The sequence below is a fragment of the Neolamprologus brichardi genome, chromosome 20 (assembly GCF_056152115.1).
Source record: "Neolamprologus brichardi isolate AB-2024 chromosome 20, ASM5615211v1, whole genome shotgun sequence".
Taxonomy (NCBI): domain Eukaryota; kingdom Metazoa; phylum Chordata; class Actinopteri; order Cichliformes; family Cichlidae; genus Neolamprologus; species Neolamprologus brichardi.
Window position 1 is genome coordinate 32,996,231 of NC_142123.1, and position 72,089 is coordinate 33,068,319.

General features: G+C 39.7%; 1 protein-coding gene and 2 pseudogenes across 4 annotated transcripts; all 3 read left to right on the forward strand.

The window, feature by feature from the left end:
• Nucleotides 1–20,654: 20,654 nt before the first annotated feature.
• Nucleotides 20,655–24,658, forward strand: LOC102799113 (microfibril-associated glycoprotein 4-like). Of its 2 annotated transcripts, none has more exons than XM_087833465.1 (7): nucleotides 20,655–20,747; nucleotides 21,036–21,106; nucleotides 21,562–21,720; nucleotides 21,811–21,849; nucleotides 22,016–22,112; nucleotides 23,482–23,649; nucleotides 23,903–24,658. In XM_087833465.1, the coding sequence occupies exons 2-7, from the start codon at nucleotides 21,077–21,079 to the stop codon at nucleotides 24,154–24,156; spliced, it is 747 nt and encodes a 248-aa protein (XP_087689591.1). In that variant the 5' UTR covers nucleotides 20,655–20,747; nucleotides 21,036–21,076; the 3' UTR covers nucleotides 24,157–24,658. The 2 variants fall into 2 exon arrangements, with proteins under 2 accessions (XP_087689591.1, XP_087689592.1); XM_087833466.1 differs by having other exon boundaries at nucleotides 20,656–20,761.
• A 17,275-nt stretch (nucleotides 24,659–41,933) lies between these two features.
• Nucleotides 41,934–42,888, forward strand: LOC148097047 (uncharacterized; annotated as a pseudogene). Its single transcript, XR_015717044.1, has 2 exons — nucleotides 41,934–42,363; nucleotides 42,508–42,888. The product of XR_015717044.1 is annotated as an uncharacterized LOC148097047 (transcript).
• An 8,865-nt stretch (nucleotides 42,889–51,753) lies between these two features.
• On the forward strand, nucleotides 51,754–52,923 carry LOC102791194 (uncharacterized; annotated as a pseudogene). Its single transcript, XR_015717045.1, has 3 exons — nucleotides 51,754–51,793; nucleotides 51,884–51,978; nucleotides 52,439–52,923. The product of XR_015717045.1 is annotated as an uncharacterized LOC102791194 (transcript).
• The last annotated feature ends 19,166 nt before the right edge of the window (nucleotides 52,924–72,089 follow it).

The following is a 72,089-nucleotide window of genomic DNA, read 5'->3' on the forward strand; positions in this document are numbered from 1 at the left end:
TAAAGTGAATTTTAAAATCCAGACTGTGTGTGGTCTGAACATTACAAGTAGGAACTTGTTCACAGAATGTGATTCGATCATTTAAATTATGTTAAACAAAAATTTTAATGGGTCAGTTTTTGAAACTTTGTCGCTCAATATATCTTTCGCTGAAAATGGTCATTTGGAGGCTTTATAACTGATCAGAAAACCACATGTCAGAGTCCAGTTGCAGAGCAAGAATATGAACAAGAGTCAGTAAACGCTAACACTTGTTTTTTATTTATTTATTTTAATTGTTTTCATTTTTCGAATCTAGTTTAATGTCATTCAGTTAACACAAACGTTCAGATTTCAGTCTAGTTCTGACTGAAATAACTTTGTTCTTCACGGAGACACTTCTGTGTTTTCTGACAAAAATGTTTTTTTGTCCGATAGAGATCAGAGACACCGAACCGTTATTTGATCAATACTTCTGAAAGAAGATGAAGAGGTGCAGCTACAAAATCAATACAAATCATGCCCATCCAGCAGTCTGTTTACTGATGCTTACCTCGGTTCAGGTGTTGGGTGCAGCAGTCTGATCAGAGACTTCCTGCACCTCCCCCAGCTCCTCTGGAGTCCCACTGAGACGTTTACAAGTCTGCACGACACCCAGTCTCTCTTTATGCAATTTTTGTCAGACTATGTAAAGTGTCCATTCTGTGTTGTTGCTGTTGGAATGATAAATCTAAAGAAATGTTTCCATGTTTGTAATATGCTTTATTTTTTTATGTAGCCTATTGACAATTCAGCTTTTACATTAATACACTTGCAAATGGAGTGGTGTAAGTAAATAATATTCATCAAAATAAAGTGCTCTGTAAAGAACAAAACAACCTGTGATATTTTGTGGACTACCTTAAGCTTTAATAGCAGCACATTTTCCCTGTGACACTGTATTGAAGCTTGTGCTGTGTCATTTTTCACAGAGATCTTATCCTGATGATGGGAAAACTGGACCACTACATGAAGTGTTCTCAAGCACATCCTAAAGATTCTCAGTGAGGAACAGGCGTAGGCTCTGTGGCTGCCATACATGAAAACGATTTCAAGCTACCTTAATCACTGTACATCAGGAATACAAAATAAAACAATGTGGTTCTGTATATTCAAGTAGCTAATTAGCTAATTTTTTGGGCACCTAACATTGGATTGGAGATCTAGGTTCAACAATCAGACGACTCTTACCTCTTACCTGTTTTTTATGTGATAGTGTTAAAATAGTATTTAGTGTTTTCTAGCTGTGTTTTTTCCTTACTGCACAGTAAGAAGAAAGTCTGCTACATCCGTTTTTATAATGAAATGTGAAATTGCAAAGAAATTGAAATTGTGGACCCTGCAGTGGCTGTTACATAATGTGAACCTGTATGTGTCTGCCATGAAGCAGTCAACCCACCAATCCAAGCACCAGAACATAAACTGACAGGGCATGCATACAAAACTGTACCAGAGTAATAATAAGAATGTATACTTTATTGATCCCTGTGGGGAAATTACTTGTTTTTCTCTGCATTTCATTCACTCAGTGAAGCAGTGGGCAGCCACTAAGCAGGCGCCTGGGGAGCAGTGAGTAGGGACGGTACCTTGCTCAGGGGTACCTCAGGGTAGCCGTTCAGTGGATTTGAACCCCAACCTTCCGATCACGGGGCGACCACTCTACTGAGCTATCCCTGCCCAAACGAAGTAGAGAAAAAGAGACATGTAGTCTCAATCAAAAGCTTAAGACCAGTTGAAAAATGGCACCAAAAAAAAAATCATAATATGTAGGGTTTGATCTTAAGAACATTCGAAACAGACCTTCAACAAGCAACAAGAAGAAATGGGAGTGAGACAAAACATTTTTTTAGCATGATAATAAACTGAAACAGGCTGTTTTACAGCTGTTCAAAAGTTTAGGGCAACACCTCCATAAAAACCCATAAAACCCCCAAAAACAGAACTCAGAGTTCCAAACATGAACTCAGTGATGAGAAGCTCCACTGTTTTTGTTGATGACTTAATGCAAACGTTTTTATTAGGTGAGTGGAAACATTTCTCCAAGTGGTGAAGACAGCAACACAAAGAGCATCTACTGTCAGGAACTGCTGTCCATTTTTGTAAAAGTCCTTCACCATCCATCCCCAAAGGTTCTCAAGTGGATTTAGATCAGGGGAACATGCAGGATGGTCCAAAAGAGTGATGTTATTCTCCTGGAAGAAGTCCCTTGTCCTCCAGGTGTTCTGTAGCATTGTCGCTGTTGAAAAACCCATTTGTTACCACACAGACATGGGCTAATTACTGATTACGTCTCCAAAAAAGTAATCCTGTTACTTTACTGATTACTTATTTAAAAAACTAATTAGTTACTTAGTTACTTTTTAAAAACATGATACACAACCTGAGTAGGTAATAAAGCAATAGCTCTTTCAGCCCAATTCTACTTTTTCTGCATAATCCATCATATAAAATGTAATCAAATGAAAAAGTCTCTTTTTAAAACTTGTTATATTAGTTTTGATCCTCTCCTGACTATTTCATCTGTGACATTTAACTTCGTCATACGTACAGATGTGGATTATTAACTTAATGAAAATCAAAACAATTATTTGTTCATTGCTCCTTCCAACTTTTGACATGTGACCATTTCTGGTTTTCAAGTTGAAATAATTCTATATTGATACCTTATCTAGAACTCAACCCCAGCGGTCTCCAACCTTTTTTGCGCCATGGACCAGTTTAATGTCAGCCAATACGGGGATAGTTGTAACGTGGGTCAGTTGTAACACTTCCAATTTCTCCAATCAGGGCTAAGTTTCAAATGACTACCTTGACTACCCAAGTGACTCATCCTGTGCATGGCCAATTCAGTTCTGCTATCACATGTGAAAAATCAGCACATTTTGTCAAACAGACAATTTAACACAAAAAAAGTAATTTGTATGCCAAAAAGTAAGTTTTTCTACTTTATTTCAATTTCTAATAGCATTATCTGCTTTGCAGTTAAACTCGTCAAACTTAAATTATGTTATTTGTATGTCTATGGGGATATGTTCTGTGTAGGTCTTTAGTGCTAATGTTTTAGCCGTTGGCTGTAATGTTAGCTAGTTCATGGCTATATGAGTCTGGGTCAGTTGTAACAGCAACAGTCTGGGTTAGTTGTAACAATAATGCAGATGTTACGACTTACCACACTATTACTTTAACTTATATTAAACAAGTTGGGGCAACGACATCAGCAGAGAGAGGTTCACTGGTCTGGTTCACTTGTATATGCGGTTAATGCCATTGGCAACACAATTCCTCCACTGTTTGTGTTCCCACACATACATTATGCAGACCACTGTGTCAGAGATGGACCAGTAGGAAGTATTGGTAGTGGAAATAAATCAGGATGGGTGCAAGAAACAGATTTTCTTATCTTTCTGAAGCACTTTGCAAACCACACCAAGGAAAGCCATGATAAAAAGTAATGGAATTGCGATGCTGGTGCACAACTACATTTTTCAGCAGTAATTGTGCTGCAGAGAAAATAGCTGCACTATTTAATAGCCGAGACATGTAAATACTTTGCATTACATTTTGAATCCACTACCTTAAAAGAGCTCCAATTTACAGACAGAAATGTGAAAAATGTTACAACTATCCCCGGTCTCCCCTAATACAATCCAAATGACAGCCTTTACTTTTATTTCAAACACATGTCAGGCTGTTGTTCTATTCAGACACTGCTTCACTCTGACCTGCAGCACTCTTTGGTCTGTAACGCCTCCCTGAGGATAAAAGCTCAATATGCAGGTAATTTACTTTCTAGAGCTAAATAAAATAAATCAAATCAAAATAAATTTCCTGTTGTTGTAAACTATTTTTTGCAACTTTTTTGTATTTTAAGTTTTGAGGGATAAACCTCTTAAAGTTCTCCAAGTAGAAATATATGTAAAAAAAACAAAAACGATTTTCATTTTTTTTGTAGTTTATTGCACTGTTTTGCAATTAATGTAGTTACTATGGACCTAATGCATACATATTATTAAAATATGGGCTATAACAGTTGTATTGATGTATAGCAACTTGAAATGGTCCCAAAAATGGCTCCACAACATGTAAAAACATAAAGTAAGCTCTGGCGGACTTGGTTCTATGGTAGGTCTTAAAGGGTTAATGAAAGAAGGGTGGAAAATCTTTTTAAAATGAGTAAGACTAATAAAAGTCCAGGTCTGATAATATATGTGGCCAGGTGCTTAGAACATGTGCTGAGCAGTTATGCAGTATTGTTTATTACATCTTTCTTTTATTACTTCAGCGACAGAAGGTTGCAGATGGAAAAAATCAATTATTTCTCCAGTTGCTAAGACCACAAAACCTACATCATTAAATGATTTTAGTTCTGTCGCTTTAACATCTTTAGTGATGAAGTCCTTTGAAAAACTTGTCAGGAAGGAAATCCTGCAGCAAGTAGAGAAGCTTATAGACCCACTACAATTTGCATACAGGCCTCGTAGAGGTGTTGATGATGCAGTGGTCACTCTGTTGAACTTCCTCTATCGCCATCTTGATGGCGCCAAAGCTCACGCTCGGCTCTTATTTATTGATTTTTCCTTCAGCTTTTAATACTATTCAGCCACATCTTTTAGTTGATAAACTTCTTAACCAGTTTAAACTTGATTTTAATCTCGTTGGTTGGATTTTAGACTTTTTAACTGACAGATCTCAGTGTGTGAGAGTGAACGGCTGTTTTTCCAAACAGCACAAGGTTGTTGTCTCTCTCCTCTATGGTATATTTTGTACACTAATGACTGTCACAGTACACAGGCCAACAGGCATTTCATTAAATATGCAGATGACACTCACTGTAAGCCTCCTTCATGGTGAAGAGGATTCCCATGGGCCTGTTGTGGATGAGTTTGTTTCATGGTGTGATCAGTCCTTCTTAATGATTAACACCTTGAAAACCAAGGACATGGTTATTGACTTCAGGAAGACATCCCCCCATCCTGCACTAACAGTGGTAAATGGTGCAGCCATTGAACTGGTGGACAGTTATAAGTATTTGGGGGTTGTTCTTGATAAGACTCTGTCCTTTGAGTCACATGTTGCTGCTACAGTGAAAAAGGTTCAACAAAGACTTTTTAAGGAGGTCGAGAGGTTTCAATGTTTCATCTGAAATGATGACTCTTTTTTTATAAAAGTTTCATTGAATCTGTTTTAACTTTCTGTATCATTGCCTGGTACAGTAATATGTCCTTGAATAAGAAAACCAGACTTAGCAACCTGGTTAAAGTGGCTGGTCAGATTTCAGGGAGGTCTCAGGTCCAGCTTGTGGACTTTTATAACAGGCAGATGCTGAGGAAGGCGACCTCTGTCCTGTTGTGTTCAGATCATCGTCTCTTTAATGATTTTCGACTGCCTCCATCAGGTCGTCATTATAAAGTGCCTGCAGTGAAGACAAAGAGACATCGATTGTCTTTTGTACCTACTGCTATTATCATAGTTAAATCTATTTACAGAACAATCAGCTGTGCTGCATCAAATAAGAAGGCACACAAATTATTTGTGCCAGTCCAAAAAATGTAGTTTGTGTTCAGTATAAGAGAGGAGAACAGCTCAGGCCTAAACCTGCAGGTCTGACAACAGGAGGTGCATCAGTCCAGTTTTCCATGTGGGAACAGCGTTTACACTGGAATCTGCCTTTGACGGCTTTTTTTAGAGCAAATATGAAATTCAGCAGTCTAACTGACACACAATACAAAACAATAACTACACAACAAACTAACTACAGCCTCCAAACACGCTAAACGTCACTAAAGTCTCACATATGACAACTCGCTCTCTCTCTGTCTTTCGCTCGGGTGTCACTCCTAAAAACTTCCCCTTCTGCCTAAACAACCAAATGTCACATGTTGCCTTATCATTTTTTTGATTGGCTGACATGGTAAGCTCTAACACCAATAGGGAAGTTTTTTTGGTTTTTTTCCACTTGCAAGTGGAGAGTGTTTGCTAGCGCTGTCTGTAGAAAACGCCGTTTTTACAGTTCTTCTCGCTGTAAACACCACTGTTTTGTTCAGAAAAAAACATCACGTGTATTTTTTTATCATAACTCTGGTTTTACGTGGCCCATCGACACAATTCAAAAACTGGTATATAGTTTGAAGCCCGCACTTTCGACCCAAGTTGAAATGGAGACTCTGACGTGCTGCATCTTGTAGCTGTGTCATCTTAAATTGGTCATGTGATTTTGACGCGCCGGCGCGTCCAGCACAGTGTTGCCAACTTAGCGACTTTGTCGCTATATTTAGCGGGTTTTCAGACGCCCTTAGCGCCTTTTTTTCTAAAAAAGCGACTAGCGACAAATCTGGCGACTTTTTCTGGTGTTATTGGAGACGACTTTTTGACGTGAAAGGGCGTGTTGCTCTTACTCTCAACAAGCAGCGGTTCTTCTTTTACTGTTATGCTGTTTTGTGGATCACAAGGTTTAAAACTACTTATAAACACACACACACACACACACACAAAGTAACTCCACAGAGTGCCTATTCCGGGTCACTTTTGCCGGTCGAAGCCCGGATAAAGGAGCAGGGTTGGAATTGTGACATTAAAAAACAATACTTGCTAAAAAGAAATTTAATTTGTAGTTCTAAATAAATTCTAAATGCATTTAGGACGTTTTTTACTCACTTTATGTCTCTTCCACGATGTTATTTCTCTCTCCAACAACGTAGGTTACAATTACATTAGCATGACCAATTATGCAAATTAGGTGATTATTTAGCGACTTCTAGCGACTTTTAGGACAGCCAATAGCGATTTTCCTTACTGAGGAGTTGGCAACACTGGTCCAGCGACCCCAGAGGGTTAACCCTCTCAGGCTCAAATTAAACTTTCTGTTGCTAATGCACAACCAAGTCCTGCAGTGGTACTACCGAGTAAAAAAAAGTTTTTAACTGTTGCAAATCGGCAACGCCTACCTCGAGAGGGTTAACTCGCTAACGAGGGAGAGCTTTGGTCAGAACCAGGCGGTGGAGCTTAATGCTCATCACCTGTCTCTAGCCCAAATCCTTCAAAGAGTAGTTTCCCTCGCAGCTATTTATTCCCATGACACTTATTATTGGTTCACCATGCACAACACAGGTGAAGTCATAAAAGGGCAGGAAGTTTACCAAACAACAAACAGAATCTTCACAATGACACATTCAATAATTTGACTTAACATTCCCCCCTTTTTGTCATTGTATACTTAAATTTCAACTTATGCACCCTTGTTTTTGACAGTGTCAGCGTAGATTTCATTCATACACAGCTCCTCTCGTCATTCACCTCCTATTGCTTCAAAAGTTCACAGTTAATACATGTAAGTAGTTAACCTGCTTCTCATTGACCTCATACACAGTAAACTGCAACTTGCAAGTAAACAAATGAATGTCAACAGTCCAACAAGAAGAACAACATTCTGAAAATCACATCAACTGTATACAGACAAAGGCATTTAAACACATCAGTCGATTTTATTGTTTGCCCATGTGGCTTTCAGCTATTTTCAAAGCTATAGCTCGGTCAACACTCCTTTTTATGACTCCCCATCAACCCCTCAAATCTTCTCACCGTAGGCATCCTGTGGGGGTTAGAGTCAACTGGTGAAACATCTGCATTTACAACTCTTCTCCTTTCCTGTTGTCCATGCAGAAAAAGATTTTTCAAAGGAAATTGGATCAAGTTGTTTATGATCTTCTCTCCTTTTTGAGTCATGTCCACCCATGGCTCAAAACTTCAACCAGCTTAGAGAAGTTTACATGCTCTTGACGAAGGCGGTCGCACTTTTCTCCTCTCCTCCTCTCCCTTAGCTTCCCTGCTTAGCCTCTTGTGTCCTTGTCTAGTCTCGTGTTTTTTGTATTACTTTTCCCTGGAACACTCTCTCACAGTCTGTTCTCTAAAACCTAAAAGAGAAATTATGGATTGGATCAACTGGTCCCTAAATGCAATTGATACCCCTTTCTCAACGAGAAGTTTGGGCTCGGGTGAGCCTGAGTGCTGAAGATATCTACCTATTCAGAACCATGGTAACAGAGTTCTGGCTGATCGGAGCTGGCTTGGCTCTGACTTATCAAAGATTTAAGAAAGCAGAACCGGCTGTTCAAACCCCCACAAGGCTGCCCGCTGGGATTGAAGCGATGGGAAGAGGCGTGAGTTTCTCAAAATGAGCTCATTGAGTGCAGCACGGATAAGATCTTGGAAAGGCTACGGCTGCCGTGAATACTTGAATAAGATCTGAGTGCAGACTGGATTACATCTTGGGGAGGCACACTGTCGTGAGTTCTCAGAATCGGCTCTATGAGCACAAGAATGACGGGGTGGCTGTAGCTCAGGTGGCAGAGCAGGTCAGCCACTAATCAGAAGGTCGGTGGTTCGATCCCAGGCTGCCTCCTGGCTGCATGCTAAATATCCTTGGGCAAGATGTTTACCTACTGGTGGTGGTCAGAGGGCCCGGTGGCGCCAGTGTCAGTGCCAGTGTCCGGCAGCCTCGCCTCTGTCAGTGCGCCCCAGGTGGCTACAATGTAGCTGCCATCACCAATGGGTGAATGACTGAATGTAGTGTGAAGCGCTTTGGGGTCCTTAAGGACTAGAAAAGCGCTATACCAATGCCATTTACCATTTACATCACAGAGCGGAGCAGAGAGCATGGCGAAGCTCGCGGCTCTCCAACGGGAGATTGAGAGACCAGTGTTGGACTGTAGAACTGCTTTGAAATTCATATGAGCTGTTCGCACTAAAGTAAAAACCATCATCACTTCATGCGGAGACCCCTTCGGCGCCAGCTGCGGTCGCAAGGCTGGAGCCGAACAAAACACCCTGATAACGACTGTGTTTAGTCTGTTCCTTTCCATTCCATGCAAGGCCACCTGGGTTGGCTGGAAGACTGTTTACTTAGCCTGGCAGGGCGAAGGACACTGTCTCAGCTGAACTCTGGACACGCACACATACATATACTGATACTTGTCAATATTAAATTGTACTTAGTAGTCAGTATAATCTTTTAGTGATATAAGTTTGCATATTATAGAATACTGCATGATGACCCTTTTATGACTTAGACTGTTGTTGGCATCAAGACTTGCTTTATAAATTCTTTCTCACAGTGATAATAGCTGAATAAGCTGTTATTATCTCACTCCTGCCAGGAAGAGGAGAGCTGGATACTTTTATCTGCAAGAAGAGGGGCCACGTCCTTCAGAATAACACACACACACACACACACACACCCACCTTCACTTCCTACATACTAACATTCCTCTGTTAATGAATAGACATATTCACTGTTGTATTACTTTTGTATATAAATAAAGGCAAGTGCAGGAACAGAGGATCACAGGGCCCCCACTCTGGTGTGAGCGTTCTGTGATCACCCTTGCAAGTAAAAGCTGCAGCGTCTGTGTGTTTCTACCTTTAGATTCTTAGCTGAAGAAGTGTCTTTAGAATAAATCTCTTGACAATACTGATAAGTGTAACAGGGTCATAAATCACATTGTTATAATTACACAAAATGTGTCCTAAACCCCCAAACTGTTTCTTTTATACCTGACTTTTAGGACCTCCAAGCCTGTAGTTATGTTCATTATCAGTTAGAGCCCCTCCTCATTCTTTTCTTCTTCTTCTTTGGTGCAACCCTATAAATACAGTGTACCCCTTTTGCCTCTCCCCTTTTCTACAATTCCCCTGTGGGACAGGTTGGTATAATTTCTTTCCCAACACTTTAAAACACACATATAATGCATATTTAGCCACCCTGATATTTCTGATTGTGATTTTAGTTCAATTATTGTCATTATTAAGCCTGTTTTTGTTAGATGTTATAAGTGTGTAGTATGTGTGTATCATAAATGTGTTTTAGGCGCCATAAATGCTAGCATGGATATATACTTCTTGCTAGCTTGGAAGTTGTGGTGGGTTGAGCTAACCCTCTTCCCCACTGTTTTTATTTGGTCGTAGGAGCTGGAGTGGGCAAATTATTTACTTGGAGGCCTTTCTTTCTTTTACCTTTTTAATCAGGTATGTTGGATTTCATATTGTTGTTTTTGTTTTATCTTATGTCAAATATGTTACGTGTAAATGCATACTTTATGTTTAATGTAAAAATAAATGCCAGCCCCTTTTCTACAATTCCCCTGTGGGAGAGGAGCTGGAGTGGGAAAATTATTTACTTGGAGGCCTTTCTTTCTTTTACCTTTTTTGATCAGACACAACGCAGAATCACACCGGTTACATAAGCACTCACCGACGCATCACCCTCCCTACCCCGGATTGTGTTCTGAGAAAGACAGATGTTGATCACATTAGCTAGCAGTGGGGAATTCTTGAAACTGCCATGTTTGATTATTGTGTCATATTATTGTTGACTTTTAAACGTCAAGTAGTTCATGTTCTTGCTGCTGTTCAAACAGACTTGTTTAATTTAACTCTAACTGTATATTGAGTTTCAGGATCTTCGCCTGTTCAAACAAAACTATGTTTCTTGGATTTTCTTTGGATTTCGTTTTTACACGACACATGCTTCCCTTAGGTAATATTATCTGAAATTTCTGCACCTATTTCCATTGCAATCCAGTTACATTTGTTCATGAAACCAGATGACACACATCAATCTAAATTAATTAATGGCCTGGATGACCTCGAATGTTCTGGTTCTAAATTCAGATAAAAGTGAAATATTATAGTTGGCCCTGAAAATATGGCATTACATTGGGCTCCAGGGACACAAGTATTCTTAGAGGATTGAATATGTCCTTCAGTACAAACCCATATGGGAAAGATACACTGAAAAAAGTGATATTGGCTCCTTTTAGATATAGCATATTTTATTTTGGTATATCTTTTTAATTCAAATGAGTAATTCCTGTCTACATATATAATTTGAGTAACTCCAGAATACACTCCCTGCGTTATAATCCAATTAATTTTAGTTAATTAAATGTAGCTCAAAATGCTTAAGTATGTTTTTCATAGCATCCTGCTGGGCCAGTTTGCACATGCTTTAGGACAGGCCACCATTTTGCGCGCGGACTGAAAAAGCGGACGATTTGTGTGCTGCAAGCGGGCTCAAGTTAATCACACAACTTCGTGTAAAGGTGGTCTAGCTTCGGTAAGTAAACCTTTTACGGTAGTTTTTGTTTTATTTATTTTTTTTACCTCAGTCAAAGCATGTTGACTCTTTAAGACGTGTACACATGGAGAAAGAAGTCTAAGGCTACGTTCACACTGCAGGCAAAAGCGCATCAAATCCGATTTTTTTGACCCTCTGCGACCCATATCCGATCATGGTGTGACAGTGTGAACGGCAAAAATCCGATATTTTCAAATCTGATCTGGGTCACTTTCGTATGTGGTACTGAATCCGATACATATCCGATGTTTCAGAAAGCGACTGCTGTTTGATGGTCAAGTCGCATTAAATCCGTCTTTTACGTCACTGACACAAGACAGACGCCAATTATCAGCGCCGGAGAAGACATCGCAAACACTTCCTGGCCATCCGGTGAAACTGTTGGGAAGACAACGTTGGAGAAACGTGAACATTTTATTTGTACTGTATAATCTGCAGATTCTGACAGAAATCTGCAGCTATCCTTTGAAGCACCGCTCCTCTAAAACAGCAATAAGGATCATTATTAGGTTATTTACATTATTATGTAAATAACAAAATAACTTAAAGCAAAAATTGGGAAACGTAAAGTCTGAAGTCTTTATATTAAGGGCCATCAGTCAAACAATACTGTTGCTCTGGGTCTAAACAGAGCGCGTTGTGTGTGACATCTTCTTTTGCGCATGCGGCCGCTTTGAGCGTTCACACTAGAGCGCGTTTGCTGTCGCATTTTATCTGTAGTGTGAACGAGCAGACAAAAAAAATCGGATTTGATCAAAAAAATCAGAATTGAGCATTAAGACCTGCAGTGTGAACGTAGCCTAAGTATTTCCGTGTTGAGCTTAACAACCGATGTATGGAGCCACAGCTGGACTGGCTGTCGGAGTTTGGAATTGAGGGGGAAGAGAAGCAATTTGTTCTTCAGCTAGAATGAAAAAAGACAAAGCTGGAGTTATTCGGTGTCTTTACGCTGAACAGCTAAAACTTCTTCCCTCATTCTCCCCCTCCCTCTCCTGTTGCTACTTCAATCATGAAACTGATCAATGATCAGCTGATCGGCTTTTCTGTCGCTAGTCCCGTCTCTCTCGTTTGTTAAATCGCCCAGTTTGCGCTAGAAAGAGGAAAACGGCAGATAAACAACAGCAGCACGTTTAAGCTTGATAAGCTGTTGCTGTTTTTTAATATTACTTTCTAGTATCCGCTTGTGTTTTCTGGAGCCACAGCCGTAATAGCTGCTGGTCATGATATCAGTTTGGATATGTGGTGAGCAGAGATGGGCAGTAACGTGTAATCCGATTACTTTTTTCAAGTAACGAGTAAAGTAAAGGATTACTATTGCAAAAATGGTAATTAGATTACCGTTACTTTCCCGTAGGAACGCTGCGTTACTGCGTTACTAAAACCGTGATTTTTTTGCGAGAATGTCTCATGACAGTGACGTAAGCGAGTGCGACGTTCGTGACAACAGCTGTGTGCAGATCAACAATGGATCATATATCGAGTGCAGAGAGAGTATGAGCGTGCAGCGTTTAAAGCGTGGAAGTACTGACCTTACTTTGAGTTTGATTCCATAAAAAGTGACAAAAACATTAGTGTCCGTTGTGCGTGGGAAGAAAACTTCTTTTTACAGCGAAAAAACCCCTAAACTTCCAAACAAGCACCGAGTAGCTACGACGTAATGGGAAACTCACAGAGAAACTCGCGGATTCTTCCACTGACCGCTGCACACCTGCACCAGGGTAACCCTCCGCCTACCCCACTCCTGCTTTACAGGTGAAAATAGAGCAACAGGACCGCTAGTCTTTGACTTTATTTATTTTCTGCTGTGTTTTACTTGCATCTATTTGAAAGACTGAGTGTAAACACACAGAAAAATATTTTATTTTATGTGCTGGAATGTGCAGAAAATAGGTTTAAATATTAAACAAATTTCTTCCAGTCAGAGAATGTTGCAGATAATTAAATTTTTGCTTGATGCATAAAGTTAAAAGATTAAAACTAATAAAACAAGTTTTAAAAAGAGACTTTTCCATTTGATTACATTTTGTATGATGGATTATGCAGAAAAAGTAGAATTGGGCTGAAAGATCTATCGCTTTATCACCTATTCAGGTTGTAAATCGTGTTTTTAAAAAGTAACTAAGTAATTAATTACTTTTGAAAATAAGTAATCAGTAAAGTAACGGGATTACTTTTTGGGGGAAGTAATCAGCAATTAGTTACTGATTACTTTTTTCAAGTAACTTGACCAACACTGGTGGTGAGAGGGAAACATGAAGGTGAAACCAGGAGATGTTTTTACTGAATCATCAGAGCTGTGATGGAGAAACAGGTTTACCTTTTAGGTGACATGAATGAGTTGAAGGGAAGTTATGAACTGTTTCTGAGAGACAGATAACACCAGGATCCTTTTCTAAGTAGCTGACAGCTGGTAACTGTGCAGGGGCGGGTCTAGCAAAGTGTTGCCAGTGGGCCATGTAGGGCATTAACAGGGAGAGGGGGCACAAAGAAATAATTCTTTTTTATTCTCATTTAAGATGTCTCGCTTTTAATAAATAATTATCTAAATCTTACAACCAAAGTGGTGATCTGGTTAAATGTATAGAAATCCATTATTGTATGTAGTAAATATTAAGTCTAATATATACCCTAGTAATAGTAGTACATATAGCACTTTTTTCCTTTGGGAAGGTACCATCTGTGCTGTCTGCAACTGTATTGAAGAAAAATGTTGAATCTAATTATTGTAGAAAAATAATTGATTTCTGTGCATTAAGGTAGATTACGTCAATTAAGCATTATGAGGCAGAGGGTGGGGGGTGGTTTCCTAATATTTTTTGCTGGGAGTTGGCAGCCCTATTAGTTAGGTTGTTTAATATTTCTATGTACTGTTTAGAATACCTGAATAAGGAGGATGGTGTAAGTTTCTTAGGTTGATCAGTATTGCTGAAGTATAAAATATTTTGGGTGCAGTGCATTTTTTGCATACAGGTATAACAGAATAACTTTAATGTTTTGTTTTGTTTTTAAAACTGAGTATGAACAAAATGGAGCAAAATATTTATAAAAACAGTTTTATTTTTTATAAAATACACTATATCGGATTCATATCGGCAGATAATCAAATTTATGATATCGGTATCGGACATAAAAAAAGTGGTATCGTGCCATCTGTAGTTTGTACAGAGGCACAAGTAAGATTTGTTTTGTTACAAGGGAGTATCATGAAGTAATGCACTAATGGCTTGGAAACGGTAATTGTCTTTCTAAAGTCCTCATTTTAATTCTTTGTATTTGTTCCTTTTCTGGCAGATTTTCTTCCCCTTATATGTTATTGTTTATTCAAGGAAACTGTTATTTTGGTAAGTACATGCAAATTCCTTACATATTTATCACGACAGTATTGCAGTGACAAGTTTATCTATCTCATCTTAAGGGTTCTTGTGATTATTAATATTGATATTAATTAATATATATGATTAACTTAGTTTAAGAAAAGATGCCTCTATATTTGGTACAGTTTTTTTTAAAGACTAGGGCGTAGAACACTGATTCCATGTGTTGCCAACAGTTCCCATCCTTTAGAGCAAATTATTTAAAGTTGAACATGAAAGTTGCTGGCTGTAACATATTTGTGTTTGTTTTCTTTTATTTGGTTATTTAATTGGCACTGTTATGGTATTGCTTTCTAACCTGATCAGATTTTAGGTGCACTCTAGATCAGTGTTTCCCAACCCTGTTCCTTAAAGACCTCCTGTGTCACAATACGGCTGTGTGCAGGCAAGAGTAGGACCCAAACGCAAACTCGCAGAGACTAAAAGTAAACTAAAAAAACACAGCTTTATTGCTGGCGTGGAGTGGGACGAGAAAAACAATACAAAACTAAACTGGGAAAACTAAAGCACAAGGCGCCACAGGGGAAAATCACACAGCTACGAGGGAGGACGCAACACTGACAAAGAGAAACATGGGGCTTAAATACACTCAGGGATAACGAGGGGGGATAAGCCACAGGAGGAGAGCACAGCTGGGAGTAATTAGGCAGGAATGGGGAAGGGGAATCTAATAAACAAATTAACTTAGATAACCTAATGAACAAAATAAACTCAAACTTAAAACGCTGGGTCAAAAGACCCAGGATCATGACACTCTGTCCTGCATTTTTTAGATGTCTCCTTGCATCGCCACACTGATTTGAATTAATGTTTACCCTAATTTCTTCAGTAAGTTGTGCACAAGTCTGTCACTGACACAGTTAATATGTCAGGGTGCACTGAAGCAGAGAAACATCAAAAATATGCAGGATGGGCATCCTCAAGGAACAGAGTTGGGAAAAGAATGCTCTAGATAATACAGCCTACAAGCATACTTCTAAGATGCATCCATTCTTGGGTTAACCACGGCTAAAGCTTTCTTTGTGTAAAGTACTAAGTGTGTTTTTTGTTTTGGTTTTTTTTGTTTCAAATGTTCTCTTTGTTGTAGGTCCAGTTTATGTGGAAGTGTAAAGACTGCAGTGCTGAAGTTTCTAGACGATCAGAACTTCTTAAACACTATAGACTGAAACAGTCATTTTGGGCGTGGCCATCACATTAAGTGCCTATATCCTGAGTGTCCATGTGTTTTAAAGACTTGGAATTCACTTCTGACACACTTGTCAAGGAATCATAGCAATGCCTCAGAGCACTCTGACAAATTTGCAACTTTTTCCTGTCAGTTATGTGGTTGTAGTGAACTAGGAACAGAGCGTGAATATTTTGTGCACATTAGCCGTCATTTAAAAAACAATGAGACAGTAACATGTATGTTTAAAGGTTGTGACTACAAATCAAATATTTACAGTACCTTTAAGTCACACAAAGGTCGCAAGCACAGTTTACACTCGCTGGTAGACAAAGAGGATATTGTCAGAGGATCTTTTGCAACTGAAACTGCAGAGCATGATGCTTCAAATGTTGAGGAATTGTGGGGTGACGAACAGCCTGTTGATTTAGAGACATCAAATGATCAAATGATTAAAACTAGAAAATATTTTTCACGTCCCAAGTGCTGCAGTTCATGAACTTTTGGAGGAATTTCAGTATTTGTTGGGCACAGCATCTTTGTGTAGTGCAGCAAAAGTTATCCAAGACATATTGAACAGTCACAGCTTGCAAATAGACCAGTCAGTCATTGAAGAACTTGCATCTGCACTGTGTACATCTAATCCTGTGTATAAATCGGTAGGTAAAGGCTGTCCCTTAGCAACATCCTTTAAGCACAAACATTTCTACAAGGAAAATTTTAAAGTTGTAGAGCCTGTAGAGTATGTGTTGGATGAAAAAAAATAAAAGAACATTTCAGTATGTTCCAGTTTTAAAGGTTTTACAGCAGCTTTTCAGTGATTGCCACGTTGCCACGTTGCCTGAATTTGCAGAAGTTGTCCAAATGGTTGTTGTGGAGGAAAACCTGAGCTTCATTGTCAAAGAGATGGGTGCCTGGTATAGGGAGCATTTTAGAGGTTTTGAACTTTTTCCCACATCACACATCTCCCTCGTTGATATTGGTGCCTTGGTAGACCAGTACCCCTTGGCAGATTACAGGATTGGAGGCCGGCGAATGGTCATACTTAAAAGATTCATTCATATAGAAGGTAGTAAATGTTGTCTTCAATTGCATGTGTTCAGATGCAGTTATCTTCATGGCAACAGGAGGGGTACCACAAATTTTTAGCTTATTTTTAATAAAGATTGGATACTTCCCACAAGGGTAATATTTTTTTCAATTACATTTGAGTTATTTTGGCCAAACATGCCTCATGTTGTCATCTGTCCTAAAAAAACATCATTGATAATGCTCAAAACATTTTGATAAAGGATGAATTGAAACACATACCACTAAAAGCAAAGTGACACCTTTTGAGGATTCTGGCTGACGTATGCACAAAATCTGGATACAAGTGCATCTTTGTCAAAGCAGTATCCCACATGCAGTCTTGACTCATCTGCAAATCCACAAAGTATTTAAAGAAACTCCAGTCTCTCATCGTCTTCATCCAACTCAGACAGCACCACAATTCTACCACGGTCAGACAGTGAGCTGAGATCATGTGCATGGCCTCGCGAGTTTACTATTCCTCAATTTTCATTCAATGTAGAGGTGCAACTTCAGCGTGGAAATGAGACCTTCAGAGAAACTGGAACTCGGCTCAAGATTACTCCAGGTGTTAAATCTGACATCTTAAACATCTTAAAATTTCCTTGTCTGCGAGAGCCATCTGCCACAGGTTACTATGGCTGGATGATTAGCCTGAAATATAAGATGGCTAATTACAGGACAAAGATGCACAACATTGGCTGTCCCTGAAGTGACTATAAATGCTTTGAAAAACAAATCCAGTGATGATTGCCTCCCAGCCAAAAATGTTAAGAAACCTAAAAAGGCTGAGGTCAATTTTTGTCCATTACACCCAGCTGGCGAAACGGATGACAGTCTAGAAAACATCAGGGTTGAGCTTTTGACCGACATCAGACGAAGAAACAGTGCCTCAGATGTAAGACAGAAGATGTCAAGAACATTTTCCTACCGTAGACAAGAGGTGGTGCAGAGAAGTCCAACTGCTGGGGAGTTTAAAGCTAGGTGGCCTGAACTTTTCCAGATTAATGAGGTAAAGGCATGCTTTTTTTGCTGAGTGTTCTTTTCAGTTATTCCTTATGTTATACATTAATTAATCTGGGCCACTTGGATTAAGACGAGTCCAAATATAGGTATAAAGAGGCTGGCATTTATAGTTATTGTGTCGTTAAATGCTCGACCTGTGTACCATACAGAGTATTTATTTGAGCAGCACTTAAAATACAAGTTGTGAATGAAAAACATAGCTTAAAGTGTAGAAACATGAATAAAATTAATTTTTGATTTTTCTTATAAATAAAAAAATATTTGATTATTTAAGTAAGTTTGCGCTACATATAGGGCCCAAACTATTTTATAGTGAGTTTGATTATTGAAATGATTGACTAATCCTCTCAATAATTAATAGAGTGAGATTGAGTGTAATCAGATTATCAATTGTGAATTAACGTAAAACTTTTTATTTAGCTATTAGTTTTGAGTTAGCCTCAGATTGTTTAAAGCATGTGCTAAACAAATGTAAATTAAAAATGTGATGTGTGATGAACAAACTTTGTTGCTCATAAGATAAAAAGAATTAATGGGTCAAGTTAAAAACCCTAAGACCTTTCACCTCCTATTGACATCACCATCATAGCCAACTCCTAAACTGTTTAAGACATCCAGGATAAAAGATTTTAAAAAAAACTTGCGAAAGTGAAATGAAAAACAGGAATTTAGTTGGTGTGAGTTAAGAGGATGCAGAGCGTAGGGTTAGATGGAGGTGGATCATTCACTCTGGAAACCTGAAGGAAACAGCCAAGAGAAAGAGGATCAGAGAGCAAAAAAAATTGAGGTTTGTGTGCATACATGAGTCTTTACGGTACCCACAGGACTTCTGAAGTACAACCACAGATGAGATTTAACAGCAGGTATCACAAGTATTTATAGTCTTTGGTCACACATGGGTAATGTCAGTTTCTCAATTCTGTTACAGCTAAATTGTTGGTGTAAATTAAAAAGGTTTCAGAAAGTAGAAAATGAGAGCCTTCCAATTGGGGTACCATATGATACACTACAGTAAATGTACAGTGTGACTATCAGCAGCTTAGAGTAGTAACAGTCATAGTTTTATCCAGTTTTGCAGCGCAATTTCAGAGATGTTTGGGGCTTACATGGCAAGCATGTTTTTAGTTGCACCTCTAAATTTTCTGTGCTCTCTGTTGCCGACAGCAGAGTTCTGCCCCGCTGACCTCACAGGTGAGACATTCCCAGCAGCGGACAAAGAGCACAGGAAAATGTGTTGCCAACCACCTGAAACAGACAAATATCTGCTTGTATCTGGTTTAAATGGCCTTTCTGCTGTCTCTGAGTCTTGTTCTTTACCCCAAATCGCTCGGTCCCATAGCTGTAGATGATGGTTCCCGGGTTCTCCAGCTTCCTTTCAACTGGACCCTTTTGTTGATCTAGTATAAGAGCCAGTTCCGAGTTAATGGTTTCCCACTCTTTTCTCACTGGATCTGGGCCACAGAATCTGATCTTTTCCTACCTTCAATCTTCTTTTCCCTTGCTGGTAGTGGTTGGCTAGACTCAGTGTTGAAAGTTTCTGTTGGCTGTTTCTGGATGAGCTCTGGGCTGGAACGTAGTGTTAATTGTGGCTGGCTTACATATATACACAAGTGTGTTGCTAGCTGTTGGTGGCTAAACTCCAAGCTAGGGGCTGATAATAAATGGCTGGGCCCTGAGCTTGGATCTAATATTGGGTGTGGCTGGCTAAGCTCTAGACTGGGAACTGCTACTGGCTGGATTTGACTGAGTTCCAATCTGGGGGAGGACTATGGGGAGTCTGTACAACAATGAACTTCGAACGGGGTGCTGATGCCCTGAGGACTGTGGGGATTCTCCAGCCTCTGGATTTCAATCGACTGATTTGACTTACTTCTTAAAAAGTATGTGTCAATGCGAGGCCCCTTTCTCAGCTCGCCGAGGCACTTCTTCCTGCCTTGGTGGATTTTAAGGCCCATGTCAGTTGTTAGTTTTGACCAGCCACAACTGCAGTTCTGCAGCTTCTTTCCTACCATCATTGATGGTCCATTATTAGCAATACTGGTTGATCTATTCGTCGTTGGTACCGTTCCGTGGTTCGTTGCTATTAAATCCGTCTGGAAAGCATCTTCTTTCGCCCCTGCTCTGACAGACCCTTAGGTAATATTGGGTGTACCCAGGTGCACTAAAAAGCGCTGCGTCCTGCTGGTATGAGGCGTTAACCAACACCAGCCCCGTTAGGGTCTATTCCCTCCTGTTAGCGGTCTTTCCAGGCTGTCATCTGGTCTTTCCCTGATTGTCAGCTGCCCTTTCGCAGCGGTCACTGGATCACTCCAGAGTTCTGATTCAGTAAAAAGGACTAGATGTTACAGTCTCTGATAATGCATTGCTTTAAATGGAGAAAATCTTGAGGGATGGCTGTTATGAGGAAAGGCAGCCCAGACGCTTTACCAGTTTGGGACACATCGTCAGTAGTGATCCTTGAGTGGAGTGTGTCACTGGTTTATGTTAACTTGTTATTTCTCTTCTTCTTTCTTCTGTTTAGTTCTGTACAGTTTATTTTTTTAAAACGTTATGAGATTTTGTTCTTAAAAATTTATTCTATTAATAACCAGGTCACTTTTGTTTTGTTTGTCTTTTTATATATTTTTTGTAAATGACAAAGTCTGATGATGGTTCTTCCTGGTGCTAGAATATTGGTCAATTTAAAACACACCTGTATTGTTTCATACATCTATTCCAAGAATAGATGTATGAAAAGATCAACATATTGAATGATGGCATGGAACAGTAAATAGAATATGACACCTCAATATCTACATTTCTTTTAAGCTGGCCACACCCTGCTGATGCTTTTTTTTTTAGGAGAAATGTAAATAATCACCTGCTCTGACATCTCAGCACTCCTGCAGATATAAGCAGTGTACCTGGGACACTCGGACATACTGAAGTTGAAGAAACAAAGAGCATTCGGTTAGACTCACAGGTGAGTTCACACAGGTGAGTTTATGACATCTCAAAGAGTTGCAAAAGCTCTGCTATGTTTGCCTAGCCTCTTTGTTACACTAAAGGTAAATAGCATTACATTTGAAACTATTCCACAGTAAATAATAGAACACTAACTGCAATCACTATAATTCCATCAACGGCATGCACACTTTATAAAATGATTTGTCAATAACTGATTTGTTGAATGATTTGTTTGTCTTGAATTCTGTAGGTAGGTAACAGATTTATCTGCATGTTCTGCTTTAACTCAGTCTATTTCTTTCAGATCCACATCAGCAGATCATTGAATACAGCAGAAATCTGACAATGTGTGTCAAGTGGAAATGGGCTGGACAGGTATGCGAGCACGATAAAACTCCTTTCACCTCAGGAGAATAGAGTTTGTGTCCTGTGTGGGACTGATGGTCTTTAGACTTTTAGACTTGAGCCATGTAAATTAGTGGATGAGGTTCAGGTTTGTTTTAAAAGCTCTGTGAAACAAAATGTGACACTGACACAGTGTCCTGCAGAGGACCAGCTTCACTGTTTCAGGCTTCATATTTCACATGGCTGTAATTACCTGACAACAGGTCACCTTTACTGTCTGGGTTACTTCCTATGCAATAATGATAAGAAGAGATGATATAGAGCTCGTCTTTGGGGCAATCTTCCCTGTTCTGTTCATCCGTTCATCCTCCAATAAACACCCTTAATCCTCACCACGAGTTCAGCGTTTGGGTCCCCTCATCTCCACATCCACACAACAACTCCTGACACCTTCAATCAAACCAACAACTTTCTCTTTGTTCCAGCTGCTGTCAGTGTTTGCCATCCTCCACCTGGCTCCTCTGCTGACAAGTTCCAAAGAGCTCATTCAGCCACTGGACTGCAACGACATCCACCAACAAGACAGCAGCCGACCCAGCGGCGTGTACACTATCTACCCTTTTGGAGAAAAGTCTGGAGTCGAGGTACAGTCCAGCCTCTGTAGGAGACAAAGCTAATGTTTGAGGCTACAAGAAGCTAAAAGGTGACATTAAGTGACACATGTTTGTTTGCAGGTGTACTGTGACATGGACTTAGAGGGAGGAGGCTGGACAGTGAGTTTTCTTTCTCTTTTATTCAGTTAAAGTTCCAGTCAAGTAACTTTTCAGTATGAACACTTCCTTCTGGAGGAAATTATAAAATTATAGCTCTGCTGTCTGAAAATTTCACTTCCTGACATTTTTCATGTTTATTAACTGGCCACACTGTCCCCTCTTCCAGGTGCTCCTCAAGAGGACGGATGGCTCCTTGAACTTCTACAGACCCTGGAATCACTACAAGATGGGCTTCGGAAACGCCAATGGAGAGTACTGGCTTGGTGAGACTTTATTTTGTCTTTGACAAAATAATTTAAATTCAAATCTGACCATTCTCAAACTATTCAAACCTTCAGTCCTTCGCAGTGTTGTAAAGTAACGGAATACATGTACCGCCATCACATATTTAAAATACAAAATATGAGTAACTGTATTCTGTTACAGTTACTGTTTAAAAAGGTGGTACTCAGAATGCAGTTACTTTGTTGAAATAAATGGATTACACAAGGTCTTTTCCTGTTTCATATGTGAGACTATGCCCTCTCTATTTTTGCTAATTCCACGGTAATTCCAAGGTTCCAAACAAAACACGCTTTAAGAGGCTCTAATGCCTGTGTCTCAGTCTCGCGGCCCATGTCACCCCTACTTGCTGCATAATGACATGAAGAAATATTTTCAAAGATTATTATTCAAAAAATAATTTAATATGAAGGCAATATAAGCAGAGTTACAGGCAAAACCCTAAAGAATGTAGCCTCGAGAGACAAAGGAGAGTCGAAAAGTACGAGTAGAAATGGGAGCTGGAAGCATGTAAATATAATAATAACCACTGCAGCCAAAAAGAGCACCTGTGTAGCAGGTTGGAAAAAGTTACATGTTTATTTTAAGAAAACCATTTACCCCCTTATTTTTTGTTTATTATTGTGACTTATTTTGACATTGTTATGTGTTGCCAGATCATGGTTATATTTCATTATGCCAGTAGATGGTGCTCTTGCACTGCTGTGGAACTACCAGAGAGACTCTAGCTATAGGCTCTGCGCATGCACAGCTCAGAAATAAATGAGCTCTGGCCTGAGCAAGACACTAACTTCGGTGTCCTCTCTATTAATCCAAATGTTTTTATCATTTTTATATTAAATATGTTAGATGGCAGAGTTTGAGAGTGTCGGCTAGTTCACGCCTCCGTCCGGTTAATGTACAGACGTTAAGGGTACTGAGGCGTTGTAATTGGACTAGCTTCTTTGGCCTCCCTCGTCCACTGGCAGGTAGCCCTCGTCCTCTTCTCACGTCGTTTGGGCGAGGATGACACAGGTCGTCTCTGGGGGATGCCCTAATATTCGTTTCTAAATTTTGGATTGGCATTGCATTCGGTGCGAGCAAAGAACGCGTTGACCGGCGCGTCGCTCCCCCTGACTTCAACGACCCTCACCGTTGGCCCACTTCCCAATGGTCGTGGTTGTCAGCTGGAACCGCAAGGAGGTGGTGATCGGGTTTTGCCAGCCAATCTCTGATTTGTACAATTTCTTTAAAGGCAGTTTGTTCCAGCAAACTCTATAATCGCAGATCACTAGGTATTTTACTGAATGATTTCCAGCTCTGTCAGCTTTTATACTTCTTCATTATCAGAGTGTGTTTGTGTGTTTTCAGGTCTTGACATCATCAGTGCCCTGACATCCCAGCAAAAATCTGAGCTGCGGGTCGACATGAGGGATTTTCTGGGAAAGGAAGTGTTTGCTCGTTATTCTTCATTCAAGGTCGATCCTGAATGTGACGGATACAAACTGACTATTGCTGGATTCAGTAATGGAGGGGCAGGTGAGTGAGGTGATACGGAGGTAAAGAATCTATGTAAAAGACAAATGATTAATGCATGTCAGTTTTACTTCTTGTCCCAGTCCTCACTTATTCCCTCATTGTTCTCAAATATTCTTGTCTCATCTGTTTCCTGTGACTGTGTATAAATAGCACCAGTCCTCCAGTTGTTCCTTGTTTTGCCATGCTGTACACGATGCCTGTGTGAAGCAAGTTCACACCACATTAAAACTCTGTTTGTGTTGTGTTTCTGCAGGGGATGGTCTGACTTACCACAACGCAATGAAGTTCTCCACCTTTGACAAAGATCAGGATGGTAATTCCGGTAGCTGTGCCCAATTATTCCTGGGGGCATTTTGGTACAACAACTGTCACCATTCAAACCCTACTGGTATTTATCGCTGGGGAGTTATGGCCACTTATGGTGCAACTGGAATGGAGTGGTACCCGTGGAAGGGTTGGAGCTACTCCCTGAAGGCCATGAGCATGAAGTTTCGTCTCGTGCAGTAAATCTGCAGGACAAACATTCAGCAAAATTTTAGCAACTGCTTTCTAATGATTGATTTCTTTTCTTTTCTCTCATTAATCATGTAACCTTTCTTTGAGCTTTATTTTCTTAAAGTTGAGCACAAGGAAAATCCACCAGTGCAGTACAGCTGACTCATGTTTTTGAACGAAGCAGTCAAATAAAATAAACCAGCAGCAGTTTTTCATACATCACCATAAATATATTGCAATGACAGACGTGTGTGAAATCAAACAGCAGTAATGAATGAAATGCAGAGCTCCTGTAGTTACACATACACAACAACACACATATGGCTGCTTTGGTCGAGGCCATCTCACTCAAGTTGGACTTTATTAGTTGTAGAAACACCAGGAAGGAGTTCAGCTGCATTGAGACTGCCTGAGCTGCATCAGGAAAATAAAGCCCACCATCTTTAACTGTAGACAGAGGTCTAATACCTCATGTGAATCATTATCTGCTCACATGCTGACAATAAATAAGAAGCAAAGCAAAGACTTGTTTTCATCTGATGTGCTTTCTTTGTCTCTGTATCTTTGTCTGAATTCTCTGGCTGATCATAAATGCTGCCCTCCACTGGTCACAGTCACAAACGTCCTTCTTCAGGAACGAAAATATAGATATTCAGACTGAGGATGCCTTTCATCAGCTTATGCACACAGCAACACATATAGAAAAAACATGCAAAAGACAGGAACAAAAACACAATAAAACAAAATTAAGTGCTCCTCTAATACACACATTCCAGGACAATAAATGTACAATTTCACAGATAAATGATTAACAATATAATTATTAGTAGTATTTGTATTATTGTGGAATTCACTATTATTGAAAAAGTTCCTGTTATTAATGCTGCTGTGTGTATGACTGCCATTATAAGAATATATGGATATACTGTATACACAGATTATTTTACTGCTGTACTAATGCGATGAGATACATTTACCAATAACAGCATAATCACTTCCATAATTATCAATTAGAATGTGATAATTTTATGTGTTATATAGGTTTGTATGTTGTTGGTTTTTTTTACCTCATTTTAAACGTTCGAGAAAAAAATACTAACTTTGGCACTGAAACTGTCTTATTTATGTTTTGAAATGTAATCTGTCAGTCATAAAACCTTATTTTCTATTACAGTGCCCAAACACAAACAATATTCCCAACATGAAAACACTAATAACAAAAACCCAGAGAGCCCTCCATTCCAAATAACAAACGATATCAATATCATTTGTTCCCTCCTCAAATATTAGTGATGGGATTTGCGGCTCTTTTTAGAGAACCGGCTCTTTAGGCTCGGTTCACTAAAAAGCTCTTTCGGCTTCGAACCGGCTCTTCAGGTTGTTTTGTTGGTTTAATTAATTTATTATTAACAACGATATAAAATTATGCACAAAAGGAATTACTAATGTAAAAAAAAGTTGTTTTATTTATATAAGTTTATATATAAATATATGCGGTGGCCCCAGAGACAAAGCACGTACAAACTCCAAAACACATTTCTAGCGTTAATTGACCTTCCGAAACAGAGCTACCTAGATCACTTAAATTACACAATTGAAAGCATATGTGTATTGTTTGTGTATTTATACACAAGCACTCATATATATTCAAATAATTTAAAAAAAAGTTCATTTACCTGTTACTACCACACAACAAATCCGGTCGTTGGTACTTGCTGGTTTGTGTAGCCACTAGGTAACAAAAGCTCAACACTGCCCCCTAGCATCCTGGAGCACTTCTGTTGTGTTTGTACGTGTTTTGGAGTTTTTACGTGCTTCTGAGTTTTTACGTGTTTTGGAGTTTGTACGTGTTTCGGAGTTTGTACATGCTATGGAGTTTTTCTCGTCCACACGTAAATGCAAAAACTGAGTTTTCAAAAATATCCACCCTGGCCGGAGTTTGTAAAATCCCATTTTCAGTGACCGAAAACGCCGTTTACGTGTGGACGAAAGGTGCAAACGCATAGAAAAATCTGCGTTTTCAAAAATAATCATTATTATAACTTGGATCATTTTGTGTACTCTAGATCAATAAATATCTGCATTGGGGTTCTCTTCCTGCTATGAAATATGTCTGCTATTCCTTTGCAGTGGTCTGCATGAAAACCATACAGCTCATTCTAGTAGGCATGGTCTCCAGGAACCAGAGGTTAACAGGCAAGTGGTAGTTGTTGAATAACATGCCAAAACTTAAGTGTAAATTGGAACTTATAAAGCACACACCATAGGTAAATAGACACTCAATAAGTACAATATACGGGGTGAGACCAGCAAAAATTAAAATTTTAAAAGTTGCATGTATTGAACTGATAACATTTATGTGCTCTGAATATTGACCAATGGTTTAATTGCCTCATTCGGTTTCTGTTTTGCTTTTACACATTTTTTCAGATTTGTTGATGTTGTGATATTGGTATTTTTATTTGCTGAAAATGCATCAATAACACTTTAGTCAGCCTGACCATTCAGACACTTGGAACTACAAATCACCCAAACTATTCCCAGTAAATGGGCACTGTAGTGGCAGTTCCTTATGTTTCACAAAAAATGTACAGAAGACTCTGCTGCCCTGTGATAATCTTTTGTGCGCAGGGAAAACTGCACTGTCAAAACTTGAAAGTTGCGTTGTATAGTTTATTGATTCATTTTGGCAACCAATAACAAGATCCAGTTTTGTTGCTTCATGCTGCTTGTCTCTCGAATTTAAAAAAAAAAAAAAAAAAAAGGCCCATCTCAGTGCATGCTGGTCTTATACCAGTCTCTTAAGTCAGCGGTCCCCAACCGCCACGGACCAGTTTATGCCCGACAATATTTTCACGGACCGGCGTCGCGGTCCGAGAAAATATTGGTGTCGCGGATAAATACAACAAAATAAAACTAGTACCGGTACCGAAAAAAAGAAGATTTATTCATAACACACGTGAAAAGACCCAGGAAAACTGAGTTAACGATAAAAACGATAACAAAATAACGCTGAAAACCGATAAAAACCCTGAAAACCATACATTTCACACCTGAGTCTCAACTCTCGCAGCCCGGTACCAAACAACTCACGGACTGTTACCGGTCCGAGGCCCGGGGGTTGGGGACCGCTGTCTTAAGTTATCAAAAATAGCCCTAAAGTTCTTCCTGGCTGACTTGACAAGATAAACAGCAAAACAATGAAGTGAGCATTAACCTTCACATAAAAAATGATTAACCCAAAAATAGAAGTAAACTAACAACAAACTTTATATTTTGATATTTTGAAATTTGTTAAAATTCAAATGGCTCCAACAGAAGCAATCAAGGACCACATGGCCATTTTAAGTGGCTGTTTTATACAGTAAAATAATGTGAAATCAGATTCTTTTATCAGATGGGTCATTCCATTTCAGTATGTATACATGATATTAAAAAATCAAATGCATTTGTTCTGTTTAGGGAAGAGATTTACATCGACTCTGCAGAGTCAGAAGTATCAGACCTGGATGAGGCTGTCCTGGCTTCCCCTGAACAAAATGATTCACATGTATGTCTCATGAACAACACTGCCAGAACTGCTGTGTATGTGTTCCATGTAGTCATGACCTTCCCTCCCCCCTTTCTTCAGGACGAGATGGACCTTGCAACTATGTTGAAAGATTTCCAGGAAACGCATCGACACCAGCAATTATTGTACAATAATAGCCCGACGAAGGAAAATCCTACATAGTGCCTGCATGGCACTTTCTAAGTCATATTTTGCCTGGCATAAATTGCCAAATATTGAATTTGTTGGTGAAATGGCCGATGATTATGGAGGCCTGCAGCTTACTTATGGTCGAAACTCAGAATTCCCTAGGGATTTTTGAGGGGAAGCCTGGCAGTCTGTTGTTCAGCTATAGCCAGCAGTTGCTGTCAAGCAACAAGTTTTATACGGCTGGTAAACTGATTGCTTGGTTCATAGCGCACAATGGGCCAGGGCCACGGTGTATCAACAGACACCTGTTCTGTATGATGTGTGGCCAGGAGACATCTCTTGATGACTTTGATGTAGAGGTCTTCATGGACGAAGACATCAAACAGAACATAGAAAAGGTAAAGCTGTGTGCATGCTGAGGTGTAATTAAATTCAATGAAACAATGCATAGCTTAGCTCATCAGTGGAACGTCTCAAAATGTAAGTACACTTAGTGAATGCTTTAAACATATGTATTTATGGAGCTGCCTGATTTTCAAGGTTTCCAACTGCAGCCCAGGAGACCTGGCAGACTTAAAGTCACCTTGGGGACTGGATTGCAGGCTGTGGTATCCCTGACATCTACACTGCCACACTACTTGATGTTAAGAGGATAAGGAGCGAGATTGTATCTTATTTTGCATTTCACAGGTGAGAATTTGCTAGAAAATTACAAAGTATTTTGCTGGTCAGTGCTCGTCTTCCCATTGTGTTCCCCCCTAATAGTTAATACTTAAACAAATTATCAATCTGCTGAGTTGATATCTGTATTGCAATTAAGGTGGTGTTTAAATTGACAAAACAAAACTTTTTGTTTTGTTTCACAGTTTTGCTATGTGGTATGAATTGAGAGTACAATCTGTGGTCAACAGGGTTGCCAGCATGATTCAGCAGTTTGCTGCCGGTGTGGACTCGTGTGGTCGGTTCTGGCAAATGGTGAAGAGATGCTGGAAGCAGTTCCTTCCTGTATTTACAAATGCAGGAAATAAACTTACAAGGAACAGCTTCCAGGATCTCTTCACGATTGGATGGAGTCCAGCTGGAAGTAACAGACGTGAAGAAGAGGAAGCCACCATCTTTCAGTGGGAATGGTGGCTTATGGCCATTCAGAGTACATAGAATACAACACGTCTTGTTTCTGTTTGAATTGCTTCAGGCATCTCATGTTAAATACAGTGTCCACAATACAAAACACAGACAACTAAATCTAAACAACACTTGGGTGCAATAAAACCTTCGAACTTTGCAAAATCCACACTTCTTAGAGCATATGAGGAAGTTTTGGATTATTTTACCTTTTAGGTGAGGTATTTGAAAGGAAACCACCTACAACAATTATTATTTATTTTCTTCTGTCGTCTCTACCAGATCTTGCTTGTCTAGACTGATAGGATGTAATTTGATTTTCATTGTGATTTCTGGTAAAACATTACTTTTATTACATGACCGAAAACCTCTCTTAACACTAAAATATTAAATAGTTATATTACATACTTGTAAAATTTATTATTCAACTGTATTAGCACATCTGAGAATTAAGTGTTTTTGTAGTGTTTAAGGCTACGTCCACATGTACCCGGGTATTTTTGAAAATGCAGATTTTTCTATGCGTTTGCACCTTTCGTCCACACGTAAACGGCGTTTTTGGTCACTGAAAACGGAGATTTTTAACAACGCCGGCCAGGGTGGAGATTTTTGAAAACTCTGTTTTTGCATTTAGGTGTGGACGAGAAAAACGCAGAAAATGCAGCGTCAAAGGTGTGCGCCTTTTTTGACGTCACAGTGTGCACCACGTTATTGTTTCAGTGAAATGAATTTCTACAATACTGTTAATTGTACTCTCTGCAGTGTTTAAATGCTTACATATACTCACACAGTTACTGTCCCTCCACACATACGACTCGGTTCTGCTTCTATGCCCCAGCTTTGTTTGCTAGTGATGGGTCATTCGCGAACGAAATGGCTCTTAGAGCCGGCTCTTTGAAGTGAACGACGCGAGCCGGCTCCTTATTGGGAGCCATGAGGGTTTTTTTTTTTTTTCCTCTTTCTCTCACCCTCTCTCTCGCCCTTTTTTCCGCTGAACTCCGCATGCGCGGCCTGTACTTTGCGCTGGGCAGAGGGGGGAGGGGCGTTAGTTACACTCGCAGTAGCACAGGAACAGAGCCAGAGAGAAAGACAGCAAGGGACAACAAAGTCACATTAGAAAGGTATAGTAATCATCCACTATTTTCAGTTGCAGATGATAAAGGATTCAGAAATCATGCAGGCCCATATGACAGAGAATGTGCATCTCCTTTTTGTTTTAATATTTTAATTTATATTTAATTGTGTTGTGGTTTGCAGTGTTTTGTGTTGTTTCACGTTAAATTTGTTTAAAAGGAAAAAGCTGAAAACTTAAATAGTTAAAAGTTGAAATGTAAATAGTTGTTTTTTGTATTATATGATTTATTTGTTACATTTTATGTGGAGTGAATAAATAAAGTATATTTATGGTGGCCCTTAGAGACAAAGCACGTACAAACTCCAAAACACGTAAAAACTCAGAAGCACGTACAAACTCAGAATCACGTACAAAAGACAACAGAAGTGCTCCAGGATGCTAGGGCGCAGTGTTGAGCTTTTGTTACCTAGTGGCTACACAAGCCAGGAAGTATCAACAACCGGATTTGGTGTGTGGTAGCAACAGGTAAATGAATTTTTTTTTTTAATTATTTGAATAAATATGAGTGCTTGTCTATAAATACACAAACAATGCACACATGCTTTCAATTGTGTAATTTAAGTGATCTGGGTAGCTCTGTTTTGGAAGTTCAGTAAACGCTAGAAATGTGTTTTGGAGTTTGTACGTGCTTTTTGGAGTTTGTATATGCTTTAGAGTTTGTACGTGCTTTGTCTCTAGGGGCCATATATAAACATATATAAATAAAACCACTTTTTTTTTTACATTAGTAATTCCTTTTCTGCATAATTTTATAGTATTGTTAATGATTAAATAATTAAAGCAACAAAACAACCTAAAGAGCCGGTTCGGAGCCGAAAGGGCCGGCTATTTTTAGTGAGCCGAGCCGAAAGAGCCGGATCTCTAAAAAGAGCCGGAAATCCCATCACTATTGTTTACTTTTTCCCACCGAGGCTTCTAGACTTCTGATTGGCCAACATTTCTACACGGTTAGGAATATAGCGCCACCTGTTGCTTTGGCATGTTCCTAGCAGCGTTTTCCTTCATTTCTGCCTTTACGTGTGGACGAGATTATTTTTTAAAACGAAAACGGAAAATCTCAGTTTTCAAAAATACCCGTGTACGTGTGGACATAGCCTAAGACAGGTCTCACCTTTCAAATTGTGTTATTCTGTCTCCCTTTGAGACAAAGGTCATTTGTTAATTAGATGCACTGCCTAACTAGAAGAACCTTCAGGTATTCCATTGACTATAATGAAACCTCCTGTATATTAGTGTCCTAGGGTAATCGAGTGGTGCAATGACAACACCCACGCAAATGTGACATCACTAGAAAGCCAATGTACTCTTGCAAGGACAGAATGAATAACTTAAAAAAAAAAAAAAAAAAAAAAAAGCATACACATTGCATAAACAGTCCTTGACATATAGGTCTGACTCGGAGGACCAAAATTAATTTCCTGTCTTAGGGGGGCAGGATTGCTTTGAGTAATTTTTTTTTTTTTAATACAATGCTTTGCAATATTGGTTTTGCCAAACAACCTGTCATTAACGCAACTGCTCTACTATGCAGTCAGTGTAACTGATTAGAAATCTACACATTGCACCTTATTTAACAGTTGTATGTATTTTAACAGAGCAAGAGGTGGACCACACGTTTGAAGAGCTGCTGGTCTTTATAACTGGGGCTGACTTACTTTTACCACTGGGGTTCCCACAGTCCTGCAACATAGACTTTTACGATCAGGAGTCAGGGATGCAGCGCATCCCATACGCATCAACGTGCAGCTTATCCCTGTATCTCCCAAGAGGTGTTGCAGATGAAGATCAATTTAAAGATCTTATGAACGATGCATTAAAAGGATCCCTGGGATTTGGAAAGGTGTAGCTGCATACATGAACTGATGGTGGGAAGCTGTGGTTAAAACCTGTGGGCTTTTGGGATGAAGTTGTTATTGTAAGTGTTCTTAAAGGGGATTGCTCCTGGCACCGGGACTTCTTAAAGATTTTACATTTTAAAAGTGTTTTTACAAATGACTGTTCATTGTGTATATAGTTATATTTATAGTCCAGTTAAGACAACTGGGGTATGCATGCATCAAGCCATGCAAAATAAGTGGTGTTCAGAAAGTTTCCAGGAAATAGTTCAAATGACAATTCATCTAGAAATATTCTTTTGAAAGATTGTTGTTTATGTTCAAGATTTTCAAGATGTACAACAGATGCCAAACAAACTTTGAACTAAAAGACTTTTGTAAAATAAAATATTGTAATGTCAGTTCTCATGGTGTCTTGTCCATTTACAAATTAAAGTTGAGGCTCACCTGTTACTGTCAAATACTGGTATTGGGTTCCATTGACGAGGGCTATGTAGTACAATTATGTGCTTAAGCCAAGGTAAATGGTTCAGTGAATTTACCCTCATCTGTTCTCAAACCAAGAACTCAAGAATCCATCTCAACTCAGACTTAAAAGTTATGAATTAATTTTACTGCTTTCAAGAACAAAGCAGTTTTAACACACTGACTTTAAACTTTGGTGTCAACTCTGAGATTGGCACCTGACCTTTGACTATAACCTGGTTAAAAATCAATTTGAGGACTCTGCTGACCGTGATATTATTCTTGTTAAACTGTTTGTGGGGGAGTTCTATGGAAACATTTAAGACTTCTGCCTGATTTTACATTTATATAGTTTGACATGAACTTTGTAGTGAATTATGTAAATGTGGTAGAATTATGTAAGAGATGATGGCTGTAAAGCCAAAGTGTTTTTTGCAAAAAATAACGTCAAGATAATGAACACTGGTATTAAAATTATATTTTATACATAAGGCACTAACTGTAATTACCAAAGTAAAGAAAATGATTTGTTAGACTCAGTTTGTTGGTGACTGATGCTTAAAAAGTGCGTAGCAATTCAGACAGTCAATCCAGTGATTGCTTTGCTTTTTCTATGGTCACCGCTTACCTTCTTTATTACAGTCATTTGGCTGCACGTGACAATATATTTAGCTAAAGTTCCTTCTGCTTGTTTAGGTTTCTCTCTGTGTTCTAGGTTCATTCAGCCCAACCTCAGGAAACTTGTCTGCTTGCCTATTGTCATCTCTACCAGCCTCCTCATATTTGTGCTGTCTGACTCTGCTGATGAGGAACCAAAATCGCTGAAATGAACAGTCGCTTTCTAGCCTATATTTGTCATGTTTCGGCTGTGTACAGGCAGGAGAAGGACCCAAACGCAAAACTCACAACAACGAAATTAAACTCAAAAAGCTGCTTTATTGCAGAATGGCATGGAAAACTAAACTGGGACATGGATAAACTGACACGCAAGAAACAAAGCCATGAAGGAGACTACGACACTGACAAAGAGAAACACAGGGCTTAGATACACTGAGGGATAACGAGGGAATGAGACACAGAAGGAGAGCACAGCTGGGAGTAATCAGGCTGGACGAGACAAGGGAAGCAAAACTAGAAACACTCACATGAGACATGGACCTTCAAAGTAAAACAGGAAACACACTGACTGAACTCTAAACATGCAAACTTAACAGCAACTGAGAAGACAGAACATAGGGACCAGAAACATGGTACAAAAAGGTCACAGTAGAAACAACATTTAACACAGGGAAGCCATATTACAAAGCCAAAGAACTAAACCTATGATAACCATAACTGAAATCTAGGGAAACAAGAAACAGTACAACAAAGGACTCAAAACATAATCCATAATATAAAAACAAAAGATCTCTTCAAAATAAAATAGGAAACATAATGAGACGCAGACATGACAACCAGAACTTGACAACGTAAGACACAGACATGAAACACATGAAGAGCAGGGGAGACTTAACAGGGGTTGGAAGACACAAGGGGAATCTAATAACAAAGAACTAGAAAAACTCATGAGCTTAATCATATAAACATCCAAATAAACTAAACTCAAAACACTGGGTCATAAGATCGTGACAATATTTTTAAGCCTCAGTTCATCCAAAAACTTTTTTTTTTTTTACTTTTAGCAACAGGGTGGTTTAAATAAATGTCACACATGAACTTGTAATTGCTGAAAAATAAGGGGAAAGGGTGAGATTTGAAGTGACTAACTTCAAGATACCTTCAATGTACTAAGTTGGAAGAAGAAAATTAACTCCCCTTTAGCTGCTTAAAGCAAAGAGCTTGAAGCAGAGGAAGAGAGTTGTCTTTGTAGAATGTGTGCCAGTTTGGGTTAAGGGAAAAAAGCCAAGATATGTTCACAACTGTCTACTGACAATGAAAATGTAAAATGACATAAGGGAATGCCACATATTTCTCTTCTTGTGGTTTCCAAAAACAATTTTAAAAGAGGCTATACACATGACATTTTTTCTACTTAATTTACTCGTGTGTGCCATCCAGAGGGAAATACCTCATAATCAGAATCGCATTTATTGGCAAAGTATATGCGCAAACACATACAGGGAATTAGGTTCCAATTGAGGGCGTCTCTCAAGCACAAAAATGTAAAACACAATCCATCTATGTGTATGGACATACACATGCACATATGCACACAGGTGTATAAACTAACAATATAATACACAATCTAATTATTTTATACAGAAATTACAGGATTACAGAAGTTAATACCAAAGAGTGCAGTTGCAGTCTAGCAGTGTGATAGTTCAACCACTTAGGAGGGAGATGGTGAGGGGAAAGAAAATGTTCCTGTGTCAGGTGGTCCTGGTTTGCAGGCTTCTATACTGTCTGCCAGAGGGCAGTGGGTCAACAAGTCTATGAAAAAGTGAAGAAGAAAAGTCAACATAACTAGCACGAAGCGGTAATGCATGATGGCAGAATTTGATTGCTAAGACATAAGTTAAAGGTTAAGAGAAGTAAAGAGGAAAATAAGAAAGAAGCTCAGAAATGAGCAGAGCTGCCATAACAGGTAACACAGTTAAGGTTTCAGAATAAGCCTTCTGTCGTTTGTTTGTTCGATCATGCTTTAAACACATCAAAATGCATAGTGGGATTATAATACAAGTCAGTACTGTGACAAGCACTGGTACTGAATAGGCAATCACTTAGCAGCAAGGTGAATCGGTGATGCATTAGTGTGGTCTGCACTTCCTCTTCTTTGATTGGGTGAAATGAGTTGAAAGTAATTGGATGAGGGAACCATGGGGAGTGCCCTGCATAATGTCAATAAAACGCAGTTTTAAACGCCGTTACAGCTGACACAGAACGCCGTAAAAAACGCTGTTTTTACGTGTCTTTGAATGGCATTTTCTGCCGAGTGGCGGGAAAAAAACGTCATTTTCGTTTGTCTTCGAACGCCAGTTTTTACAGCACTCGGATGGTGCGTTCAGCGCGCCAGGTGAGTGTCGGAAAAAACGACGTTTGTCGCAACAGAACGCCATTTTTTTTGGCATTTTAAATAATTAAACGGCGTTTTTCACGCCATTTCTTAACCAAACAGGTTAGAAAAGTGGCGATTTTTGGCACTAATGGCTTGCCATAGTCGGCACATAAGAACGCTGTCATAGCCTGTCAACGACGTTGATTAGCTGCATATATACGAATGTGAATCGCATTATCGGCTGGACTATGGGATAAGGTGGCATCGTTCTAATCCCATACGGAAGCAGCCAGTCACTGACTAACACTGCAAAACAGAATTGTTAAAGTTTTAATTTTAATTTCAATTCGACAGATTTTCTGTGCGCAGAGACCGTGCCAGTAGTGTGCAATTGCGCACGGGGGACATTGGGCTTTAAATCATCAAACTATAAAATATAAATTTTAAATTGTTATTGATCCCTTTACCCCTGGTCCTAAAGTGTATATTTATTTTCTTACTCTTCTTTTATTTATTTTTTGTTTACTTGCACTACTCTAACTGGAGCCTCGTCGTCTCATCTCTCTATATACTGGACTGTATGTAGCGGAGATGACAATAAAGTTTACTTTGACTTCAGCAGCAAGCAGGCGCACCGAGAGCTCTCGCGCTCACTTTTCGCGTATAGAAAAGTGAGCGCAAGAAAAGCCAGAGGCAGCCACCACAGCACTAAAAACTAAGAAACGAAAAACTGCTACTATGTGAATCTCAATTATTTTAAATAGCCCAACAAACAATACTGCAAATGAAAGTCCTAGAATAAACAGCAGTCAGTGCTGTGTCTGAAAACAAACAAAATTCTCTAACACATAAATATTCATTTTCTGCCTATAATAAAAATGATGACACCTACATATTACTAAATGAAAATACACCAGTAAAACACAATAAAATACATCACAGCAGCTCATCAGGTAAAAGTGTAAATCAGCCCTAGAAGATTAGAACATAGAAGAAATTAAGCACAGTGCAGGACAATAGCAGGAAGCATTCACCGCACCTGGCTACAATCACCGATTTAATCTTTGGTATCCTTCTTGTGATTGGCTGTTCATCTGCATCAGTTGTAAAAGTTATTTTTGTGTAATTTTGCATATATTTTCATGGCTGGATTGGTTTAAAAACCAAAAATGCAATGCCTCCGTAATAAAAGCCATGAACACAACACAAGGGCTAATAGTGTCTGTCACACATGGTACAAAAACAGGAAACATATGTCTTCCTGTGTGTTGTGGTTGGCTCAAGATGGTATCTGTGAAATCTGTTTTAAGCCAGCTACTGTGTGCCAACGTTTGAAATTAAATTTAACCAAACCAGCAACAAAAGTATTTTTTATAATAAATTAAAAAGTTTTATTTTCAGAAAAGACTGTTTTATTGATGACATATTTTCTCTGACTTTATTGTTGAAGAAATCATTTTGATTATCTAGCTAGAAATAAGTTCAGTCACTAAAACCTGTTTACTATAATTTATGTAGTGAAAGTCAGTGCTACATGATCCGGGCTGTGGGAGGTAGAGGTCCTCCCCCTGGTAGATTTTACATAATAAAAGTGGTGAAAGTTTCAGAGTAGCATACCATTATTCACAGTACAGTTATGTTATGTTACTTGGCTTTTAAAATCAGCTTCTATTACCATTTGACAAAAGGAGTGGCAACTTAAATAGTTATTAATAACTATTAAGGACACGTTTGACCTCAGCCAGGCCCAGCTCAGGCCTGTACTATGAAGCAAGTTCGTAAAACTTACCCCATTACTAATATTCATGTTAAGCTGTCACATGACAGCTGGTTTATTAAATTAATAAGTCAGCTAAGGGGTTTCCAGTCAAGCTAAGAAGTCATATGAATACTAGTTCAATAAAAATCATCTGAAAGACCTGAACATAACTGAACTTTATTTGATGTATTAAGTAATAAATTATTTGCAGATTGCACTCTGAAGCTACACAATGAAACTACTAAACAAAGTGAAGAAAGGAAGTGGTCTAGACATATGCAGTGATAGAGATGAAGGCACACGAAACGCAGTCTGAAAGGCAGATTGACAAAAGAGCACTGAGATTAAAAATGCATGGAAGATGATTGGCTCATAGACGTAAGGCAAGACTGTTACTGGGCTAGTTTTCTGAAAACAGAATTTTGATGGTGTGGAAAAACAGAAGTAGAACGGTCTAACAGCCCAAACACTCAGGAATGCAGATAGAAATGGTTATGCATGAGCTCAGATGTTAGTTAGTTACCACCAAACTAGATAAAATAACACGGTGTGAACATGGACCGCTACAGGCCTCCACCAGAGCTTCCTCAGCGAATCGCTACCTTATCGTGGTGGAGGGCTTTGTGTGTCCGAGGGATCCCAGGGGCTCTGTTTTCCGGGAGCTTCTGCCCCCTGGTAGTGTCTCCCATGGCAAATTGGTCCAGGGTGAGGGACCAGACAAAGAGCGATTCAGAAGACCCTTATGAGCAATGTTCCCTCTAAGCTGCACGCTGTGTTGCGTACAAAAAAAGAAAATCTAACCAGAATTGAAATTAAGATTAAAACTTTAACAATTCTGTTTTGCAGTGTTAGTCAGTGACTGGCTGCTCCCGTATGGGATTACAACGATGCCACCTTATCCCATAGTCCAGCCAATAATGCGATTCACATTCGTGTATACACAGCTAATTAACGTCGCTGACAGGCTATGACAGCGTCCTTATGTGCCGACACCAGTGTTTTAGCTAGCAAAGCGGCGTGGCTGATGTGGAGTGAAGCCACGTTAATGACAACGTGTACAACCATTGGAGACGTGAGCAGGACAGACGGAACAATTGACGGGAAAAGTGTGGACTTTATGCCAGTTTTTAAATTGTGTTGATCGGCCACGTAAAACCAGAGTTATGATAAAAATATCTGCAATGTTTGGTTTTCTTCCTGAATACTATCGTTGTTTATATTTACTGCGGGAAGAAACGGTAAAAATGATGTTTTATAAGGAAAACGCTCTAAAGAACTCTCCGCCTGTGAGCAAAACCAAAACATCCCCACCCTTTCCTATTTGTCGCAAAATGTACCATGTCGACCAATCAAAAAATGATATGGCAACATGGCATTTAGTTGTTTAGGGAGGGGGAAGTTTTAGGAGTGACGGAGTGACCACGATCGCCGAACATACGAGTGTCCATGAGTGCACGTGGCACAAGGATGCTCTAGGCTGCAGGTCGATGATCGATTTTGTAATCGTATCACCAGACCTGAGGCCATATGTTCTGGACACTCGGGTAAAGAGAGGGTCTGAGTTGTCAACTGATCAGCTCCTGGTGGAGAGTTGGGTCCGGTGGTGGGGGAGGATGCTGGACAGACCTGCTTGCCTAAACATACAGTGAGGGTGCGCTGTGAATGCTTAGCAGAGACCCCAGTCTGCTAGTTCTTCAACGCACACCTCCGGCAGAGCTTCAACAGCATTCCAAGGGAGATGGTGGACACTGAGTGTGAATGGACTGTATTCAGCACCTCCATTGCCAAAGCTGCTGCACTGAGCTGCGGCTGGAAGGTGGTTGGTGCATGTTGTGGTGGTAACCCCTGAACCAAATGGTGGACACCAGAGGTGAAGGGAGCCACCAGCCTGAAGAAGGAGTTCCATCGGACTTGGTTAGCCTGTGGGACTTTGGATGCAGCTGATAGGTACCAACAGGCCAAGCAGAATGCAGCTCGGGCGGTGGATGAAGCAAAAACCCGGGTGTGGGAGGAGTTCAGAGAGGCCATGGACAAAAACTTGGACTGCCTCGAAGAGATTCTGGCAAACCGTCAGGCGACTCAGGAGGGGAAAGCAGTGTTCTACCTGCACTGTGTATAGTGCGTGTGGAGTGCCGCTGACTTCAACTGAAAAAATTGTTGTGCGATGAAAGGAATACTTCCAGGACTTCCTAAATCCCACTGAGGAAGCAGAGTCTGGGGACAAAGGAAATGACCTACCAGTCTCTGGGGGTGAGGTCACTGAGGCAGTTAAACAACTTCTTGGTGGCAGAGCCCCTGGGTTGGATGAGGTCTGTCCTGAGTTCCTGAAGGCTCTGGATGTTATAGGACTGTCCTGGTTGACACGCATCTACAGTGTTGCGTGGAGATCAGGGGTAGTACCTCTGGACTGGCAGACCAGGGTGGTGGTTTCAAGAAGGCGGACCGGAGGGTGTGTTCCAACTACAGGGGGATCACACTCCTCAGCCTCCCTGGGAAAGTTCGTCCGTTAGTTGAACCTGGACTGGAGGAAGATGTGGTTTTCCTCCTGGTCGTGGCACACTGGATCAGGTCTTTATCCTCTCGAGGATACTTGAAGGGGCATGGGAGTTTGCCCAACCAGTCTACATGTCTTTGTGTTTTGTTGACTGTGTCCCTCAGGGTGTCTTGTGGGAGGTGCTGTGGGAGTATGGGATGTTTGGCCAATTGCTACGGGCCAACAGTTGCAAGAGCTTGGTCCGCATAGCTGGCAATAACTTGGACTCGTTCCCGGTGCGTGATGGGCTCCGCCAGGGCTGCCCTTTGTCACTGATGCTGTTCATAATCATTATGGACAGAATTTCTAGGCGCAGCCAAGTGGCGAAAGGCTTTCACTTGGGTGGTCTGAGAATTTCATTTCTGCTTTATGCAGATGATGTGGTTCTGTGGGCATCATTGGGTGATGCCTTCCAGCTCGCAGCCGACTGTGAATGAGGACCAGCACCTCCAAATCAGAGGCCATGATTCTCAGCCGGAAAGAGAGCCTTGAGAACCTTTTCCGGCTCAGAGACGAGTTCCTGCCCCAAGTGGAGGAGTTTAAGTATCTTGGGGTCTTGTTCACAAGTGATGGGAGAAGGGAGCCGGAGATCGACAGATGGATTGGTGCTGCAACTGCAGTGATGTGGACGCTGCACCGGTCCGTCATGGTGAAGAGAGAGCTGAGCGATTACGAGCTGTGAGTAGTGACTGAAAGAGCGAGATCGCGCATACAAGCGGTGGAAATGGGCTTACTCTGAAGGGTGCCTGGACTCTCCCTTAGAGATAGGGTGAGAAGTTCAGCCATCCAGGAGGGGCTCAGAATAGAGCTGCTGCTCCTCCACATCAAAAGGAGTCAGTTGAGATGGTTTGGGCATTTGACAAGGATGTCTCCTGGGTGCCTCCTGGGTGAGGTGATCCAGGTATGTCCCAATGGGAGGAGGCCCGGTGACACGCTGGAGAGATTATATCTCTCGGCTGGCATGGGAACGCCTTGGTGTTCCCCCGGAGAAGCTGGTGGAGGTGGCTGAGGAGAGGGAGGTCTAGGCTTCTCTGCTTAGGCTGCTGTCCTTGCAACCCGGCCCTGGATAAGCTGAAGAAGATGGATGGATGGATGGATGGTGTGAACATGGTAAGAAATGGACTGGTAATTAGAGGAAGCAGTCGAAAATGATATGAGAGTAAAGAAAAAATGGCAGGAAGTGAATTGATGCAAAGTTGAAAACTTTGTGGAAGAATGAATTATAATGTGAATTTCATTTTGAAAAACATGTATACCATGTGCTCTGAACTAAAGAGTAGAGAGACCATCCAGCTTATCATCAGTGCTCAGTTACAAAATCCTGCATCTCTGATTGTGTCAGAGTTTGTGGGTGCCTATGAAACCAGTAGATCTGACATTCATTTTGCACATGTTGTATCTCTGTAACCATCAGTGCTCTAACCTATATACGAACAGATTTTAGGACAACATGTGCTCCCATTCTCATATCTTTTTTTCAGAAGTGACAAAGTCTCAAGGACATTAAACATATGATTTTAGAATTTCACAAAACACTGACAGTCAGAATTTCCTAAAGAAACCCACCTGAGGGATTAATAAAATTCTATCAAATCTAATCTAATATCTTTTTCTCAGTTACTACATTTTTACATGCATTTTTAGGCTTCTTTGATTTAAAAACGAAAGCCACAGTGGGTCCACCAGACCTAGATACATTTGCTGTAACAAAAAACATGGACACTACTAACAGAAAATATGATAATTTGCATGAAATACAGGAAACATTTGTCTTCTTGTGCTGTTGTGGTTGCCCCTTTTTTGTCGGTAACACACACTAATACTCAGTATTTGTTGTGCTGATAGAATTCATCATTCCAACTCATTCATCAAAAAACCTGTCGTGACACACAACCTCATCATAGTAGAAAGTGTTTGGGAAAAGTTTGAAATTCGCTGACACCACATTGAAAACGATTTTGAACAGAGTGCTGTTTAAACTCCTTCTCATGACGTCACGCTGCGTTTGCATCCTGCCACCTGTAGGAGCAGCACTCGTGGTTCTTATGTGAGGGTGGGAGCAGAGAGCTCATATCTTCACTTTGACTGGAGGACTTGCTCACTTCACAGCTGCTATAGGACTGAGATATTAAGCTGAATTTCAAAGAGACTGTGATACTTGGTGTGAAAAGCAGGAAATATTTCTTTTTCCGTGTCTATAATTTTACAGGTCAGAAGCTGCAGCCTCAGCAGGCACCGAACTGCTCAAGATGTTGAATAAACTCCTGCAATATGTTCGTAGTGGAAAAATCGGCACCACTGGCACAGGCATCGGGATTTTCTTCGCATTTATGTATCTGCAGGCCAAGATGTGCGCTTGCTCAGGCCACACTTTTGATTGCAATGAAATGGTGGTCGTGCCTGTTTTTTTAGTATTTTTCCTGGTGCTTCTGATAGACCAGACATTTCGGAGCACAGCGGAGTATCCATCCACGTTTTTATACATTGTACTCAAGCGCGTTATCAGAGCGTTTCTAATCAGTCTGCTGTGGATTGTAGCTGTGTTGCTTTTCACAGACTGGTATGGTTGCTGCACCACTGATGAAAAAAAGAGGAAGCTGTTCTGTGAACCTGAGGGTCCCACGGCTGATGAAACAGCTCAAATAACTGAGCTGCAAATGAAGTCAAAGGTGAGGATGTTTTGTTATTTTTCATACACAGTGAATATGTAATGTTATTGTACTGTTGTTGTTTTTTAATTTATGAAAGTATAATAAATACACAGACACATTAATGCTGTTAAATGTTATGTTCATTTGTTGCTTCTTTTTCAGCTTGCTGCTTACTCTCTGCTCCTCAGCATGACTGTTGTCGCTTTCTTCATGACTTGAAGTGGGTGGAGAAAATGGTTTGAAGAAAAATACAGTTGGTGCAACAAGAAAACTTTTTACTACAAACTGATTTTGGAAGAAGAGAAAAAAGTTCTGGAGGAGCTTTTGAGGAAAGAAGCAAATGAAACTCTGACTAAAGAAATCACGAGCAACATAAAAAGGAAAGACTGGGACGGCTGTTTAAATGTTGCTCAACAAATGATCAATAAAGCAAAACATCAAAAACCAGAAGCGACCAACCAGCAGATCAACTGGATCAGTGAGGGGAGCTCCAGCAGAGGGGGGCAGCATAATCAAGCAGCAGCACATCAGCAGGTAAAGTGAGGTGTTATTTACATGCCAGATGTTACAGCTGCCAGACTCAGTCAGGGGCGTCAGACTCAATCACTGAAGGAGCACATTTTTTATTCATTCATAATATTATTTTGCAGGCACAAAAGTATGAACTTCAAGCATTGTCACGAGGTAAATACACCCACAATCCTTATTTCACCTTACAGCTTTCTTGACATCACTTAACTTCCCTTTTACTGTGATAATTCAAAAAACCAGACACTTCATTATGTTTCTTCACTGATGTGAATAAAAGACATTCATTCAATAAAAGCAATAAGTGGTGAACCAGCGTATTTATCATCCTATTTGAATTAATGAAGGATGAACTCATTTTAATGTTACACTTTTTAATAATTAGAGTTCAATTTAACCACTTTATAGTGTTTTTGGATTGTGGAAAGAAGTCAGAGAACCGAGGTGTTCTGGAGTTGTTCAAACAGACAAACTCCACACAGAACGGCCGCAGCCACGTTTGAATCTTGCTCCTGCTCCACTACTAACTACTACTAACGCAGTAGTTAGTAGTGCTAACCATTGCGACGCCCTGCCACCCCGTCTCAGATCTGCAGTCCATGTCAAGGCACCTTCTGCTCCCTGTCCCCTTGAACTTTGTGGCATGTAGAGTTTCACAGTTTCATGATTCCATAAAATTAGTAAAATGTATTTTCCTTCATTTGACCCAAACTCAGTATCTCAGTAGCTACAGGTAAAATTTGACTGGCACAGCCTCAATGTAAAAAAAAAAAAGTAGCATTTGGAAAAACAAAAGTATAAAAGTTTTAAATAATTTATTGTTTATGTATTTTGGGTCACTTAAAGTAATCAAATTTCAAGTTTAAAAAAATGTAATTTAGGGTGTTTGCTGCTGTTAAATGTCAAAATGGGTCAAATTCAACCTGAATAGTATATATGGGTTAAACTTCTCTGTATGAAGCTTTAGACACATAACAAACTGATTTCATTTCATTTATTTATTTATTTCACACTTGGTACAAAAAAATCAAACAAACCAACCACACTTTCTATCAAAAAGCACTACAACCATGTGTGAAAAGGAGCAGGAAGAAGAAAATATTCTTATTAAACCCCGCCCCCTATCTACAATCCAATTTATATTACAAGTGGGCACCAAAAATCAGGACAAACTAACATTAACATTTATCTCTGGTCCTAACCTGAACCAAACAACACATTTACAATCAGAATATACCACTCCACATAGTAACAAGGAGAAAAATTAAAATTAAAATAAATAAAACAAAAAATTATAATGGATCCTTTTTCAATGAACTCCAATTTCATTCACATTCTTCATATTGAGTTATTGTTTTAAGCATGTAACACTTTTTAAAACAATGTAAATTTATACAATTCTTTAAATTATAATGAAGTGAGTTCCACAGTCGTATACCCCTAACCGTTGGACTCATTAATCTTTGTGTAGTCCTAGCTAACTGATGCTTAAAATAAAATTTCCTTCTGCTATCTTCTCCCCCTGAACACAATAAAAATACTCTTTGTAACTTAAAGGGTAAAACATTATTTTTAGCCTTAAACATAAGAACAAGAAGGACATAAGTCTGGTTTAATTTGATTCAGTTAAGACCAAAGTTTAGTTTTCAGTCTAGTTCTTACTGTAATAACTTTGTTCTTTACAGACACAATTCTGTTTTCTGACAAACTGTTTTTTCTGTCCGATAGATATCAGAGACAGCGAACCGTTATTTAATGAAACCTCTTGAAAGAGGGTTAACAGAGGCAGCTAAAGAATCAATGCAAGTGACCAGAAGAAATCATGCCCATCCAGCAGTCCAGTTTCTAAAGCTTACCTGGGTTCAGGTGTTGGGTGCAGCAGTCTAAGCAGAGACACCCAGACCTCCTTTTCCTTTGCAGCTTCCTGCACCAGAGGCCCAGTCTCTCTTTATACAGTCTTTGTCAGACTATGTAAAGCGTCCATTCTGTGTTGTTGCTGTTTGTAATGATAAATCTAAAGATTTTTTTTATTATGCTTTATTGTGTCTGTAGCCTATTGACAATTCAGCTTTCACATTAATAAGTATGCAAACTGAGTGCTGTAAATAAAAAATATTCATCAAAATAAATTCTTCTGCAAAAAAAGTCACACCGTTTGACATTTTGTTGGTCCACCTTAAGCGCTGATAATAGCACATTGTTTGTTGACATTGTTTTGGTAGCTAATGTGGTGTCATTTTACACAAAGCTCTTGTCTTCATGATGGCAAAATTGGACCGCTACATGATTTTTGGGGGGCACATAGAATTGGTGAATCTAGATCTCCAATCCATCTCTTACCTATTTCTCTAAGTTATTTAATATGCAATAATGTTAAAATTGTGTTTTCTAGACTTTTTTTTCATGACTGCACAGGAAGAAATAAGAAATAAGTCTGCTACCTCAGTTTTTATGAAAGTCTAGAGAAATTAAAACTGTACATCCAGCAGTGGACTGCTACATAATGTGAACCTGTATGTGTCTGCCATGAAGTCATCACTGAGAGCTTGGAAAACTCAAGCAGTCAACCCACCAATCCAAGCACCAGAACACAAACTGACAGGGTTTAGCATGCAGACAAAAACTGTACCAGAGTAATGAAGTACTTTAGCTTTCACTTGGTTTTTTTTTTTTTTTTTTTGTAGTTTTCTTATTATTTGATTTGATTTTTTTTAAATACATAGCGATATAGAGATATAGATAGATATCCACACACACACACACACGTTTTTGGACAAAATGGGAGACATTTCTGTCACTGATAATATAAGACTGCACATTAAGAACTCCAGTACTTGTATCCAGTGAGGCTACATATAAGATAAAAATATTAATACTAACATTACATCATGGAAACCTTCATGCTGAGCTTAAAATAGCAAAGTTAAATCTCAGTCTCAAAGATTTCAGTTGCAATATTAGAGGTTGGTGTTAATAACAGCAAATACAAAGGTCACAATTATATGAGCAGCAGAACAAATTTGCTTTTTTTCTAAGAAAGATGCAAGGTCATTTGGAGGTGCTTTTGATGTTTTAAACAATTTAACTGTTCCATTTGCATTAACAGTCCCCTTGCAGCCCATTGGCTGTTGACAACAATGCATTGTTTTGACCAAGCGTTATCCAATCACATTCAGTTTCAGCACTAACTTCAAACAGCTTGTTTACCCTGTAACTGTCACCATGGACACCAGTTTACCCACACACCAGCTGCTTCCTGTTCGTGTTGGTATCTGATGTTCCTCTTTGTTACTTTTTATGTTTTACAAGAAGCTCACCATAGTACATAGTGTTGCATTTGAATATACGTTAGCTCATTACAAAACCAACGAGATGTTCTGTGGTTTAAAAAAGAAAAAGACTGAATCTGCAGAAGTGATGAAGTTAATCCCTTTGATCTCATTCAAGATGTTTCCTGTCTCATAAATGTTTCTCAAAATGTTTCCTGAGCCCTTTGATTTGTTAAAAATGTTTGTTCTAAAATCTAGTAAAGGAAGTCATGTTCTTCATTATTTCTCCTGCCTAATCACAGTGATTTAATACGTTTTAATGCCACACATAATTGATCCTTAAAAGAGACCTATCTAAGACAAATGGTGCAGTAGAAATGTGTGTTTGTTTGCAAGTGCCTTATTGTGGGTTTGTGGGATTATTATATTATCTTATGCTATGTTAGACCCCTAATTAAAGATTGTGAATTATTATGTAGTTTTAGTTTGCATTATTCTCCTGAATTAGGAGAAGGTGATAACTATTACATTTGTTAAACTGATTTGTATCTGCTGTAGACTGCTGATTTATTGTGAATGAATGATATTGTCTATGATGCATTATACTGCTGAGTTATAAGAAATACTGTTTTCGGAGAGTCATGGCCTTATTTGTCTGATTAGAAAAGAACAGAACATACTGCACAGGAAGCCAAGGTCATAACTTAGGCTCACTGAGAGAGAGAAAGATTGTGAATGTTTAGTTTTTTACGACTAGGTGGGGGCCACTAGAGGCAATAAGAGTTTGAGTCACCCTCCACCAGTTGGAGATTTGCTGTGACCCTCTGCATGCATGTCTCCCCATCCGGATGGTTTATGCTCAAAAGTGTTGAATTGTGTGTAATAAAGTAATTGTTGATTGAGCATTTATACACCGAGTATCGTCCTTCCTTTAGCCCAAAGATCGAAAGAATCGGGAGGATTTAACAATTTGGTGCCGTGTGACCCGGATCTTTGGTGTGCTGAGGAAGGCAGATTTGGCCTGTGGTGAGATCGTGAGGCGAGGCGAGCAGAGGACCGGTCCAAATATAAAAGGGTAAGCACAGCCTGTTGTATTATAAATACCAAATGTGCATCTTGGAAATTCTAAATTAATCTGTTCGCTGAGTTACACGTATTTTCACATTAAATTTATCGGTTTCCAGGTTTTCGTCGTTGTTTTCGAGATACTAACATCATAAGTTGAGGCTGAATTCCAGTGTGACATAGGAACTGCCTCTAACAAGAAACTAATAACATACTACGTTGAGTCTAGAGTTGCAGCCCATGTTACTTTCCACATTCAACTTTGTCTATAACTTGCTTCTGTGGCAATAAGATGGTAGAAAGTTGCAGCCAAAAGGTCAGCATATGAAATAGAGGTGAAATAGAGGCTGGCTTGTGGTGCGGCTATGCTTTGAATTATTTCTAAGTTGAGCTCAGAGGGCTCTGTGTGTTTTTCTGCGAATGAGATGCGCTTTTTGTGTGTTTCATTGTATCAAATATGAACATGGTGACAGTGACTGGTTAATGTGTGAATTGGAGAACACTAGAGCGGAGACACATTTTAGGATCCAAGGTTGACGCCTAGTGGACCTGTGAAAATTAATTTTGCCCTGGGGTTGGCTCCCCCACCGTACGTTGGACGCGGCGTACGGACCAGCGACGTTTGGAGGTCCAGGCTTATCACCGGAGAGCTGAGGGTCCTCAAACTATAACAGAATAACACTGGAACCGCTGTGTAATCACGGGTTCACATTTATTCTGGACTAGAACAAGACACATTTTGGGATCAAAGGTTGAGTTCTAGATTAGTCAAAAGGTTGAATTCCTCGTTTCAGTGGTTGAAAGTGTTGATTGCTTTGTGCCTGTCCCCTGACGAGTGTGTATAATTAAATTAAGAGAGTAAAGAGGGTAATTTGGAGATAGAGCGAGGAGAGAAATAGAGGAGAAACTAAAGCTTTAAGATGTCTGTGAAGGTTCTCAGTCATCCAGGTCATCGTAGTCAAAGGAGCTTGCAAAGAAAAGCGTCTGGACTTCTTTAAGTTACTTGAAGACGTTTCACCTCTCATCCGAGAGGCTTCTTCAGTTCTAAGGTCAAATGGTGGAGAGTCCCAGATATAAACCTGGTGGGAGTGTCCCCCCACAGAGGGACAAAAGGACCCCCTGATGATCCTCTAATCGCCTGAGCCAAGGTGTGGAACTGGGTGTGGGTCCCAATCAGCCAGAGTTTCGGGTGGGTTCATTGTGAAACCTGGCCCCACCTTATCATGCGAATTCCTGAGGTCAGATGGCCCAGGGTGTGAGTGGGCGTTAAGGCGTCTGGGAAGGGAACTCAAAACTGGATTATAGATGGCAGAGAGTTGGTGTCGTAAACCACCGCCTCTGTTCAAAGATGGTCGCTCACAGTGGACATAGATGCTTCTTTCACTCCTCTTTCAAACCATCTGTCCTCTCTGTCCAAAATGTGAACATTGGCATCCTCGAAAGAGTGTCCTTTATCCTTGACTCCCATCACCCTCTGGAACACAAACTTGGAGTAATTAGGACCCTACACCACCGGGCAGAACATGTTCCCTCTAAGCCTGAAGGGAAAAAGAAAGAACACACACATGTAAAGGAAGCACTCAAAATGTGCGGCTATCCTAAATGGGCATTCTTAAAGTCAGCAAAGAGGCACAGAAAAGAAGATCAGACACCAGCGAGGGAGGATAAGAAGGACAGACACAACATTGTCATCCCCTATGTAGCCGGTGTATCAGAAAAACTCAGGAGGGTTTTCTCCAAGCATGACATCCCGGTGTACTTCAGACCCAGCAACACACTCAGACAAAAACTGGTTCACCCGAAAGACAAAACGCCAAAACACAGACTTAACAATGTGGTGTATGCTGTACAGTGCAGCGAGGAATGCCCAGACCTCTACATTGGAGAGACCAAACAGCCACTTCACAAGCGCATGGCACAACACAGAAGAGCCACCTCCACAGGACAAGATTCAGCTGTCCATCTGCATCTAAAGGTCAAAGGTCACTCTTTCGAGGATGCCAATGTTCACATTTTGGACAGAAAGGACAGATGGTTTGAAAGAGGAGTGAAAGAAGCCATCTATGTCCACTGTGAGCGACCATCTTTGAACAGAGGCGGTGGTTTACGACACCAACTCTCTGCCATCTATAATCCAGTTTTGAGATCCCTTCCCAGACGCCTTAACGCCCACTCACACCCTGGGCCATCTGACCTCAGGAATTCGCATGATAAGGTGGGGCCAGGTTTCACAATGAACTCACCCGAAACTCTGGCTGATTGGGACCCACACCCAGTTCCACACCTTTGCTCAGGCGATTAGAGGATCATCAGGGGGTCCTTTTGTTCTTCTGTGGGGGGACACTCCCACCAGGTTTATATCTGGGACTCTCCATCATTTGACCTTAGAACTGAAGAAGCCTCTCGGATGAGAGGTGAAACGTCTTCAAGTAACTTAAAGAAGTCCAGACGCTTTTCTTTGCAAGCTCCTTTGACTAAAGCTTTAAGAGTACACAAAATTGGGTTGGATTTTGGGCCAACGGACTTGTGGAGGTTGGAAAGGCGTCCGGAGCATCGCAACAAAAGGTGAAACAAAAACACATACAAGCAGAGAAATGTGAGAGAAAAGCTTCTTTTAAGGAAACGCCTTGTTTGAGAAAAAAGTTCAAATTAACCCGCCTACAAATGCACACACACGCAATGAAAAAGCAGCTTACACTCATGAACACGTGAAGATTTTTCAGCAAGGTTAAAACAGGGAAACCTAACATACACCTGTTGTTAAATGGTGAAGTTTATCCATTACTAACAAATAAACTCTCTGGGTTGCAGGACAATAACTGAACTTCAAAGAAGAAAGGAAAAAAAGAGACTGTTATGACCAACCAGTGATGAAACAAGAAATTTAGTGGTTAAGAGTCCAATTGTGAGATGCTTTCTCCTGATTGAACAACACTAGTGATTTACAGAAGGAAGGAAAATGCTGAGTTTAAACATGATCTTAACCTCAACTAAAAGCTAAATATGAATAACACAAGAACTATAATCACAAATCTAACATGAACTGAATACAAAACTATACTCAGAGCGCTGGGTCAGTGACCCAGCCTGTGACACCAGAAATAACTGGATCAACTAATATTACTGTTACAGCTAGTAACATGATTGTTTTGTCCACGACATTTGCACATTCCTTACCTCTACAGGAATCCTCCATTGCTCTGAGGATTACCCAGAATTTCTTACTTTTTGTAAATATTGCAGGGTGACTTTTGCAACAGTAGGTGGTGCCAATGTCCCATTTAGCGGGATTTAACTTGAACTCTTAACTATGTTACACTTCCATGGCCTTTTTAAAAAAAAAAACTGTTCTAACAAACCGAATCATAGACTGGATGCTTTGTCATGCAAACACATTTTCTTTCACAAGAGGAGCACTATGGCACTATCCACTCTTTGTAGGCTCATCTTTTAATCTTGTTTTCATAATATTATCTGTGTGGAATATGAAAAGAAAAGAGACAGAAAGAAAGAGAGAAAAGAAGCGGGAGGTGGGTTGAGGCTGAAACAGAGAGACATGCTGCATCTCCAACTGCTGCATCTTTAACAAAACACACTCAAACCATACACAGCACCTGAAAGATAAGACAAAGAAAGGTACACAAACAAACACTGTGTTTTCTGTGTGTGTAAGACAGCGAATGTTACTTGAAAACGAGGGTGATAGACTGCTATAATGCCCCCAGTGAGCCAGGTAAAGACCCCAGATGCGTGGCCATCCACAGCTCCACACGAGTGCTGAAGACTCGAGGCCCCACATCTTGAAAAAAAAAATGCCGCCCTGTCGTGCTTGAACATGTTGCTGGTTTTTCAAAGTAGCATGATGATGGTCTAAAACTGTGGGAGCAATAGGTTTTTATGTGTGTGGGTGTGTTCCCTGTCTTGCTTCAACATGCTGATGTCTCAAATAACAAATGAAATGCATCCCAAAGCATAAAGACTGTTTGAACATCTAGGTTTGTCATTAAAAGTAAAAGATCCTAAAGAGAAACAAGTAGTTGGGGATGTTTGGTTTAAATTTATGGTAAATGGACTGATTCTTACTCGGGGAGCACTCAAAGCGCTTTATACAACATACCACATTTACACAATCCTTTTTTTTCTATGCTTTTAAGTGCTTCCAAACCAACATTCAAACATTGACACACTGATGGATGCATCAGAGAGCAACTCTTGCCTGAGGACATTTAGCAAAATATACAATTTTTATCATCAGTAGCATTTTTCTCATTTTAAACTAAAGAATTTTTTTTACTTTTTTTATGGGCAAAAATGCCATCTGTTTGCGTGAGCGCCTGTGAGTGCGCTTGCGTGTCTGTGCGCGCATGGGCGCGCACGGGCTTTTGATTTAAAAACACCTAGCACAACACATTTTGTTAGGGACTCCTGTAATCTAACTATTTTTGTTTTCTTATTTAGGATGAAACTAAAGAAAAGGTGTCTCATGGATATCTCACCATGTGACCAGAGAGAAGATTATGATGCAGATTCAAGTGGTGGATCAAACATGCTTTTGCCACCAAGGAGCAGTTCTGGTGACAACAGTTGTAAGTGAAAGATTACAATTATGGCAATAATATTGAGTATTGAACTGAAAGTTGATTTAGTTCTTTCTTTCCTGTTCTGTTTAAACATAGCCCTGTTCAGGGCACTACCAGCTCTCTTCCCATCATGAGCTGCACCACGCAAGAAGATGGGACATGCCAGTGAAGCACTGATTCATGTCCTTCAGGTCTGGGTTTCTTTATATTTGTTATCAAATAATGCCCCTAAAGCATTCACTTTAACAGTTTATTTGGCATATGGCCTTATCATCCATGCCAAGCACACATGGCACAAACACTGATAGATCAAAAAATTTCAATAGAAATAATAAAGAAAATCATAAAGAAATTAAAAACAAAATGGAAATAATTACATATTTAACTATCACAGGTGCAGTAACTTTGTCATTTTCTAAAGTGTGTAAAGACATAATCCTAATGGTGATGAGGCAGAATTCATTACATTTTTCAATGGCATGAATATTAGGGAATTTCTATACAGTATTTGTCCATCTAAAGAAAAATAACATTAATATGGTCTGTAGCGCATCTGATCTATGGTTGTCATCATTCATATATCACCCCAAGGGTGCACCCTAAAGGGATCAATAAAGTGAAGTCTAAGTCTAATACATACTTGTGGTTAAGTATTTGAACTACCCTGATAGCTTTGGAGTTTCTCCGTACATTGTACAATTTTGTCTTTGTTTTTCTTTTGCCAACAGAAGATCCAGCGTCAGCCCTGTTCTGCTCTTTGAAGGGTCCCCCTGTCTTATTGCAGTTGGAACCACTCCCATCACCACATTTGCCACAGATGACCTTGGAGAAGGTTTGCTGTGTCTTATGGCATACTACTACACCCTGCATCTTACCTATCCTAAATGTGTGGCAACGCTTCTGTCTGTCATTCAGACTGAAGTGTTAAAGGACAAAATCCATGAGCAAGACACCACAGGCTCATACAAAACAGTCATGGCAGGCTGTAGGAATTTTTATTGAAACGTAGAGCTGTTTGAGCAAGATGTAACTTAGGTCTGTGTTGGAAGGTTTGGACCTGATAGCTTTGAAGTTGCAATTTACACTTGAATTCTTTTTTTTTATTCTTATTAATGTAATACAAAGTACTTTTTTCTTTAAACACATCTGTTCTGCAAATTCTGTTTAAAATTGCAAATGTTCTTTTTTATTACATTTTATATGTTGAGTAGCTAACTGGTTTAGCACTTCTAAAAGGAACACAAAATAACAATGTTACACTTACAATGTGTCTTTAAATTTTTGTGTACTATGATTGACTGAAATATTTGTTACTGCTTGGAGAGTTTGTTTCCAATAAAGGTCATGTACACAGTATACTTTACCTGCTTTCATTTGGTTTTATTTTTCTTATTTTGAGAATTCTTATCAAGTGTAATTATCTTACTGCACTGGCAGATTATTTCACTAAATTCAAGAAGATTTAGACTACGATCTATTATTTTTTAACTTATTTTAAGATGGGTAATTTTTGCAGTGTATCTTTAAAATGATATAATGTACTAGTTTTTAGATTATTTGCCTTGATTTGTTCCTTAGAATAAGTGTTTTATGCCTATTTTCAGATTTAATTTATTCAACATTTTGCTTAGAACAAGTGGTTAAAGCTTATTTTAGGTTTCAATTGCCATGATTGTTTGCCTGGAATAAGTGTAAAAGACTTATTTTTAGCTTTATTTAAATCAAGATATTGTTCTTATTTCAAGAAATCTTAAGAAAAAAACACTTACCCCACTGGCAGATAATTTCACTTGTTTTAAGCAAATCTTCAGCAAAAATAAGTGTATTTATCTAGTATTAAGGAGGTGGGGTTTTGCAGTGTAGTAGAAAGTCTGTGTCTATATGTCAGGTCGGGTCTTAGACTCCACCCCTCTGGGAACTCCCAGGCCCTCCAAAGTGTGGAGGCATATCTCCCCTCACCACACTCCCTGCCAGTGACTGATGCCCTCAGGGGTCGGTGCGTTGGTGGTTCTTGGTATCCGGGGCTGGGCGCTCAGGTATGTACCAGCTCACTCCCGGTGGCTACTTGGCGGGGCCTGGCGCCTGTTGCTCGGTCAGGCCTCTTCCGGGGCGCGGGGGGCCCTCGGGCCTCTGGGCCTGCAGCTCGGTTCACTTTGGCACAGCCGGCAGAGCCGGCGGGAACGCCACTGCAGCCCCCTCTGGCTTCTGCTCTGTGGCTACTGGGTGACCCCTCGTCTGGGGATCCTCAGCTCTTCCCAGGAGGGTGGCACGGATGCCCCTCCAGTGGTCCACCTTGGGCTCTTGCACTCTGGGGCCTCTGGATGTCTGGAGCCTGGATCTCCTCCATGCCTGCTTCATGCCCTGGGGGACGGGCTATGGCTCTCTACATCCTCTAGCAGGCCGTTACATGGGGAAATCTTCTGAATACAAGCGCGCTGATCCACACGGGTGTGCACACGGGTGTTCACTGTTCATAGACATAAATCACACCTGCAATTTCAAAGCACATTGTGCGCTATCTGTCCTGCGTGCTGCACAACAACATTCAATATTTAGTATTTACTGCTGTTTACAACTAGCTAGATTAATGCAATGGTGTTGTGTTTAATATGTTGTTTTGGTTTTTTTTGCTTGTTTTCTATTCTTTTTCTCTCAACAGGTGATCCAGGGGATTTTTTCTTTCTTTCTCTTTTAAGTACCTCTTCCCTTCTGTTTTTCTTTTCCTTCAGCTTTCTTTCTCCCTTTCCTATCCCCCAGTCATGTCTGTCCCGTCTGTAACAACTGAAAATAAAATAAAATTAATAATAAAAACAAAGGTCGATCAAATGGACCAATACGGCAAGGCCATGATGATCCATTTGGCAAAATAAATCCATTGGGTATCCTTGTTGGTCTTCAGACAACAATTCTGACGGCTAAAGAACCAAATGGGACAGGCAAAAAAAAAAAAGTCTATAGACTCAAAACATAAAGCCAAAGCAACCCAGGATTTTATTAAAGCAAAGAAGTGGAATATTCTTGAATGGCCAAGTCATCTGATCTTAACCCAATTGAGCATCTATTTCACTTGTTTAAGACTAAACTTCAGACAGAAAGGCCCACAAAGAAATAGCAACTGAAAGCCCTTCAGTAAATGAGGAAACCCAGCATCTGGTGATGTCCATGAGTTCAAGACTTTGGACTGTAATTGCCAGTAAAGGATTTGCAACCAATATTACTGAACAAAAGGGCACAGCATGATGGTAAAATGGAAACTGCATCCAGGACAGAAACAACCGCATTATGTGTCTAACACAACTTTGGCTCTCTGCAAGCACCTGCTCAGACAGCATGCTAACAATAAGCTAGCCAGACGGAATGCTAATGCTAAGCTAGCCAGTAAACAATGGTGAAACCTGAGTGAATGCTGATCATAGCCAAGCAACCAGACCCTGAACTCCAACAGGTAACAAACAGATGATTCAATTCTATTAATAGTTGGTGGGGTTTCTCTGGGGTGGTATCATGGGTTTTGTTTCCTTTTTCAGCAGGGCGGCAGGGCCGTGCAGAGACGTTTAAAGGGGCGGGTGCTCAAAGTTAAAAAGGGGCACCTTGAACCAGGCTGAATAACAACAACACACATTCATCAAGAATCTAATATGGGATCACATCATACTATATCACTGTTGTGAGGTGGCGACAAGGCAAAGCAAACGAGAAGAGAGATGCAGACTCAGACACACAGGTAACACACAGACCAGATTACACTAGAAGGGAAACACAGAACCAAAATGTAAGAATAAACAAAGATGCATCAAGAAATCAAAGATTAATAATACCGAACAGAAAACACTAGGTCACAGACCCAGGACCATGACACAACCGTCTGTACAGCTACATATTAAAATATCAGCTCTTAAGTATAAACTCAATAACTTGCTCTCAGATAAAATTTCAAGGGCCTTCATGTATGTTAAGCAGACCTATTTTGAACTTGGTGATAAGCCACATAAATTACTGGCTAGGCATCTAAGGAAGCGAGAAAGTGATAGGGCCATTCATGCAATCAGGTCAGACTCAGGGTTGTTGACTAATTCTTATAAGGATATTAATACTGCTTTTAGACAGTTTTATGAACAGTTATATACATCTCAGTGTAATGCACCTTCTGAAATTATGCAGGATTTTCTGAGCAAATGTAACTTGCCTACATTGGCACAAAAGGACAGGACTTCTCTACACACAGACTTAACATGTCTAACCCTGAAAAACAGGAAGATCCCAGTACCTGATGGTCTATGTCAGTGGTTCCCAAACTTTTTTTGCTGGGCCCCCCTTGTTTTACAAGAAAAATGTTCGCGCCCCCCCTCGCGGGCACGAACACATCCTCCAACCACACACACCCATATTTTGCTCCACTGCGGTTTATTTCACACCTCAAACATTTAGTAAACAATTAAGCAAATACAAGTAATCTGCAATAAAGACAGGTAGTAAGAAAATAAACTACTAAGTCTTTTACGCTACGTCAGCACCTACACGGGTATTTTTGAAAACGCAGCTGTTTCGTCCACACGTAAATGGCGTTTCGAATCACCGAGAACGGAGATTTTTTAAAACTCCTTTTTTGCGTTTACGTGTGGACGAGGAATACAGAGTTCTTCACACAACCTCAAAGGTATGTGCCTTTTTCCACGTCACGCTGTGTGCACATTATTGTTTACATGAGATGAATTGCAGAATGGCAGATAAAGACGAAATACTGTTAATCTGACTATCTGCAGGTTTTACACGCTTACATATACACGCAGTTACTGTCCCTCCATTTACAAAGGCAGAGGCGTCACGGTGTAATTATTTTACATGTAGTTGTTTTTTTTCCTGTGTAATAATATTCAACATTGCTATCAATACATTTTTCAAAAAATCCCTCTGCAAAATGGGTTCAAAAACATAAACAACTGTTGGATGCTGTTTGTCCGTGATTTGAACCGGGGGAACAAATCGTGGCAGGATCAGCCTGATGTTATTTGTATCCCGCTGTAACTTTACTGTATAAAGAGCAAACATCTCCAAAATGTCAGGAGCAGTTAGTCATTACAACAAGTGTTTGTGAACTACAAATCAAGAATGTGGGATCCTGTTTGTCCGTGATTTAAACAGCCCAGCGCTGCTCCCGATGAAGGGAAAACCAATCCTGCAGGGAGACCTACCTCGGCACTTGTGCAGGTGAAGCCAAAGGGCAGATTTGCTTCACCATATTTTCTAGTCTTTGGTTTAGAATGAAGTTGGTTTGGAAACATATTCAGCGATGCTTCATCTCCTGCTTTGCGTTTGTGTGGGCGCCCGTGCTAGCAGTGTCCAAGCGTTGTTGGGTTTTTTTTCCCTTTTCATGCTGCGCCCCCCCCTGCAATGGCTCTGCGCCCCCCCTAGGGGGCGGGCCCCACACTTTGGGAACGTCTGGTCTATGTAATGAGTTTTATAAAAGGTCTAGCAGTTTACTAACCCCATATTTGCTGAAAATGTTTAATATGGCCTTGGAAGAAAGTCCACTCCCACAGACCCTGAATGAAGCAACTGTGACTCTCATTCCAAAGAAAGGAAAGGACTCAGAATTGGTGAGTTCTTACCGACCAGTCTCTTTATTGAACACAAATCTTTAGCCAGGAGACTTAGTTCCCACATAGGTAAACTGGTTCACCCAGATCAAACAGGGTTTATCCCAGCAAGGCATGCAACTCATAACCTGAGACATCTTTTTGACATTATTTATTCTTCTAGGGATCCAGATAAAGACCTAGTGATATTGAGCCTTGATGCAGAAAAGGTCTTTGACTGTGTCGAATGGTCATATCTATATGCAGTATTAAGTAAGCTCGGAGTTGGACCTAGTTTTGTCTCCTGGATGCAGTTGTTATATAGTAATCCGTGTGCCAGAATACTCACAAACAATACCCTTTCCAAACTATTTAAGCTATTTCATGGCACAAGACAAGGATGTGCGCTGAGCCCTATATTGTTAGCCTTCGCATTAGAGCCGTTGGCGGAAACAATTAGGAAACATAAAGATATACGTGGCTACAATACAGGATACACCTCCAATAAGATCTCACTGTGCACTGATGATATTCTGCTGTTTGTAACCAGACCATTAGATTCAATCCCTAAGGTGCTAGTAACAATAGATTTATTTAGCTCTTTTTCAGGTTACAAAGTAAATTGGGGAAAGAGCGAATTGATGTCATATCTGGGAATTGAAGTTACTAAGTCAAGTCATTATATGAAGCTAATTTTGTGAGAATTCTGGATACAATTAAAAACGAGGTTGAATTTTGGAAATCGATCCCACTTTCCTTGATAGGCAGGGTTAATGCTATCAAAATGATTTGTCTCCCCCAACTCCTATATCTGTTTCAAAATATCCCTGTGGATCTGAAAGCTAATTTTTTTCAGAAATTGGATTCAGTCCTTCTCCCTTTTATCTGGAATTATAAGAGCCACAGGATAAAAAAAGGTCCACCTTTGTAAAGAGAAAATACATGGTGGGCCAGCCCTACCAGACTTTAAAAATTACTACTTCGCAGCTAATACGCAATACATAGCTTATTGGCTAGATGATACAGTTATAGTGCAAACCTGGTTAGACATGGAGCGAGAAGACTGTATGCCTTACTCTCTTGGTGCAATTGCATTGTCTCCTGTTCGTTTTAAAAAGACGTGCTACAACTGCAATCCAGTTATTCACAATACAATTCAAATCTGGAGACAGAGCCTTCTCGCTTTTGACACCTATTGCAGTTAATCCTGCATTTAAACCCTCATTTTTAGATGGGACATTTGATAGCTGGAAGGAAATGGGGTTGCGAAATGTGGGACACCTGATTTCAGGGCGCTTTTGCTTCATTTCAACAGCTTAAGGAGAAGCACAATTTATTAGCCTGTGATTTTTTTTAGATACCTTTAAATAAGGAGCTATGTAAGGTCCCAACTACAACAATTTGAGTTTGCAACTCCAGGTAAGCTTGATCAATGCCTGGTGGATTGTATAAGAGAAAAGCATGCGGTTGCTTTTATGTATGAGATATTGCAGTCACTCCGGCAGAAGGATACAGGTAAAATAAAATTAGCTTGGGAAAAGGAATTAGGGTCAGAAATTCATAATGATGTTAATTCCTGCTCTATCAACAATTGCACTACTCACAAGATTACATCGGATATTTCCTGAAACGTCACCCATTTGTGATAAATGTCAATGTGCAGAAGCTGATCTGCTACACAGTTTTGTAATGTGTACCAAATTACAAAGTGTTTGGGCTTCAGCTTTTCCCTTTTTTTCCAAACTTTTTGATGTGCAGTTAGACCCTGACCCCATTTTAAATCTTATTGGACTGTTGGAATAATCTAAAAAGCTTAAAAGCACACAGATTTCCCTCCTGTCCTATGGCCTAATGTGTGGAAAGAGACTGATTCTCCTGCTATGGAAGGGGAAAGAAGTGCCCTCCTTGAAAGCCTGGATTTCAGTACTGACAGATACTCTTTATCTGGAAAGGATCCGCTACATTATAAACGACAAACTGGAGGACTTCGATCAGATTTGGAGGCCACCTTTCTTGATGACAAAACTGTAAAAAGGAAGCAACGTCAGCCTATTGGGCAATTTGTAATTGTTATTTGTGCTTCACAATAAAAATATTTGAAGAGAGGGAAATAGCAGACGTGATATGCTCTCATCAGCTCCAAACCATTGCAACTTCTTCCTTTGCTATATTCTTACATGGACTGACAACTTTTTTGAATGTCTTAGGTTGCTGTAAGTTGAGATAAACACTTGTCGAGCTGTTACAGCCAATCGCCCGCCTCTGTTCCTCAACGTCACTGCCTTAGCACTCAATAATTCAAAGCTTGGCGGTAATGAGCTCCCCGTAGGCCCTGTCCCCAAGTAGCCTCCCCACTGTGCCTCCACTGTCATGTAGTTATATCTCATTTCTATCTGATGGCTATGTAATTGCACCTGATTGAGTTTTTGGCACGCCAGCCAAGTCTGTGTCTCCCAAACTCAAGCCAGTCAAAACAGAAAGCTTCATCAAATGATACTGTATTTCATCCTGATTGAGGCTGCTCGCATGATAAGCACAACTGTAATTATGATACTAATAACAATAGCAATTGGTGTTTTCTCATCTTTGTTGTTTTTTTCCCCCTTGCTCGCCAGATGATTTTTTTGCCTCAAGGACAACAAGCAGTGTTTACTTTACTCAAAATGCAAAGCCTGATTTGATTGTTGGTAGGATGCGCAATTTAGTAGATTAAATTCAAAACAGAATGTTTTTGTATAAATCTAAAAAAAAAAGAAGAAGAAGAAAAGGGTGACTACTTTGAGGAATCTAAAATATAAAACATATTTAGAGTTATTTATCATTTGCTACATAATTCCATATATTTTGCTTCATATACTTGAATATTGTACGTATCTACAATGTAGACAGTAGTAAAAATAAAGAAAAACCATTAAATGATAAGGTGTGTCCAAGCCTTTAACTGGTAGTGCCCGTCACAGTGTCTTTGTTGTTCCTATTTCTGCACTCTTCTCGACTGAAATTTCAGATGTTGTTCCTGGGATCTGGTGGACTCTAGCTTGGGGGTCACTTTACTGAGTGCTTCAATTACCACTGGGACCATTGTTATCTTTAGATTCAAGATTCAAAGATTTAAAGTGTTTATTGTCATGTGTCACAAGAGAAAAGGTGTTTCTTTGTGCAATGAAATTCTTTCTTTTCTGTCCACCCACAGATGTCAATTAATATATACAATAGAAATGGAACAAATAAATACAAATAGTACAGATAAATAGATGAAGACAGAAAAGGAGACAAAATATGGAGATTTGAAATAGATGTGTGCAAAAGAGCTATCAGGTGTTTAAGTGATTCCTGCTTCATGGCCCAAAGTAGTCTGCGTTTAATATGGCTTTTGTGTTGTTAACATGTTTAATATTTTCTGTTTTCTTCTATTTAATCTCAAAAAGCTCCTAAAACAGTCAGTGATCACTGTCGGCCTCCCTCGGCTTTTATTACCGCTAATCATTTAAAAGCTCAGTTTTTAAAACCTTAGGATGTAACTACAGCCCAGCCCATGCAGCAGTATATGAATGACTAACCTCATATTGTGGATGGATTATCTCAGTTGTTCTCCTGGCTGAAGTTTGGTCTGTTTACAGCATCCTGCCATGCGATTACATTTGTTCCTGACCACCGAGAACACTCACGATAACTTTTATCGAGTGGAAAAAGGTTAGCGTGTTTATGCTCACATAGCTGTGTCGCTAGCGGTCACGTAGCACATCGTTACCAGCTAGTCCAACTTCAGTAACCCTACAAACGTCACTGCGGTTTTGTTTTCTGTCTTCATGTCGGAAGTGATAGCAGAGCTGTACGTTTGAATTTGCTTCCAAAATCCCTCAGTCAGGACATGCTATATTGTATTTAGATAGAACTTCCTGCTAATTTCTAACTCTGTTAAATGTCATAAATTCCGTTTCATGGATGCCTGGATGTTAAACTTAATTGTTACACCTGGTAGAGCAGAGCGCTGATCATTTTATTACAGATGAAAGAATTTAGACAGTTTTTGACTAACACTTTCACGTTCACACTGAACGAGATAGACGCGTCCAAAAGGCGCCAGACGCCCCTAGCTTGACGCGCGCACATTCGCACCTCGATTCGTCATCGTTTGGTGAGTTTCACCATTTGCTCCAGGAGCTGCGCCTGGATGACGGTCGCTTTCAGCGATACCACCGTCTTTCCCCTGCCCAGTTTGAGGACCTGCTGTCCTGCGTGGTTCCAAGCATCGCCCGTCTAGACACCAACTACAGGCGCTCAATCCCACCTGCAGGTGGGATTGAAATTAACAATAACATATATTCCTAACATACATATATTAACTGCCTACATTAATTCAATGTAAACATACCTTCTGACTGGGACTCCCCTGCTGCCTCTTCGGGCTGTCCCTGGTCCTCGGGGGGATGTTCTCCACGGTCCCCACCATATTGCCGCTAGTCTCCCGCGAGGTGAAGAAAGGGTCCAGAAAGTTGTCAGTTGTGCGCGTTTCGTTATGAAAATCTGCTTCTGAATTTTCGCGGGACCCCCAGTCATGTGTCATCGCGCTTCTCCATTGACTTTACATGTAAACTTGACGCTATGGTCATCATGTGTGAACACACCATAAGAGTGTCTTATGTGTCTGTCATGGCATGTGCTGTGTGGGAGAAAAGGACCCAAAATGCAGGCAGCTGAGATACGAGTGAGCGTTTATTTAGAACATGTGAGACTACAAACAAAAGTGAGGATGGCCAGAATGGAAACCAAGAAACAAACTGAACTGGGAGAGCTAGCTAAACAACACTGAAATAATAATTTGCTGGGTGAAACATGGGATGACATTCGGGGAGAATCACAGGGATGAGAGGCGGAGAAAAAATGAGAAATGCATGAACCGACAACGAGCACAGGTAAACACACACTATATATCACTAAATACCACAGAGGGGAATGAGGAATGGCGAAACAGGAGCGAGGCACAGCTGGTCCTAATTGACATGAGGAGACAACAGACACAGACCTTCAAAGTAAAACAGGAAATGTACGCAGACAGCAAACAGAGAAAACCCATGGGTAGGGATGACTCGACACTAAAGAGAGGAAACACAAAACCAAAATTTAATTAGGAAAACCTTAACAGAATACATAACCAGCGTAAACAAGAAAATAGTATAATATTAATAAACACAAAACCCTTAGTCAACAGACTCATGACCACGACAGTTTCCGTTTAATTCTTGTTAAGATTTGTTAGTTCTTAGGTTTTGGTTTCTGTGCTCCTTCTGTTTAGTGTCTAGTCTCTGTCTCTATGCCTGCCCTGGTCCCATGTCTCCTGTTTAAGTCATCCCTGTTCTTGTCTTTCCTATGCACCATATCAGTATTGTGTGTCTGAGTCTGTGTCTGTAAGTTCAAAGTAAAATGGGAAGCACTCCGACTGAAGGTCCATGTCTTATGTCAGTGTATACTGTTTTGCTCCCTGGTCTCATCCTGCCCAATTAGTCTCAGCTGTGTTTCCCTGTACCCATGTACCGTGTACTGATTATCCCGCTGTGTATTTTAGTCCTCTATCATTCCCTGCTTGTTGTCTCGTCGTCCGCCCAGGATGCTGTGTGTTTTTTTCTTGTGTGCTCCCAGTGCTGTAGTTCCCAGTGCTGTTTCCCAGTGTCTTAATGTTTAGATTTAAGTTGGTATTTCTAGTTCATCATTTTCAGTTTTGTTTTCGGTATTAAGAGTTTTTTCAGCCTCAATAAAGCTGCCTTTAGTTCAATCCTACGTTGCCATGAGTCCTGCATTTGTGTCCAATCTCCAGCCTGTCACACAGCAATTCATGACAGAAAGAAGGTACATAACTGAAAAAAGCGCACAGAATAAATAGAGAATGCTTGTGACCAGTGTGAAGCGAATTATGAAAAGTAAATGTAAAGCTTCTTATTACGAAAGCTGCAATGTCACATGGGACACAGTGGGGTGACAGCGTTCAGTTCAGTGATAGCTGTCGGATAGAAGCTGTTCCTTACTCTGGCAGTGGTCTGGCAATTTAGTACCATCTGTTTTAACACAATGGGTTTTTGCTATTTTTAAACAATTCTTAAATATGTCTTATGAATCATGTCCTATACCTGTACGATCCTTTTTAAATGAATCCCAGAATCTCAATACTAAAAGACATGCTTGCTGTTATCATGTCACATTTTTAAAACCAAAAGGACTTGGAGAGGACCCACTCAAGCAATGACACAGCTGGCTTTATATCATCACGTGCTTTCTGGTGTACTGCTATAAATAACAAACATTTTCACAGACGCATGGTTTCTCAAACAAAACCAACATTGCTGGAGACAGATAAAATCTTCTTGTCCCCTAGTTTTTATCTACATCAGCTGAGTTTGTTTTGAGACTGGAATGCGACTATGCAAGTAACCACAGGAAGGGGTTACATGAAGAGGATGTTGGGCCTATGGAATTTTCAATATCCAGCATCCAGGCTAATCAGAAAACAATTAGTAGCTTAGTGTTCCAAGATTCGGAAGAAGGAACTGCTATCAAAGCTACAGATCGATGAGGTAATACAACACAAGTTGTGTAAGGACACAAGAGGAGGAGAGGAAACTGCTTTTGATACTGTTTGTGAGATCCACCGTACAATGGGACCACTGAGAAAAACGATGTTTTCTCAAATCCAGGATCATTTTGATCTCATAATGGCAAATAACTTAAATTGGTTTTTCCTTTTCACTTTTGCTCAGTTGTCCTTTAAGTTAATTATGTTCCAATTTCTTTCTGAAAAACTATTTATTTAAATTCATTTCTTCTAAACAAATTAACATTATGAACTCCATTTCCACATAAAAGTGTCTTCTGCTCTCACATACAAATACACAAGCACTATTTCCTGTGAAATTACATGTAAAGTAAAACTCATGAGAAATAAAGACTTCACTTTTGTTTCAAGATTTTCTGTAAATTCTGTATTTGACAAACTGTGTTAATTTATCAAATGATTTTGATATCAAAAATAAAAATCTAAATAAAATAAGAAGTAACACACAGAGAATGAAACTAAGACATAAGGGCTTGACACTTGGACAGGGGAGAAAAAGACAGAGGTGAAACTAGGACAGACACGAACAGACCAGAAATTAGGGAACTATAAATTGAACTTAAAGGCACTCAAAATGTGACATGTTCCGAAACTAGAACAAATTACCTTATACTTTCAAAGAAGTACATAACAAATTCAACCTTCACAGACAACCAATTCAAAACAAAATTCAAACAATGGGTTGAAGGACCCAGGACCATGATGATCCTAAACCAAGGCACCTACACTGTGCTTGCTGACTTCATGTCAAATCTGTGCATAGACTAAGCCTTTGTTTGAAATCTGTTCTGTATTTAACTCCCTGAAAAGCCTCCAGTTAATCAAAAATGCTGCAGCAAGAGTACTGACAGGGACTAGAAAGGGAGAGCATATTTCTCCTGTATTGGCTTCCCTTCTGTTATACTACATTTGAATTTGCTGCAAAGTCTCTTTCCCACTCCTGGAATTGCAGCTACTACAACACTCAAAGCATATCTGCTGAGTCAATCAAATTATTTCACTTTCATCTGCTGACAAACAAAAGCTATTTTCACATCTTGTTTAAGACTATATAACCAATTTTTAAATGGATCTACTGTAGTGTAAAGCTCTAAAGCGCAGCTGTGACCTTTGACACAAACAGTACCACTAGCAGCGCACTTAGCCATAACGCCTAATGTATGAGTTTTTGAGATATGTCAGGAAGTTCAATAAAGACACACTTTAAAAAAAAATTCAAACAATTATTTAATATTTCAGGTTTATCGAGGTTAAAATGTTTATTTTACTGCTCTCTGCGCTAAATCACTATATTAACAGTTTTCTGCAACATTATTTTATAGTTATATTTTTATATTCATTAGATACATTTATTACTATTTCCTCTGTTTCTGTGTGCAGTTGGTAGCACTCACAGGGAAGAACAGTCATATGATCCGTGAAATGTCCCTTTTAGATGCTGGCAACACATTTGAACGAGCAGGATAAACCCTGGGTTAACTTAATCAGTTGATAATCTTACTTATGTACAGCCACACATGTATATCCTAATCACTTGCTCACTCAAGCTACCACAAAGACTGTCTTTAAAAGATATACGGGACTTCTGATGTTTTTAATGATGTCAATGATCAGTTCAAAGCGCAGTCATAGAATATGGAATCTGTTTTCAGTGGGTTTAATACAGGCTAAATAAGGGTACCAATTTTGAGCCAAGACCTTATTTATGCGACAGGTCATGCAAGAGTAAAACCTATGACAACCGACTACTGATACCCAAGGCCACACATCTTGACCACACATCTTCGGTATGCACAGCAAATGTCATGCCCTAGCCCAGTCATACACACACTCACTACACACACAGAAAGATGCATATCACAAAATTGCAGGAAACAAACCCCTCTTCTTGTAAGTGTTAGAGGCTCATTTATCTTTCTGCCATAAGACTTTACAGACGTACCAGGAGATTTAAACTGTTGTTTTGTCTACACTGTAGGTATGTTGTAACCACAGTCCCATCTGAAAAACTTTAGTCCTGGAATGGATCAGTGAGAGAATACTAATCGCTGCCTCAAACTGGAGACAGATGTCCACAAATTCCTGGCGGGAGAATGCCCAAACTATCAGAACATACTGAAGGAAATGAGGAAGAATTAGAATTTTTTTTTTTCATCCAATAAAACCACATATAAATTAGCACAAAGTAATTAACATAATGAATGACACATATAGAAATTATGTGGTAAAGAACTAAGTGGGGGAAAACTCAAAATATGTTTTATGGATTCTTCCAAATAGCCACCCCTTGATTTGATTACTGCTTTGCACACTCTTGTCATTCTCTCGATGAGCTTCAGTTTTGAATAAATCCCCAACAGTGTCATCAGCAAAGCACCCCCAAACCATCACACCTGCTCCTCTGTGCTTCACAGTGGGAACCATCCATGTAGAGACCATCCATTCACCTTTTCTGCATCGCACAAAGACACGTTTGTTTAACCCAAACAAATCTTTTCTGACTTAGTAATGGTTTCTTAGCAGCTATTTTTTTCTCACCTGCCTAAAACATTTGCACAGTATTGTATATGAACTCCAAATATTGGTCAGGAGTAAACATTTCTAACTTGATTTAATCAATTTTCTGTTTTGGGGGTGGATTTGGTTGTTAATATTAAATATTTGTTGTTAATGTTAAAATGACCATAAAATAGTTTCAATGTCAGTTTTGAGATTTTTTTCCCAGTTAGAGCAAAGTAGCGTATAGCCCTATAGTTGTTCAGAAAATATTTATGTCCTGCTTAATAACTCTAAAAGCCATACTAAGATGCATTTTATATTTTTGTTTTATAATACATGCTATTACTAGGTGCAGAGTGATGTCATTGAGTAGGCCGGTGCATTTGATGAGTGACCTCACCTGACTCTTGTGTTGCAGTAAGCTGATTGCAACAAGTCTTTGGCTGTGTGATGGCTTGTTGCTTCCTGTTTTGTCATTTTTTATCTGTACAAACATAAACGCAGGGCTTGGTTTTGAGAATAACTGTGTTCTCTAAAAAAATAGTCACTACAGTCTTTTGGAAGCACTAAAGCAGCTGTATATTTGTGAGGGGTTAATCACAATTTAATCACAAAGTTCACACCCCTCGAGAACAGTGGAATGCTTTTTACTTTCTTTTTTATCTTTCTTTCTTCACCCCGCCTAAAAAGGCAGGGCTTATGGTTTTGCTTATATAGCTTCACATTTCAAGTTCAACTCTGCTGAACAAACTGTCTGCCAGAAATGAGGGACTTCCTAAAAAACTTTCCCTTTAGGGAATTCAGTGTCTTTATCACCATCGTCGTCAGTTTTACTTATAATGTTTTACTAGACAGAGATGTGGTCTGCACTTGCATAGATGTAGCTACAGACTGCTGGATATACCTTCTTCTGCCGGGGTTTATAATTTTTTTCTTAATACTTTGGACAGACAAGACATTACACAGAACCTGCAACTACTATATATTTGTATGTTCAGAAAAGCTAGCTTTGCAACATCAACAACGTGATGAGCAGCAACATCAACAAAAGAATAACAACTGCAGGGCAACATTGGGCTAAATACGTTATTTCCACTTTGCAAAATAAATATCCAGTGCAAAATCATTTTTAAATTTTTGTGGACCACATTTTGCACAAGACAAGGACATCTAAGTCACACTGACATTGCAAACTCACATCATTGTAATGCCCATGATGTTTGCTGAGTTTTATGGGCTCAAAATGTGGTCATAAATATTTTGTACTTGTAAATCAGTTTTGTATGTGTAAAAAGAATTTGTGTGTGGACTTAGCCAAAAAAAAAAAAACGTGTGAATCTCTGCAAGTTACAAGTACAAATTTTGACCCTATTTTTCTTCCTTTCATCTGATTGGTCAATGTCATGTCAATCACAAATGTAACAATCCAATCAGAGAACAGATGGGTTTGGCTGTCGGAGGGGCGCTTTTTTGAACTGCAGGTCTTTGAAGGGAATAAATGCCCTTTTACATGCCAACCCAGCATTTTCCTTCATCACCACGAAGGAAAACAGTCTGTGGTGGTCCAAGTTTGGTGATTTTTGTGTCACAGGTCTACGTGCTTAATACAGGGACTTCCACAGTCTTTTCAACAGTGCTGCGGACCGTGCGGGGGGATCAGACGCGTGAATAGCGTTGTAAGGTTGGAAGGTTGTTCCACAGGTTAAAGAAGCTAACGAACTAACTTCCTGCTGACTTCTAACTCCATTAAATTTCATAAATTCTGTTTCATGGTTGCCTGGATGTTAAGCTTAATTGTTACACCTGGTAGAGCAGCCACACTGATCATTTTATTAAAGATGAAAGAATTTAATCAGTTTGTAAATATCAGTGATGCTGCAGTGTTCGTTTGACTTGGGTCCTGAAGCAGAGTTTGGACCCAGAAATGATGACAGACTTAAAGACTGGATTTTTTTACACCATGACTAGATGTCAGGAAAATGGTCCCAGCCAATGATTATGAAGAGTCAAAATGTTTGCTGGATTCTTATTTTAATCGATCAGCCTGTAATCAGCTGATTTTTTTATATATCTTTTTCAGCGTTTTGGCTTCTCTGCGCTCTTGGTTATCATTGTTCTGGCAGCCCTGATGTCATTATGTGACCGGATCATTATATCACTATGTTGCATTGATTACAGCAGAAGACAAGTCTATGACAGTGTGATCCTGGAAGAAGGGGAAGATTCTGAGAGGAGCAGCGAAAGATGAGTTAATTAAAATTATCTCTGAGAAAAGAAATGGAAGTGGAGGAGGAAATGAGAATGAAGAAGGAAATAGAAATTAAAATGTAGGTGGAAATAGAAATTAGCATGGAAATGGTAATGGCAGCAGAAGAGGAAATATAAATGGAAATGGGAATGAAGGAGGAAATTGGAATAGGGATGGAATTTAGGGTACATGGACAGAATGTTTTGATGTTGCTGCACAAATGATTAAAAACTCCCTTATTAAAAACTACTTTCCAAAGAACAAAGACAGGAAAAAAAATAGTAGTACGGATCCACAGTGAGATCTGAAACAGCAGCAGAAGTGACTGACTGTCAACATCTTTTACAGCACCATGCTGAAATTGCCTTGAACTGCAATTTAAAGTAATTTAAAAATCATAAAAACTCCACAAACTAATTCCACATGATTTTTATTGTATTTTATATTTAAGTCTTTTTCTTATAAATGACTGTCCAACATTCAACTTACAGTTACATTAAAGTTGCTAAATGTGTAAATATGTTGCTAGTGACTTTATATTTGTATTGTTTTGCATGGGATGGATTTGGACAAATATAATATAAATGTTGCAAATAAGTAGAAAGAAAAGTGATGGTTCTCCTGTTCCTGTATGGTTCTGCCCCTAATGTTTGCAGGTAACTGCCATTTTGTGGCATTGATGTAAAAAGCCAGTTTGAGTCTCAGGCTATGTCCACATGTACACGGGTATTTTTGAAAACGAAGATTTTCTGTTTTCATTTTAAAAAAAAAAATCCCATCCATGTAAACGCCAAAAACGAAGGAAAACACTGCCAGGAACATGCCAAAGCAACAGGTGGCGATATATTCCTAACCGTGTAGAAGTGTAATGTTGGTTGACGCATGCACTCTATATTCATATATTTCTTTTACACACATATTTACAATTGTCACAAGAGCAGTAAGCCAGATGCACAAAGCAAAACACCTTTTACTGTTTTACAAGAAAATCATTAGTACATCACTCAGGGTATGAGTGAATCATTCAGCAGTGATTTACAGCATCAATGGGACGACTTTCTGTGTGTTCAGTTTGTGAAAATAAAAGGAGTAAAGCCATCAAAACATGTTGTCTTAATGTCAAAGTTTTCAGTAAATATGGTCGTGTACTCGTTAGAACTCATTATTCTAGAAGACCTTTTTTCTGCACAAACATGTTGACTCGTGATCTCCAATAAAAGAAATAAAAGCTTGGGAGTCCCTGTAGCAGCTTTAAGTTTTACAAAGTTTGCTGTTTCAGTGATAGTTGTATTTCATATTATATCACTTCAAACAGAGGTGATCCAGTGATGCTGCACTGACTAATTAGACTAACTATTCTCCAAAAGTTGATTCTGTTCATCTGGACTTAGCGTTTTGTGGGAGAAACGTTTCATCACTCATCCAAGCGACGATCATATTTGTTTGTCAAGGCTGAATCCAGGGCAAACTAAGCTAAATTAACGTTTTTAGCTAACAGCTACAATAAGTAAATAAGTTACTGTACAGCTATCATTTATTAACATGATGCTTGTACTTATACATGTAATACATTTATTACCATCCTGAGAGTTTATCCGCTGGTCATTCAACATGACAAATGACTTCTGAAGTCTTAATCTAGCTCCAGCTCAAGATGCTGTCCGATCCGTCAGTAACGCTTTCGGTCCGCTGGCAAAATGTAGTTCTGTTAATCTGCGCTCGATTACTCTGGAATGGAACCGGATGTAAATCCCATGACTTCAGCTACTTTGGGCTCATTTAATGTGAGTAAACAAATTATGTTGGTGCTGACATTTTCTGAGACTGAGTTTAAAACTTAAGTTACTGTGTTTGAACGTGTTGCCACTTCACTGCATTTGCCCAAAGAATTTTGGCCTCTGCTACTTCAGTGCAAATTTGTAGGGGAAGCCCAAGAAGTGTCTTCAGCTTTGTCATAAGAAGATAGCCTACAGTATTATATTGTAAAGTCTATTATCCTTGCTACCTATGAACTGTTGACTGAAGCCTATAAACAGCACATTATCATCAGTTTCCTGTTAACGGTAATGTGCACCACAACATGCTTTCCAGAAGCAATCCCCATCAGGCAAATTACAGCTTCTCTAATCATAATGGCTTTGACAAAGTGTTTTACCACCGTTGGCCTTCCAAAAGTACTTCAGACAGACCAAAACACAAATTTCCTCTCAAAACTTTTTAAACAAGTCATGCAAACTCTAGCGGTTACACATTTGGTCACTAGTGCTTATCATCCTGTGTCCCAGCAAGCCCCATAAAGGTGGCACCAGACTCTTAAATCTATGTTGCAGAAATACTATTTGGATACTGGAAATGAATAAGATGAAACCATTCCAGTGATGGCATTTGCAATACAGGAAGCCAGGGTTTTCAGGTTGCTGTGGTCTGCTCTTACATACACTAACCTAGGGTGACCTAACCTGTTTTCCTGGCTCCACTTCGGTGTAGTATTTGTCTTGTACATCATCAATCTCTAGCTGTGAGAGTTCCTTCTTCTGAATGTTGGAGCTACTGAGCTACAAGTTGTTTCGCTGTCAATCTGGATACTGGATATCAAAGATTGCATAGGTCCCTCATCCTATTCATATAACCCCTTGAGGTGAGAGAAGGAAGACAGGATGCATTCCAACAGCCCTCTATTTTCATCTCTTGCCCCCTTATGCCATCTTGTTCCAGTAGACTCATCTCATCAGAGTGTCCTGGTTTCTCAACACCTGATTTTGGACCTCCGAGCCAGTATGTCTTCATATTTATGTCTCTTTCTCATGTTCAAGTTAGGCTTTGTTAGAATGGGGGGGGTCTAGCCTAGGGACCCTTACTGGACACAGATGGTTGGGAGTCAAACCCACGACTCCCATTCCAAAGACGTGCAGTCTTACCACAACTATGTATATACTTGGATCCTGGATCCTGTAATGCCTAGAATTTTACAAGATCAGCAGGATCCTAAGAGCCTTTATCAAGAATCAGGACTCCTGTCTGTTTGAGCACAGGTCACCATCAAGTGTGGGGTTTACCTTGGAGGTGCGCTGTCCCCACTGCTCTGCATAGGCCTTAACCCCCTCAGTGAGATCACTGACAAGACTGGTTTTGGAGCAATTGTCATCCACCTTTTCTACACTGATACATACATCAAGCGGTATGCCAAGAGTGAACAAGACATTGATTCACTGATCCACACCACCCAGATATACAGCAAGGATATTTAATCGTATGCAGCTGTATTGTATATATAAAAATAGCTCACATTGGGAGCCTTCTCAACTCATTACCTGTATAAAAGACAGGTGTCCATAGAAGCAATCAATCTATTTATCTTGGCCGAGACCAAAG

Excerpts from the sequence above, each read along its gene's own strand:
- LOC102799113 (XM_087833465.1), top strand. The coding sequence starts at position 21,077 with ATGTGTGTCAAGTGGAAATGGGCTGGACAG. Across the intron at positions 21,107-21,561 it reads AGTGGAAATGGGCTGGACAG|CTGCTGTCAGTGTTTGCCAT; the intron begins GTATGCGAGCAC and ends TCTTTGTTCCAG. Across the intron at positions 21,850-22,015 it reads TAGAGGGAGGAGGCTGGACA|GTGCTCCTCAAGAGGACGGA; the intron begins GTGAGTTTTCTT and ends CCCCTCTTCCAG.